The 72,089-nt window shown below is 35.5% G+C and overlaps 1 protein-coding gene across 6 annotated transcripts; it reads right to left on the reverse strand.

The window, feature by feature from the left end:
- Window positions 1–25,142: 25,142 nt before the first annotated feature.
- LOC114366908 lies at window positions 25,143–50,251 on the reverse strand. Of its 6 annotated transcripts, none has more exons than XR_003657073.1 (4): window positions 50,201–50,234; window positions 49,990–50,029; window positions 44,267–44,523; window positions 42,798–43,307 (listed from the first exon to the last, which is right to left on the reverse strand). XR_003657073.1 is itself a non-coding variant. In XM_028323936.1 (2 exons), the coding sequence occupies exons 1-2, from the start codon at window positions 44,855–44,857 to the stop codon at window positions 43,284–43,286; spliced, it is 615 nt and encodes a 204-aa protein (XP_028179737.1). In that variant the 5' UTR covers window positions 44,858–46,031; the 3' UTR covers window positions 42,797–43,283. The 6 variants fall into 6 exon arrangements, 1 of the variants encoding a protein (XP_028179737.1); XR_003657070.1 differs by having other exon boundaries at window positions 42,802–43,307; window positions 49,818–50,029; window positions 50,201–50,251; XR_003657072.1 differs by lacking the exons at window positions 42,798–43,307; window positions 44,267–44,523 and adding an exon at window positions 25,143–25,610 and having other exon boundaries at window positions 49,818–50,029; window positions 50,201–50,251.
- Between the last annotated feature and the right edge of the window lie 21,838 nt (window positions 50,252–72,089).

The following is a 72,089-nucleotide window of genomic DNA, read 5'->3' on the forward strand; positions in this document are numbered from 1 at the left end:
AGTATATGTTACTGAGGCATAAATCATTGGCAAGAGTAAGTGCTGACCGTGATTTTTCTTTAAAAATCCCACTTTTACAGTTAAAGTATTCTATTCTTCCTTATATATAATACTTGTTTAAACTTTAAAGAAAATACTTCATTTATCTTACAGATGAGAGTCATGAGACTTGGACGAATTCCAACACCCATTCATGCATCTATTGAGATCAGGGCCCCAAGGAGACCCAAAAAAATCTAGACATTTATAGTGCGAGGAGAAAATAATTCTATTTCTTTTCGAGATAATTTAGTTTTGTCGGCTTTTCTAAAATTGTTTAATTCTTAAATTTTAATATTTTTTAAGCATTAAAGCTAAAAAAAATTCTATTTCTACACAAAAAAATATTTATTTGCATGTAATATTTTATATTTATATATATTTATGAGTAGAAAAAAAATATTTTGTATGTAATAAATATAGGATAGATATTCAAATGTTTTTGAAAGTATGAGACATTCACAAATTTGTCCTTGAATGTATGAAAAGTGTGACAAATTAGTACTGCAAACAATTTAATTACAAATTGATCTCAAAATTATGCAACTTAATGTCAAGTTGATTATTGAAAATATAACTTATTGTCAAATTGATCTTTTAATATTACAACTTATGATTGTGGCAACTAAGATTACAGTGGGACGACAAGAAATGGTTTAAAAAAACCAGAGGAGTTGCTACCATAGTTTATTAGGAGGAAAACTATGAAAAAATCTTTTTGAAAAGAAAATGATTTTTGGAACTAAATTTGAGTTTGGAAGACTATTACGAGTAAGGAAGGTCCTAGCATCCTATGACATTTGTCATAAAGACGATTACCTCTAATTAATTTTAAAAAATCACTTTTGACTTTTAAATAATTCATCTCACCCTAAAATAAAATAATTATTACAAGGATTTATTTTATTTCTAATTAAGGTCAAATTTTATTATTGGTTTTAGGGGGGAGAGTTAACATCTTAATATTTTTTATTTTTTTACCTTAAGATTTCTAAACTGTCACAGTTGATACGTCCTAAAATATAAAATTGACGGAGGTGTAAACCTAAGTCAATTATTTAACACAATTTTATTATATTAAATTGTAAATACTTAGTTATGAAATATTATTATGTTACTTGATTAAGCTATACACTACTAAGAAATAGTCAATTAACATCGGTTTTTATGGACATTCACCATCGATTTTGAACCGATGTTGGAACAATCATCATTAAAAGTAGGTCATTTTTAACATTGGTTATCGAAATCGATGTTGAAATCCACTATATGCAATGTCGGGAAATTTCGATAACTGAAAATAGATGTTGATGTTTTTCTTGTGTTATTTGATTACTTGATTAATTTGGATGAGTTAAGGTATTGTGTGAATTTTCCATGTGTGATTTGCTTGATGTGGAGTTTTATTGACGTAGGTTGAAATTATGAGATTTCAATTTTTATCTAAACTTGTTCCAGTACTAAAACAATGATCCTGAATTCATTAACTGTTGGATCGCCTTCACACTTGGACTATAGGCTTGCAAGCTAATTTTGCACGTTTTGACTATTGGAATTTTCAAAATAACATCTATAGTATGAGATATGATATTTTCATCGAAGCAGTAAAATTTGTTGGAGAAGAATTTGCCCAGGCGAGCCAAATTTTGCCTAGGCTAATTTGAGCTGGATCAGCTCGCCCAGGCGAGCAAAATTTCGCTTGGGCGAGTTTTGCAGACTACAAAAGGATTGGAAGTGTTTGAACAAAGCATTGGGAACCAAGCTTAGACTAAGTTCAGCCTACCACCCTCCGACTGATGGCCAAACTGAACGGACCATTCAGTCGCTGGAGGACCTTTTAAGAGCATTGTATTAGAACAAAAAGGGAGTTGGGACTATTTTTTGTTGTTGATAGAGTTCACCTATATCAACAGTTTTCACTCTACCATTGGTATGACTCCCTATGAAGCTTTGTATGGTAGAAAGTATAGGACACCCCTATGTTGGCTAGAACCCTAAGAGAACCTCACCTTAGGACCTAAAGTGGTACAACAAACCAGTGAGAAGTTCAAATTGATCCAAGAGAGGATGAGAACTGCTCATAGTGGGCAAAAGAGTTATCAAGACAAGAAGAGGAAAGACTTGGAATTTGAGGTTGTTGATCATGTATTCTTGAGAGTCACCCCTTGGACTGGGGTTGGTCGAGCTTTGAAATCCCGAAAACTCACACCTTATTTTATTAGTCCCTTCCAAATTCTCAAAAGAGTCGATCCCGCAGCATATCAAATTGCATTACCCCCATCTCTTTCTATCCTCCACAATGTCTTTCATATTTCTCAACTCCGTAAATATATCCATGATCCTTCTCACGTGGTCGAATTAGACATTGTTCAAGTAACAGAGAATTTCACATATGAAACATTGCTTTTAAGGATCGAGGATAGGCAAACAAAGCATTTGAGAAGGAAAAAGACTCTGTTGGTCAAGGAAACATGGAAATTAGAGAATTAGATGCGATAAGCCTATCCAGCCTTGCTTCAGTCAGGTAAATTTCGGGGATGAAATTTCTAAATAAGGTGGGAGAGTTGTAATGCCCTGAAATTTCAATAACTAAAAATAGATGTTTGATGTTTTTCTGGTGCTATTTGATTACTTGATTAATTTGGATGAGTTAAGGTCTTGTGTGAATTAGCCATGTGTGATTTGCTTGATGTGGATGTTGAGTTATGTGAAGTTTTATTGACTTAGGTTGAAATTACGAGATTTCAACATTTACCTAAACCTGTTCCACTATAACCGCGATCCTAGAGTCATTAACCATTGGATTGCCTTCACATTCCAACTGTATGCTTGCAACCCAATTCTTCACGTTTTGACCATTGGAATTTTCACAATAACATTTGGAGTATGAGATATGATATTTTTATCAAAGCAGTAAAATTTGTTGGATCAGAATTCGCCCAAGTGAGCCAAATTTTGCCTGAACTAATTTGAGATGGATCAGCTCGCCCATGTGAGAATAGTTTTTCCTGGGCGACTCTTGCTGGCTACAAGTACAACCAACAGCGTAAATCATCCATTTTACCTCAATCTTCTTCCCCTAAACCCTCCCCCAACATTCTCTTCCACCACGACTAACCACTAGTGACCGTCACGAGCCTCCTTTGCATGCTGTCGGACCACCGCACGGAGAAGAACAATTTAATCAAAGTGGAATCTTCAAAATTCTACTCGAGAATTCGGTAGAGAACGAAGTCTCCAATCCTCCCTTCACGATTTCTTTGAGGTAACCATGATTTATAAGCCCTAGTTAGTTTGAGCTTATCTTTGCATCTCTTGTGACTTGGGTACCATTATTGGATGTTTTTACACTTCCTTTGAAAAATCCTTGAAAATGAGACGTTGTAAAAGTTGTCTTTTTATAAAATAGGCTTTGTTTTTGTAACATTCGATGAACCCTGGTCATAGAGGCGTGATCAGAATTTCAAAATGAGGTCTCTTTGATATGGATCTCAAAGCACCCCTTTAGCCCCTTTTTAAATTGAATGGGTATTTGACCCCAAAAGTTGATATTAACATTGTCTTTGAAATCTATACTAAATTATCTTTGATTTGGTATATAGAACTCTGCGTTTGGATTAACGAACATGAACCTAAGAGATCTTAGAACAACACCGCAAGGAACTAACAAAGAGATATAGATAGGTGAGGGGAGTTTATTGTTTGTTTACAGTTTTGATACCATAGTTGAGGTCAGGGAACCCAATTATAGGGATGTATGACGTCCCTGTGCATGCTGGTTTTCAAGAAAAACTGTGTTTTTAACTAATGGGATGTGATATATTTGTTATTGATGTGCATTTTGGTTTTCAAGAAAACTGTGTTTTTAACTAATGGGATGTGATATATTTGTCATTGATGATTGAAATTGTCAATGATGTTGTTGTTGTTGTATTGATTAAATTTTTTGGGAAAAGTCTTAATTACAGAGGAGACTTTGCCCAAAATTTTATATTTGTTCTTCTATTTACTTATTTATTAAATTTTAAATAAGCATAAGAGTTTGTTTTGAATACCATAGTTCTCCTCTTTAATTTAGAAATTTCCTTAAAATATCAGTCTCGTGATACCATGGATTCTTGTTGTATGAGGTTTATGTTGCCTGAAGACCTAGGAGAAAATAATGACACATCACCATGAACTGTGCTTAGTGCTTAAATTGCCCAAGGGATTCATTCCATTAGTGGAAAGTCCAAGCCTAAGATTTCTTACCTCTTTCTCAAAATATGGATATAAACGATTAATTTTCTTTCATTGGGAAGAATCAGCCGAATGGTGGAACATTCCATCGTAGTTTCTCCCATCTGAATGTCATGTAAGGTCTTTTGCATCATGTCTATTGGCAAAAACCGCTTAAACCTAGGAATGATAAGAAGATACAATAAGACCTTTGTCGGGGGGGGGGGGGGGGGCTTTCTTCGTGTTTTCTTCACTACTACACTCGTCACCATCCTTCACTTTGTACCACGACACCCCACACCTAGGGCATTTATGTATTTCTTCAAACTAATCTCTGTACAGTATGCAATCATTAGGGCATGCATGAATCTTCTGATACTCCATACCCATCAGACACAATATCCTTTTTGCCTCATAGTAAATTTTTGGCAACATGTTTTTTTTCTAAAAGCATACCCTGCAGTACCTTAAGCAATGATGTGAAGCTTTTGTCACTTCACCCATATCTAGCCTTCATATTAACAGACTTAACACTATTGACAACAATGTCAATGAGTTCTTACACCCTGGATACAAAGGTTTCTTTGAATCATTTTCCAATGTATCATAAAAAAGGGCATATGCTTGATGAAAAAACTCTTGTCCAAGATCACGAATCATATCCTCTAATCTATCTCCCATTTCTATATCAACCAATTTAGTTTGGAACCCCCTTTGCATGTCAGTCAGTTCACCATGCTCTCATATGTGTCGTCTACTACTTGCCATCTCCTATTCAAATAGTTAATACAAGGATAAAAATATTTCTCATCCTCATTTGATCGACTTCTTTCTAAGGAAAATTTCAAGAACTATTTAACTTCATTCTCACACGCAGGGCTCATGCGACATGCATTCATCCCACTTTGATCCATCTAATAACTCTATAATACACACAAAGTTATTTGATGAATGAAAACCTTACTTTTTTCATTGAAGGTGTGGCCCTATCCATTCAGGAAGACAATTTTTTTATACTTGATTCATATGCATAGGTTAAGTATCTTTTCTTAGATTTGACAAAATTTCGGTAGCTATTCGCATTGATCCTCAAGTACATGACATGAAAGCGTTGACAATAATTCCACCACAATCAAGTATGCACCTGGAGAACAAAGCAAATACATTATACCAAAATTTCATCAAATTAAAGAAAAAAAAATACTTAACTTGTACATATGAATCTAGTATAAAAAATGACTCTTCCCAAACTTTTCAAACAAACAATTTAAGATTCAATACAACAATTAGTCAAAACTGTTCGTATTAATCATTGTATTGAATCTCAAGCGGGAAACCAAGATTCACTCATAATGAACATAATTTGTATATAAAATGACTGTCTATAATACAACAGAGAGATACATTGAAATAACCATACCATAGTTTTACTTTTATCAACTACTTTCAAATATGTAACAAATTGAACAGAATATATTATTTGTAGTGAATATTGGCAACAACAATGGTTATTTAATAGACAATAATGGTTCCAAAAATTGAATTTAACATATTTGTAGCGAATATAGTATTTGTAAGACAATTGTTACCTCAATAGTTGGGCTTTTGGTTGATTTGGGGCTTTTTTCCTTGGATGATTTAGTAGCCTAACCGAAGGATGATCTACGATTAGTGAATATAGTAGTTATTATTATTATTATTATTATTATTATTATTATTATTATTATTATTATTATTATTATTATTATTATTATACAAGTTATTATCTTTATAACTATTATTAATATGTTCAACCCTAGAAGGATGTGATGTATAAACCTTTGGTCCCCCTAATAGGAGTTTTCAACTTTAGTAGAATCTTTAGTGCATTTTATCATATTTATCAAATAGAAAAGGCGATTAGGGAAAGAGATAATCGACATATTCTCACTATAATAAAAAGCATATGGTTGTTTATGCAATCCTCCCAAGGAGGGGACCTATCACCAGAGCCATGGCTAGGAGACTCCAGGAAGATTGGGTTAGGGATGCAGGAGAAGATCCTATGGTTCTCATGAGACTTAGGGTAGATTTTGGGCCCATAGACTAAGTATGAGCCCACTTATATTTGTACATATCATATTAGGGTTTCATTATTTTTTGGGCCTTGTATTTAGGGGTTCATAGTGTAGGGAGGGTACCCCACAAATTTAGGGTACCCTAGTAATGTAGGATTTTTCAGCCCTTATATTTTAGGACACTTAGACTAGTTTTTGTATTATGGGTAGTTTTGTAATTTCACATGCATTACGTGCACTATTTGATGTGTGTGTTGGGGGGAAAATTTAATTGAATTGGGAGAAGCCCAATCCAATTAAATTTTGGACCAGTCTAAGAGGGAGGTGAACATTTGCTTGCTAAACCTCATTGCCACATCATATAGTCACACTTTGCACATGTTCTTCATGCTTTACATGCCTCATGACACCTAAGCACACTTAGTGGAAAATCTTGGATTTGATCTTGAATTAGTGGGTTGAACCATAGCTTAAATCCACTAATCATAATTAGTGAAATTTTGGTTCCAAATTTGGCTCCACAAATTCAAATTCAAATTCAAGTAAAATTTGAATAGAAATTCAAATTTTCCTCTAATTTTATGTGAGAATTAGGTTATAAATAGAGGTCTTGTGTGTGCATTTTGCAACTTTGATCATTTGAGAAATTAGAAGTTCAGACCTCATTCTTCCTCTTCTCCCTTTCAAAATTCCATTCCTCTCTCTCCCTCCACTCATCTTCTCCTACCTTCAAGCTCTTATCCATGACTTCTTATGCTGTGGTGAGCTTGTTCTTGACTCATCTTGGCCTTGAAGTAGTGTCTCCAATCACCTTTCCTCCTCCTCCATTCTGCTGCCATTGATCTTCAAGAAGCGAAAGACTCCATTGATGAAAAAATCAAAGGCCTACAAACTCTACATAGAGCTACATTAATTGTGTTATTTTGGAACACTATAAGAAAAACATGCATTTGTTGTGACCTCTGTGGAGGACAAGGAAAAAACATAACAAATAAAATGCTTAAATTGTGTGATCCGTGTTCAACCTATTGTCGTTTTTGCAACCTGACAGCCATTGCATCAATGTTAGTTTTTTTCTTGTCAATCTTTATCTTATCTAACTTATTAACCGTCTTAAGCACAAAAATTAACCATGATCACTTCATTCAAATGGAAAAGAGACTGATATATATATATATATATATATATATATATATATATATATATATATATATATATATATATATATATATATATATATATATATATATATATATATATATATATATATATGTTAAACCAATTCTACACATTTCTAAATGTGACACTAATTTGCAGTTATGCACATTAATATTCCTCCTTTGATCTACACAGAACCTGAACTTTCATTTTCGATCGGATTCTAAATGTTTTAAGTTTCGAGTTTTGACGACTAAACAAGGACAAATAATGCCTTGCTTCAATTGAACAGGAAACAGGAGAGAAGAAATAAAAATAAGATGATGTATGGACTAGAATTTTTTAGATTTGGCACTCAAATTTACGTGATCTTTCTCAACACTGGAAAAAGGAATAATAAATGCATATATATATATATATATATATATATATATATATATATATATGCATGTCACATTTTCAAGAGTCAAAATGTTTTAGAAATTAATCTCTCTAATACTACCCTTTTTTTTATCCAGTTTTACTGATTACACCTTCTAATGGGTAGACTTACCACAGTTTGAGTCAATGGCCAATCAAAGACAAGTTAAAAAAACGATGGAACTAATGTTGACTTCAACTTGCTCATATCTGGTATGAGTTGTACATTGGCAAAGCATACACACATGATTTGTATGTACAACGCCTCTCTCATCTTTAATGCAAACCTTCTCCAGCAAGCACACTCAATACCAATAACGCCTTTTTATATAGAATAGTGTTTGTTATACATGACTTTTATCATTTTTAAATTTATATATCACTTTCATAATTTGTTTTTACTGCCATAATTAAGGTGACTACCTACTGAACCTCGAGTATTCCCACATCTTTTGGTCTTTTAAGTTGGTTATGAAATTAACCTTGCTATATTATAATCATGTATCACTTTTCATACTAAACTATACTATAAAAAATTAGAAGAAGAAACAGATCAGTGTTCTATTTTTTTATTCTTTAATTTGAACATAAAAACAAAAGCAAATGTGTACATATTTGACTTGGTTGCGTCTTCACTGAAGTGGTATCTTTTTTAATCTTTAATGAAGACCAAGGAAGACTGTTATCTCTTTATATTGTAGTGCTACTATGTTCCTTTCAAACAAATAATTATGCAAATATTAGAAATTAGTCCCAATATTGGCACAACATTTATATGAATCATGTCAATCTTTGCATAACATTTGAATTAAGTATGTAATGTTTGCACTTCCTATCTTTAGTACCTTTTTTCTTTTTGTGATCATTAGCTAACAGTCTTCTCCACGAATGCTTGCAACTGATAAATGTTGCATATGTTGGACATTTTAGTGTAATTGATCTCTTTATTATGTTAAAATAAGAGTGCACGCTTGTTTTAATGTAATAACGAGATGTTCGGTTTAGGCAAAGGTTGGAAGTTACATGGAAGTTACTAAAACTTCCATCAACGGTTGGAAGTTACATGGAAGTTACAAAAACTTCCATCAACGGTTGGAAGTTACATGGAAGTTACTAAAACTTCCATCAACGACAGTTTTTAAAATAGAAAAAACTTCCATCAACCGCCAAAAACCACCTGTTCTTTGATTATAAATAATCATTCTGGTTCAGAAAGCATAACGGTGTGACAAAACATACAAGACCAAAACAAAACTCTTGAATTATAATCTTCTGATTTTATCCGATTGAACAATTTTGGTTGAACCCCGAAATTTGATTCAATCTGAAAGTGTTATACACGACTTCAGATTTATCCAAGTATTATCTCGATTTTCAAATTTAACCAACAAAAGATTGAATCAAATTTTTCGAGATGACAAACGATAGTTCGAAGATGACAAGCAAGTTTGCGAAGTTGGACAAGTTTGAAGGGCAGGATTTCAGAAGATGGCAGAAGAAGATGCACTTTCTCTTGACAACATTGAATGTGGTGTATGTGCTGAGTACACTGATGTCGGTGTTTATGGAAGACGAAACTCTGGATCAAACAAGGAAGCGTTCGAAATGAGAGAACGACGATTACATTTGTTGTGGACACATTCTGAACGGTATGTCTGACTCTCTCTTTGATATTTATCAAAATGTTGAGTCTGCTAAGGAATTATGGGACTCTCTTGAATCCAAGTATATGGCAGAAGATGCCTCAAGTAACAAATTCTTAGTTAGTAATTTCTTTAATTACAAAATGATTGATTCGAGGCCTGTTATGGAGCAATATAATGAACTGCTGCGAATTTTGGGTCAGTTTACTCAACATGATTTGAAAATGGATGAATCCATTGCGGTTTCATCTATAATTGATAAACTGCCTTCTTCTTGGAAAGACTTCAAGCATACCTTGAAACATATGAAGGAAGAGTTGACTCTGGTTCAACTCGGTAGTCATTTCATGATTGAGGAGTCGCTGAGGGCTCAGGAAATTGACAAAGTCAATGATAAAACCGTAGCAGGTTCCTCTTCCGTTAATATGGTAGAGGAAAGTGGAACAGTTAAGCAAAATTACAATGCTAAAGGTAACAAACGAAAATTTCAAGGAAATAAGAACAAAGGTCCAAACAAACAGACAAAATTGTCATGTTGGAAGTGTGGGAAACCTGGTCATTTAAAGAGGGATTGCCGGGTGTTCAAAGGAAAGAACAAGGCTGGTCCAAGTGGGTCTAATGATCCTGAAAAGCAACAAGGTCAGATTGTAGTGAATAATTTTAATTCGAATACGAATTCAAATTATGTATCACTAATATCTGATGCATTCTATGTGCAGGATGATGACGTTGCTTGGTGGTTTGATTCGGGAGCAACAAGCCATGTGTGCAAAGATCGTCGTTGGTTCAAGGAATTTAGACCAATCGATGATGGCTCTATTATGAAGATGGGCAATGTTGCAACTGAACCAATCCTAGGATTAGGTTGTGTGAATTTAGTTTTTACTTCCGGAAAAAGTTTGTATTTGGATAATGTCTTATTTGTACCTGGTATTCGTAAGAACTTATTGTCTGGTATGGTTTTAAATAATTGTGGTTTCAAGCAAGTACTTGAAAGTGACAAGTACATCTTGTCAAGACATGGTTCATTTGTTGGATTTGGTTATCGTTGTAATGGAATGTTTAAATTAAACATTGATGTTCCTTTTGTTCATGAATCTGTTTGTATGGCCTCGTGTAGTTCTATAACTAATATGACAAAATCAGAAATTTGGCATGCTAGATTAGGACATGTTCATTACAAAAGATTAAAAGATATGTCAAAAACAAGTATGATTCCTCCTTTTGATATGAACATTGAAAAATGCAAAACTTGCATGTTGACCAAGATCACTAGGAAACCTTTTAAGGATGTTAAAAGTGAGACTAAAGTCTTAGACCTTATTCATAGTGATTTGTGTGATTTGCATGCTACTCCATCATTAGGTCATAAAAAATATCTTGTTACTTTTATTGATGATGCATCAAGGTATTGTTATGTATATTTATTAAATACAAAAGATGAAGCTCTTGATAAATTTAAAATTTATAAGAAAGAGGTAGAACTTCATCAAAATGGGCTAATCAAAACTCTTCGTACGGATAGGGGAGGTGAGTATTATGATCCGGTTTATTTTCAATCTACTGGAATAATACATCAAACTACAGCTCCCTATACACCACAACAGAATGGTGTAGCCGAAAGGAAGAATAGAACCTTGAAAGAAATGGTGAATTCCATGTTATCCTATTCGGGTTTAAGTGAAGGATTTTGGGGTGAGGCTATGTTGACAGCCTGCTACTTGTTGAACCGAATTCCTAACAAAAGGAATAAGGTTACCCCATATGAACTTTGGCACAAAAAGACACCAAATTTGAGTTATCTCAAAATTTGGGGATGTAGGGCTGTGAGAACTCAGCATAATTTGGCTGATCATTTAACCAAAGGGTTAAGTAGAGATCTCGTGAAAAGGTCGGCTGTGGGATTAGGATTAAAGTCCATCTGAAATCTCTTATGTTAAGATACCCAATTCCCATCTAATATGACATTAGGTGCTGAATTCAATGTGGAAAGCTTAACATGTAGAGATTGGAACACATCATCGAAAGTATCCCAAAAGGAATGTGTTCGGTTCTGCAAGTTAAGGAGGTTGAAGTATAACTTCTCAATGGTTCTTTTGAAAAATTGCATTTGCAGGTGCAAAAAAAAAAAAAAAGAAAAGGACTACCTATATAAGCATGAAGTTTAGCCGCTTCAAGAAGTTGGGACTTGGCTTTGATATGCTTATGAAGGATAGGGACACAGGCCAGTAAAACTAGTGTCGAGCAAGAGTAATGTTATAAACTATTGTGCAGATTATCTTCATGTATTCATTATGAATAGAAAGGGTTCAATCCTTAGTGACACCCTGATATTCGAATATTTGAAACGTATAATTTGCTAAGATGAAATTCAATCGTCACGATATTTCATCTATGCAGTAGTTTGTGGTATGTTATGACTTTGGTGATTTGATCGGTAATTACACTAAAATGGGGGAGGTTTGTTGGACATTTTAGTGTAATTGATCTCTTTATTATGTTAAAATAAGAGTGCACGCTTGTTTTAATGTAATAACGAGATGTTCGGTTTAGGCAAAGGTTGGAAGTTACATGGAAGTTACTAAAACTTCCATCAACGGTTGGAAGTTACATGGAAGTTACAAAAACTTCCATCAACGGTTGGAAGTTACATGGAAGTTACTAAAACTTCCATCAACGGCAGTTTTTAAAATAGAAAAAACTTCCATCAACCGCCAAAAACCACCTGTTCTTTGATTATAAATAATCATTCTGGTTCAGAAAGCATAACGGTGTGACAAAACATACAAGACCAAAACAAAACTCTTGAATTATAATCTTCTGATTTTATCCGATTGAACAATTTTGGTTGAACCCCGAAATTTGATTCAATCTGAAAGTGTTATACACGACTTCAGATTTATCCAAGTATTATCTCGATTTTCAAATTTAACCAACAGCATATGCTTATACATGCCCTGCAAAGTTCAGGGGTGGATTTGTCACAGCCTAGCATCTCAGTGCAAGTTGAACTTAGTAAACAAGCAAACTTTAGACCAAATGTACCAGTGTTAGTGTGTGCTGCTAAGGTATATTGACACTCGATTTGTAATTTAATGCTAGAATCTAGATTATATTGATTGTCTAATTTGTAAATCATGTTACCCTGGGATGGTGAAGTTCCTTCTAACAATCAAAAGATGATGCACTCTAGAGTTGCTAAATCTGGGAAGTCTGACCAAGTAGTTACGAAGCTAAAGACATGCAGAAGTTTGCTCCACACAGTCCCAATCAGCGAAGCATGCATCAATGATACTGTAGTATATGAAAAAGGAAGAAATGCCAAACCAACCTGAATGTAATTAAGTACATCAACTGTTCCAACCCGTGATCCTCCTTCTTGTTAAAATGATTATCCACTGATAAATTTTTTTTTCTTGAAATTAGAAGAACATCCCACAACGTCCATGTTAAAGTCAATGGCTTTAATTCAATGCAGCAATCAAAACAGTACTACAATTGTCCCTGATCATTCATAACTGTGATGTTGTCCTCTCTGCTTATCATTCAGTAATACAAAATCCAAGAATTTAGGCTAGTACAATTAAATGTTCAATTGTATCCTTTTGTTTTCATATATAGTTAGTTCATGATGAATGTTGTTCAGGCATCAAAGCTACTTAGATTATAAGTAGAAGACCAACCATTTAGTAGTTTTAAAATTCACTTCTCTTATCTATACTAACTAATAAGCACTAACAAGTAACTAACCATAATAAGTTAAGTGATTAACGAACTCTAAGTGAATTTTACTACTCTCATAATAACTCATGTGGGAGACGATAATCTTTTCATTCCCTAGAAGATATCAAAATGAGTGATCATCCCATAGTATTGGCTCAAAGACTTTGATGCTTATCTCCAAAGATAAAAACTTATTAGTCACCTCTTGTATACATATACACATAAATGCCGTGTCAAGCATATTTGTTTCTAAACAAAGCTAGAAATCAGACTATTATCTCCCATGCTAACCATCCATCAAGTAAATATATTTGTTTCTATCTATAGAGATCCTAAAAAGCAATACAATGTGGACGCGAGCAATTAATAGTTTAATACAAATATTCAAAACATATGTAGCTGGTCTAGATTTTCAAACTTGAAAGAAATTGTATACTTCAATTTTAACTGTAGGAAATTTTGAAAAAAAAAAAAAAGACTAACCAGAGGTTGCTTGTGATGATATCTTGCGCTTCAAATATATCCTACGCCACACAAGGATGTTACAACTTTCAGATGTATTAGTCTTTAACAATCTCAACTAACAAACAAAAACATAAGTTTAGATTTAACAATATTTAAGTAGGACTAGATTTAAAAATAGAGTATTTAGCACACTCAAATCAAACCATTCATACTCATCTACTCAATTAAATCTTCAAACATTTGGATAGTTTAACTTCAATGTCACTTGAGAAGGAAAATAAAATTCAGCTAGGTTTCAAATAAGCAAGTATCAAAATAATTGAAACAATTTACAAGGATGTAAGATGATGTTTCCTTGGAGAATGTTCAACAGACCGAGGCCATTATATAATAAATCAACTGAAACTTCGGAAGAATCTAATTATTAGTTCAAATCCAAAAGAAGCGGATAGATAGCTACTATGTGTTCAACTTTTATATAATTTCAAATGTTAATGTCAATTTCCTGTAACTACTGCCCTCCGCGGCCCGGGTCCACTGCAGCTTCTCTGCCCTACACGGCCTCCTCGCTTCTCTGTGCACTTGCTTTCTCATCTTTTCTACTATTTTTGCTTTGATAGTAAATGATAGAAAAGAAAAAGAAAAAGAAGGAAAATAGTAGGAATAACGGTGCAAATTTGCAGATCTAGAGATTGTGAGGGAAATGAAAAGGAGGTAAAACTATACAAGCGCTCGTGAATTTCCCAATCTACCCTGCACACCTGAACTGAAGTACTAATATTATGTTTTCTCTCTGAATTTCTTGTGCCAATGTAGATTCATCTGCAATTTGTTAATAATTTTTATTTTTATGTACTACTACTAGTAAGTTGTATTTCGTTAGTATAAAATTAAAATAAATTACAAAGATTTATGTTTTACTTCTTATTTATTTGCTTAGTAATTACTATTATTGATGAATGCAATCCTAAATCGAAATTCTTCTTCTAAGGATTTCCCTTTCAACAAAGGGTTTCACCCTCTCACAACTGAGTCATTGCTCTGTTTTCTCAAACTAACAAATCTGAATCTCCCTTCTACTATACAAGTTAACCCCTTGCTCTTCCAACTATCACCATTGAACTAAATTCTCTATCTACTTTGTAACTCATTCTAAAACTTCCTAGGTCTTATCAGAAATGTTCCAAAAGAACTTTCATAAAATGCACAGACTATTGCTGATTGGAAAAGGTATAAATATTAATGGGTATCCATCTTATTTAGAGAGAAACAATCATCCTTCTCTTGATGAGTAAAGATGATGTAGGGTTTCAACTTAAATAAAAATTAGAATATGCAGAAGCAGATTTTCCAGTCTAAATGTGGTGAAACCTATTTAGGCATAAAAAGTAAACAACATCAGCACCAGAATTTTGATATATATTAGTATTAAATTAGAGATGAGCAACAACAATGCATGGTATTTAAATGAACAGTTGCGCTATATAATTTAAAAGAGCGGAAAAATCTTGTTAGATTTTTTTATATTTAATGATAGTTATATGATAAATAAATGGAACTGCTAAAATGATCACTCAAGTAAGATTCAATTATAATAATTCTAACAGAGTCTAAAAATATTACTATTATCAGCTGTTTGTTCTAAATAAAATTATAATAGTGGTGTCCTGCCCAAAAACAATGTTAATTAAGTTAATGTTGTTCCCCCATATATGTAATCCCCTATTTAGGACCATTGGTGTAGAACGTAGATGTTGCGGCTCTGACATTACACAAATGGAAAATGTCAGAGTGTGGGCTTTGTGGAATGAGGTGAGTAAAATAAAAGTCAAGTTTATGAATATAATTACTAATTTTAATAGTTCACTTTACAATAATCAAACTATGTTTCACAAGTGAACATGTTCAATTGATGACTCTGGTTATTCTAATTCTTATGAGATTCTCTTGTGCCTACAAGCTCGTCCGTTTCTCCTTCGTGCAATTGAGACACGTGATTTTAGTGATCTAACATATCCAAGACTCAAAAAACACTTTGTGGAGAGTGAAATGTTCAAAATGATTGAGGCAGCCACAACTTGTGTTCGCCACTCTGCTCCTAGATGGCCTTGTATGGTTCAGGTGATAACAATACCAAAGAGCTATGATGTTGTGCATCAAAACATCCACCTACTATTTAAGTTTGTGCTTGTTTTCATTTTTCATGACTATCTTTCTAACAATTCTATACCAACTCATTTAAGCCATTTATTATTAGATACTACACCTAGGGGTTAGTTAGTTATATATCTGGAAATCTGTTATGACAGTTGTGTTTGGATGGAAACCTTTTTGTTGTAATGTGACCTGTATATAACAGCTACATGAAAAGATTTTCAGTGGAGTTAATAACATCATTGTTTGTTTTTTTTTCATTTGATATGTTGATAATATTTACTAATGTATCTTGTGGTTGATATCAGATGGTAAGAGCCTTGGACTGTGTAGACGAAAGTTCTGATTTATCTAATGAGTGAAATATGGTCATAGCATGGTTTATGATTCTTGCCAATATGATAAAGAAATTACACTATTCAGGAGGATGGCCAATGACACCTATGTTGATTCTGATTTTTATATGTTAAGTAGAGAATACAATTTGTTAAGAGACACCTCAATGACCTTAAGAGGATCCTAAAAAGAATTGATATGGCATAGTTATAGTGGTGAGTTTGAATCTAGAGCTATCAACATGCATAGGAAAGTATTGAATGAAAACAGGGATTGAGGGACACATAACAGCGTTAAAGTGGGCCTCCCACTAAGTGGGAAAGTGAAGTGAAATTGTGTTTGTGCACTTACAAAAGTGGGCCTCCCACTAAGGAACTAAACCATAGGCTACAACTACAAGTGAGTTAGTTTCACTTCAATGTCATGCATAACCAAAAAGTTACAAGTGTGGAACTAAAAAGAAGCCACTGATAGTGCAAATTAGAATTAGATTGGAACCTGCAACCTCTCCCCCTCCTTTCTCTCTTCCCCAAACATTGTACCAACCTTATATCTCCAATGCATAAATTGTGTACACAACATTTCATCAATAATTACTTGTAGCAAGAGTATTCAACATATGATAGAATACCAAGTCTATCCCTGTCTAAAGTAGCTAGGAAGTCTTCAACATGTCCATGAACAATATAACATTTTAAGCCAATGCTTTGTAATGCTCGGCATATGATAGCAATTCACCACTACAACCCATTACGCAGGAACCACGTGCAGAGGAACACCAAGGGCCCACACGCAAATCTGCACGCACTCACACGAGACCCTCATACTTGCACGATTATGAGTGAGGTTGTTAGTTGTGTCGGGTATCGGGGGGACAACATCTTGGCTTGTAACAGAATATCATTCCTTCTGCAGCTAGTATTAATTTCATGTATAAATACGTTAATGCATGAATGAATAAAGAAGAAGAGCTTATCCCTTACCTTTAACTTTTAGCACATAGCATAGCTTCTTATTTGGTTGTTCGTACCAACTTGGTCCGACCTGACGCCCAACCACCGGCCAGCTATGCCAGACCATAACACCCGTCAATCCACACTAGAACGCCTCGAGGAGGCCATCGCCAAACTCACCCAAGCTCAGGCCACCCTCACCCAAGATCACACGACCCTCGCCCAAACCCAAACCTCCATGAATACAAAAATGGACGCCATGCTCGAACACCTCGCCGCCCTCACCATCCAACCATCTTCCCCGCAACTCTCCCCACACCACAACCCCATCCCTTCTCCACACACTTACAAACCACACACGAAGCTCGATGTACCTAGATTCGACGGCCAAGATCCAGTTGGCTGGATTTTTAAAATCTGCCAATTCTTCGACTACCAAGGCTTACCTGACCAGGAGCGTATCACCGTGGCTTCATTCTACATGGACGGTCCAGCGCTATCCTGGTACCAATGGATGACCCACAACGGGTTCATCTCCTCCTGGCCTGCGCTACTCCAAGCTTTGGAGTCCAGATTCGCTCCGACAATTTACGATGATCCCCAAGGGGCACTATTCAAGCTTCAACAACGAGGTTCAGTGAATGATTACCTCACTGAGTTTGAACGTTTAGCGAATCGGATTGTTGGTCTGTCTCCCACGGTGCTCCTAAGCTGTTTTATTTCGGGCCTTTACCCAGACCTCCGTCGTGAAGTCCGGGCTCTGCAACCTATGTCCATACCACAAGTCGTGGCGCTTGCCAAGTTGTAGGAAGAAAAGATTCAGGACCGCCATCGCCATTCCCGCACATCCTATACCCCTTCTGGTCCGCCACTGTCACCGCCACCACCCACCGCGGTTCCTTCCATCGTTCTCACCCCGGTACGCCCTTCAGTTAAGCGCCTTTCAGCAGAAGAACTTGTTGTCTGTCGTGACAAGGGGTTATGTTATCATTGTGACGAGAAGTGGATTCTCGACCACCGTTGCCGTCCTCGCCTCCACTTACTTATTGCAAACGATGATGATGATGACTGCACAAATCCATCCCCAACTATCCCGCACTCGCAAATCGATGACCATGACGATCCTCTGTCCTCACTTCAGGGCCCTCAGATAAGCCTAAACGCTTTGGCGGGAATGCCGGCACCGGAGACAATTCGTCTCTATGGCACCATCTCACACCATCAGGTAATCATTCTCGTGGATGGCGGCAGCACCCACAATTTTATACAATCTCGCCTCGCCTCGTTCCTCCACCTGACTCAGGTTCCCATCGCGACCATGCGAGTCATGATAGGCAATGGCAGCACCATTGATTGTGACACCAAGTGTCCTGAGGTACCTATCCTAGTCTAGGGCCACACTTTTCTTGTTGATTTGTTTCAATTTCCTATAGGTGGTGCAGACATAGTGCTCGGAGTTCAGTGGTTGAAATAGCTAGGTCCAGTCACCACGGACTATTCATCGTTGACGATGAGCTTCACATACGAGAACCAACCCATTACGCTATGTGCAGATGTACCCATACATCCTAGCCCAGCTTCGGCCTAACATGTTAAACATTTGGCCCAAACTCATAGCATCACTGCCCTACACCAACTCACCCGCGGTACTAACCCCACCCCCCCTCTACCAACATCACACCCACTCCCACTATTCACACCCACCCTGCACTGGATCGTCTTCTTCAGCGATACACAGGTATTTTCTAGGAACCCACCCATCTGCCCCCGCCACGCACCATTACCCACCATATCCATTTACAACCAAACACCAATCACGTTAATGTACGACCTTACCAGTAACCTTTTTCCTTGAAAAATGAACTCGAGAGGCAAGTCACTGCCATGTTGGATGCGAACATGATCCGCTATAGCCATAGCCCATTTTCTTCTCTTGTGCTATTGGTGAAGAAGAAAGATGAGAGCTAGAGATGTTGTGTTGACTATCGCGCTCTAAATGCAATTACCATCAAAGATAGATTTCCAATGCCTACGATAAATGAGCTACTTGATGAGATCGAAACAACATCGTGGTTCTCGAAGTTGGACCTCCGTCAAGGGTTCCATCAAATTCGAATGAATGAAGAGGACATTCCCAAAACTGCATTTTGCACCCACCATGGTCACTTTGAATTTAAGGTGATGCCATTTGGTCTAACAAACACTCCCTCGACATTTTAGGCCACCATGAACGACATTCTCTGCCCGTTTCTATGAAAGTTCGTTGTTGTCTTCTTTGATGACATCCTCATATACAATCCTTCATTTCATGCGCACCTTTAACACTTGAAGGCCATCTTGGATACGCTCTCACAAGGCTCCTTCTATCTCTGCCGTTCCAAGTGTATTTTCGTCGAACAACAACTGACCTATCTCGGCCACATAGTATCCTCGCAAGGTGTTGCTCCAGACCCTGAGAAGATTCACGCAATGATCGCTTGGCCCACACCCACAACTCCTTCGGAACTCAGGAGCTTTCTGGGTCTCACGGGGTTTTATCGTAAGTTCATTCGAAATTACACTACCACTGCTGCCCCGTTAACGGCTTTACTCTGTAAAGATAGCTTCATATGGACGCCTGAAGCTCACACTACATTCCAACATCTGAAAACTTTAATGACTCAGGCTCCTATTCTTGCTTCACCTAACTTCACGGTGCCCTTCATTTTGGAAACTGATGCTTTCGGCACCGCTATCGGGGCAGTCCTGCTCCAGAAGTCAAGGCCCATTGCGTTTTTCAGCAAGTAACTTTACCCAAGGATGCAACAGGCTCGACTTACATTCGCGAGTTGCATGCCATCACCTCTATGGTGCGAAAATGGCGTCACTATTTGCTAGGGCCCCAATTCATTATCATGATAGACCATCGGAGCTTAAAAGAGTTGATGTCAAAGGTTATTCAGACACCCGAACAGTAGCGTTACTTGGCCAAGCTTCTTGGGTATGATTATACCATACAATACAAACCTGGCGCTACAAACGTGGTTGCGGATGCTTTATCGAGAGTCCCGGCGCAACCCTCTCTGATGCTTTTATCGGTACCTCACTCCATCTTCATGGAACAACTCCGACATTCATGTTCCTAGCATTCAAATTTTGGGAAGGCAGTGACCAACAAGAGAACAAACTAAAGCTTCTACAGAATGAGGGTTTCAAAGTGAGGCAGAGTAAGGCGCTAGAGAAGAGGTTTAAAAATATTTAAAAAGAACCGATGCTATCTATGCATTTGACAACATCAATTTCCAAAAATTGATGTTAACTAATTACTAGCAACATTGGTTCTTTGAAAACCAATGTTAACATTGTACTAGCAACATCGGTTTTCAAAAAACTGATGTTAAGTTTCTGCTAGTAACATCGATTTTTTAAAAATCGATGTTAAGAAGTTCCATTTAATTATGGAAATGCTACCGTGAATAATTTAACATCGGTTTTTCTTGTAACCGATGTTAAATTAGCAATGTTAATTCCATATTTTGTAGTAGTGATAATTGCTAACACTTATGATCAATATTACCCATCTGCATTATCATTACAATTTCAAAGCCTCAGCTTTTTGAATAAATCTTGAATCCTTTTATCCGAAAAGTAATGTTCCTAATGCACCAAGTGGAAATTCCATACAATCAAATCAAGACAAAAAATTAATAAAAATAAATAAATGGGTTAAAACAATATAAGCCAAAACTTAACAAAAAGAGAATAAGAAGAAAAAAAACAAACTAATCCAACAAACATAAAACTGACTCGTGTAAAAACTTAATCATTCATATACAGAGGCTAAAAAGATGCATAATAAGGAAGGAAAAATTACTACAAAAAAATAGTGTTTTTCCGACGACAAAAATCCGTTGGTAACACTATAAATCCGTCGCTAATTTTTTCTTTCCAATGGATTTATTTAGAAAATAAAAATTCACGGATTTATTTTTCCATCGAAAACAATCTGCGAAAAATTTCCGACGGAAAATTTCATACTGATATGTTTCGTCGCAAATTTTCCATGGCTCATTTTAGACGAATTGTTTTGGTCGCAAATTTCCCATGGTTCATTTCAGACGAATTTTTTTGGTCTCAAATTTCCCATGGATAGTTTCCGATAGAGTTTCCGTCGAAAATATCCCGTGTCATCATTGTGTTTTCAAAGTTTTATAATGAGGGACAACAGCCAAATCAAACATCTTAAAAAAGTAATTCAGAAAGTAACATTCAAGTGACATAGCTTATACCATGCACATCCCAGTTTTCAGACCCTTAGGTTCATCAGATTTATGCCAAAATCATCCTTCCATACAAAATTAAGCTTCCCTCGTAAGAAATCATAATATATGGAGTTGTATACAAAAGGAAGCCAGAGGCAAAATAAGATTCAATAACCATACAAGCATGTTTTGCATATTGATGCATACGACTTTCCCACGTAGGCAATTGATTTCTTTACTCTATGGATATAGTATCTTTCTTCTATGAATTTGTGTTTATGAATCTTTTTTTTTTCCATCGAAGAAAAAAAAAGGTACAAAATCTACTGGGTTTTTCTTCTTTATATGTGAATTTGAATATATTTAAAAATACTATGATGGTTCTCTTGGTTATTTATTTCTTTTTTTTCTTTTTGAACAATTCAAATTTCAAAAGTCTAATTTACTTTTTCAAATGCTATGTTTTCTTATAATTAAAATAAAAATTGAAAGCTTTCTGGTATTAAAAAAAAATATATCGTAACACTAAAATTAAACTAGGTTCCTGGTAGATCAAATAAAATTGTAAATATTTAATACACCCCAAAACCAAATCAATTAACATTACATTTTGACAACTTTCTAGTCCTATGAAAATTGGTTTATCCTACAAAGAGCCATCAACCAATAATAATTACACTAGTGGATGCTAACCAGCTAAAATGAGCACCAAAGAAAACATGGAATAAAAAAAGGCAGTTTGTCCTTATTAATAAAAATAAAAGTAGCTTGGGGCTACTGACATAAAGTTCCAATAGTGTTTCAACTAATTGAAGCATGGTGACCAAGCCATGCAGCCCAAAATTAACTTTCAATCATCCTACTCTAACACGAAAATGTGATGTAAGTGTCTCCTTTTTCTCTGGTATAGAGGTTTGCAGCAGTGGAATATACCTTTCACCAAGCTTCCTTTTCTCTTCCAAACTAATAGGCTTCCTTCCTGTTAGGCTGAAAGTGTATTTCTCTGGGTCTACTGACCTGTTATCCTTGAAATCCACCTTGTGCTCTTCACACACACACACACACACACCTGCACCACAACCCACAACTCAAGTCATGAGATTTTTCTCTCTGATTTTATTCTCTCTCATCTCTTTTTCTTCTCTTAATACATTATGTTGATCTTTAAGGACCTACCAATTTACCTGTATGATCAATCCAGCATCCAATTTCAATCACAACTCCATTAGCACCATATGGATATTCTGAAAAGTAAATCTAAAACATCCCCAACAACCCATGGTTGAACACTGGACAAATGATGACCCTTGTCCACAGTTCTAACCACTGGAACCAATTCAACGCTCTTTCCTTCCAAATCATATAACCTATCTTTTGGAGATGCTATGAGTTTCTTGCAAGCTGATGCCAGCAATTGAAATTAGTCGTGAGCATAGATGGAAGTGTTTATAGTTGGAGTGTGATTCAATCCTTGTTAAGTTAGCTTTTGAGAATTTGAGTGTTATCCCTTGGCAGTTGCCTAATAGATGGTAGAATTGTGGTGTCCCCCAAAGAAGGTGAATTCATGCTGCTGCAAATTGATGATAATGGTTGTTCTGGCCGCATTGGTTTAGTAACTCTTCAATATAGGAGTGCATGGTGTCGCTGATGATGTTTAGAATATGATGATCCTTTTCTACCCTTGAATGATCCCCTACACACACGCAAACACACACACACACACACACACAGCCCCCCCCCCCCCCCCCCCCACACACACACACACAGACAAAGAGACACACACAGACACAGACATACACACACACAAACAAACACACACACACATATACAAATGTTTGCTACCAATTATTTTTTTTACTTGTTCACTTCCATTAATGCCAACTAATATATGCTATACAAATTGTCTTCATGATGAGTGCACCTTAGATTCCCGTTTGAGACTGAATGCAATAATTCTAGCGGACAATTTGCATTAGTCATTGTATTTAGTCTTTAATTGTCCGTTTGGACAGTTTGGGGAGACTGGTATTTTTATGTTAGATTCATTCGTTAAGGTTATTATTATTTTGATTAATTTGATGAAATTTCGGTACAATGCATTTCAAGTTGTTCTTTGAGTGCATACTTGATTATCGAGAAATTAATTTCACCGATGTCATGTTGTGTACTTGGAGACCAATGCGAAATGCTGTCGAAATTTAGTCAAAATTTTCAAAATAATGCTAACCCTGACATACGAAGCTAACATAAAAGCCTTGTGCAGTTGAAGGAGCTTAAGCTTGTAGGGTTAAAGTCTCACGATTGTCACGTGCTGATGCAACAATTGTTAGTCGTGGCTATACGAGACATCTTGCCAAACAAAGTCAGGTTAGCCATAACTCACCTGTACTTTTTCTTCCATGCCATATGTAGCAAAATCGTTGATCTTGTCAAGTTTGATGAGCTGCAAAATGAGGCCGCAATTATACTGTGCCAGTTGGAGATGTATTTTCCCCCTGCTTTCTTTGACATCATGATTCACTTGATTGTGCATCTGGTCAGAGAAATCAAATGTTGTGGTCCTGTTTATTTGCGGTGGATGTACCCGATTGAGCGATAAATAAAGATCTTAAAAGGGTATACAAAGAATCTATATCATCCAGAAGCATCTATTGTTGAGAGGTACATTGCAGAAGAAACCATTGAATTTTGTTCAGAATACATTGAGAAGCCTAAACCTGTTGGCCTTCCTGAGTCTCAGCATGATGACAAAGTGGGTGGTAAGGGTTCAAGAGGACTGCATGTGATCACTCCAAGTCTAGAAAATTTGTTACAAGCTCACCTGTATGTCTTGAACAACAGTAATGAAGTTTTGCCATACATACTTAAGCATGAAGCTTATGTCAAACAGAATAATCCAAAAATGCCAAAGAATTGGGTGTTGAAAAAGCATAACAAGACTTTCTGTGATTGGTTTAAAGATACAATCTTTGCAGATGAAAATGCTTCAGAAACTTTAAGAAAGCTAGCAGATGGGCCTAAAAGAAATGCTATAACTTGGCAAGGATACGACATAAACAAGTATTCATTTTACACAAATGAACAAGATGACAAAGGCACAATGCAAAATAGCAGGGTCATCCTAAGGGCTGAATCTCAACACTTTGCAAGTGTGCATGATGCCAATCCCTGTGTAGCTGTCATCCCTTACTTTGGGTTCATTGATGAAATTTGGGAGCTTAACTATGTGAAATTTACTATTTGTGTTTTCAAATGTAAATGGGTTGACAGTAACACCGGTGTGTGCACCGATGATATAGGATTTATGTTGGTAGACCAAAAGAAACTTGGTTACCACAATGACCCTTTCATCATGGCAGAACAAGCTAGACAAGTATTTTACATTCAAGACCCTTGTGATGAAAGGTGGTGCGTGGTTCTACAGGGCAAAACAATTAGTGTTAATGTAGAAGATGATGATTCATACATGGACACCTATGTTATTCCTTTGTCAACACAAATCACTCCTAATGTTGTTGGAGAAGAAGAAGTTGACGACGTTCATGCTAATGGTAATGATCATGATGAAGGAGAATTAATTAACATCATCTAATGTAATTTTGTATTTATATATTTGATTTTGATAGATTCATTTACATAAGTCATACAATTGTTTTCTGTAATGTTTATTAATCTGTGTTGTTTCTTGCAGGAAGTAGTTGTAGAGGTGGTTCAAAATTCAGTATCCACGTGAAGCATCAGCTTTGTTTATTGAGGTGAAATTTGAAGACCAATGTATTTATCCCATTTTATAGTGTTATACATAGGATGTGCAAACAAATCAATCAAATTTCAAATACACACTATACAAAATCAACATTTATATATACAAGCCTCACTGCATCATAATTCTGAATTCTTCAAAGCTTAGGACATCATCCCCATTCAAATCAAACTATTTGATCATAGATTTGCACTCATCAATGGATTTGGACTCACCCATCTTCTTAAGCATCTTTTTCAAGCTCTTAGGGGTTATAAACCCACAGCTTTCAGTGTCATACATGTCAAAAGCTACCTTCAAGTCATTCAACTTCTGCTCCTTTCCCCCAGCTTCCATGAGAGCAATGAAATCCTCCAAACTCAGCAACCCATCTCCATCAGAATCCAATGCCGCAATTGCCATCTCGGCTTCCTTCATTGGAAGCTCACCACCCATCATTCCTACATAAAATGATTCCAAATAAGACAACATCTTGAACTACATAGAACAATAACCTAATTAGAGTACATGGATATATAGATAGCTATTATATCTGCAGAAAATAAAAAAAAGTACACAAAAAATAACTCGTAATAGGAAATAACAATGCATAGAGTAAAATGATATGAACAGGAATGGTGCATAATCACTTCTCCCAAAAATTTTAGGGAGGATGAAAATTAAGTCAAGAGATTAATCAAACATCAGGATTAGGCGATGGTGGGTAGGGACTTCAACCAAACCTTCCATCATTTGGTTGACCTTCCACACAACAATCATAAGCCTAATTTGTCAATATTGCCTTCTCTTCTTCCCTTGCTTCCATGGTCGTCACACTTCTTCTGCAGCAAATCATTTCCAACAATAGCAACTTGGCCAACCCTCAAATCAAAGTAGAATCTATCAGTCACTAAGGAAATAGGTTCTTTGTGCAATGCTTACAACTCCTCTTTCACACCTATTAAATTTGAAGCAGTTGTTGTATATCTTAATCATGAATAGAAACAAGAATTAATTATCTTATGAGATTAAAAAATCTAACTCAGTTTTAAAAATCTAACTAAGTTTTAAAATCTAACTCCATCAAAGAGAAGGGGTGTGCAATGTATTTCTTATGGTCTGTTTTTCCTTTTTTGGGGAGAGGAGGGGAGGTTCTGATTTCAGTGATATGAGTGCCAAATTTTGAATTAGGAAGGAAGATCTTACTAAAATTAGAACTTCTATCTCGCCATCACACACCCCATCTTAAAAATAGACAATGAACCTACCTACAAATTGGTAGATGACTTTTAAGATCCCATTAATCTCACTATCCAATACACCCTCCTTTCAAATCTTAATATTTTTTCATGGCTGAAATTTAATGCATTATAAATAACTAAAAAAGCAAACACCAACCATATTTATCCTACAAATGAATAATGGAGTCCTACTAACTATTACCCATATAGTACTACTTAAAGAATCAACAAATAAAAAGTTTGTTAGAATTGCATTGGAAATCAATGAGAAATGTATTATTACACTTTCTTATAAAAACTTTTCACTTTTGATTTTCTAACTAATGTCTTAAGTTACTGGTTAATATTTTCCTAAATAAGGAAGGAACATATTAATTTACTTTTTATAATTAACTTGCTTGGAATAATAAAGAGTAGTAATAACTATCGCTTGACATCACACAAAACAGCCAGCAGAAATTGTTTGGTGGTTTCGTAGTAATGCAGTGAATCTATCTAAATACTTTTGTCAGTTAACACACGTACTTTATGTCTCTTGGACATACTTACATCTGCATCCCTTGTTTGAGAAAAAACAACAGGCTTTGAGAACCCTAAAAGGGAAACCACTTCCTAACTTGGTGGTTTCCATCTATATATATTAGAACTTCATCCCATTTCGATACTCCTATGCTATGCTATCTTTAGCAGCAGCATTCTACCCAAACAAACAAAAACAAAATGGCTTTCATGATTTCCAGAGCTGAATTAGAGGCCGAGAAGTCTAGCCTTAAACACATGGAAGACAAGGACTCTAACACACTTGATGGAGTCTCAAGCCAGCTCCAGCTAAAATCCTCATTGTCTTCCAAAGCCTCATCGCAAACCTTGAACAGACAACAAGTTCTCAATCGCATTTGACACCGTAAGTCCCTAAACAGAATCAGAGGTGCTTTTGAGGATCTTTTGGGTAGTTCCAAAGGCAATACCACATCTTTTGATGAATATTTTGCACCTATAACATGATGATTAAAAAAATTGCATAATATCACATTCAATGTCAATTTTTAAGTGTTTTGAGAAAATGTCATATGAAAATTAGGTCAAGGTATAAATATGACATAGTAAATTGTTGGATCAAGTGGCCTCAGAATAATTAAGAAAGAGGGGTTGAATTAATTATTAACGAACCTTTACAAATTAAAAAATCTATCCTTCTTAATGTTACCAAAAATAAAAGCAATAATTAAAGTGCACAGCGGAAATTAAAAGAGTAGGGAAGAAGAAGACAAACACAAGAGATTTATACTGGTTCGGCAACAACCTGTGCCTACATCCAGTCCCCAAGTGACCTGCAGTCCTTGAGATTTCTTTTCAACCTTGTAAAAATCCTTTTACATGCAAAGATCCACAAGGGATGTACCCTCCCTTGTTTTCTTTGAACAACCTAGTGGATGTACCCTCCACTAGAACTGATCCATAAGAGATGTACCCTCTCTTGTTCTCAGTCACAACAACCTAAGTAGATGTACCCTCTACTTGTACCACAAAGGATGTAGCCTCTAATGTGTTAAGACAAAGTTCTCAGGCGGTTAGTCCTTTGAAACTTTGTGAATGGGGAAACAAAAGAATTCTTAGGTGGTTAGTCCTTTGAAATCTTTTGTTTATGGGAAAGGGAAGAATCAAAAGAATTCTCAGACTGTGTCGTTTTGAATTCTTTGACAAGGGAGAAGGGAGACACAAAAGAATTCAGGCGGTTAGTCCTTCGTTCTTTTGGAAAAGGGAGAAGAGAGACACAAAAAGAATTCAGGCAGTTAGTCCTTGGCGAATTCTTTTTGGCAAAGGGAGAAGGGAATGAAAAAGATGAATAGCACAAGTTTTTGAACAAAGAACTTTTCTTGGAAGAGAAAGTTTTGAACAAAAACTTTTAGAAAGATGAAGAGAAGATGAAATCAGAAAGTTCTGAAAGAAATGAAAGAAGATGTTGAAAGATAGAATGATTGAAAGAGATGATGGAGATCAATAATTTTGTTTCATGCCAAGGTCACATATTTATAGTTTCTTGATGACTCAAGTCAAAACTTGTAACTCTTGGCAATTCCTTTAAAATTGATCACTTAAAAAGTTATGACTTTTGAAAGAATCTTCAAAAACAAGTCACTTGAAGAAATGTGACTTTTTGAAATGAATTTTTCAAAAATAGTCGTTGGTAATCGATTACCATAAAGGTGTAATCAATTACACATCAATAGATGTGACTCTTCATTTTGAATTTTGAAAATCTTAACGTTTTAAAAACACTGGTAATCAATTACTACAATTTGGTAATCGATTACCAGAGAGTAAAACTCTTTGGTAATGATTTTGTAAAAAACTTCTTGTGCTACTCAATGTTTTGAAAAACTTTTTAATACTTATCTTGATTGAGTCTTCTCTTGATTCTTGAATCTTTGAGTCTTGAATCTTGATCTTGATTATTCTTGAATCTTGAATCTTGAATCTTCTTGATGAAACTTTCTCTTGAATCTTTCTCTTGATTCTTGAATTGTTCTTGACTCAATCCTGAAATCATTCTCTTGGTCTTTTTGTCATCATCTTTGTTATCATCAAAACACCTTGAATCAATCTTGATTCATCATCATGAAGCAATGAAGTTTGCTTCTACAATAATAACATTCAAGGAAGGAAAGGTCTGATCCATCACATATAGAGATGAATGACATATGTTATATGCTTCTAATGTATCTAGTGAGGAAAATATTAAGTCTAACGTCACTGTAGAATGCAGAAGCTAAACATGGATACTCAAATCTTATGACTCTATTTCATGTCCTCAAGCATGTTACCAAATCAAAATTTGACAGCTAAGCAAAACAACACGCTTGTGTTTGAATAGTATTCTTTATTGGTTGTTAATTTTTAATTAGGAAGATTGTCTTGGGGATAGGAAATGGAGACAAAGGAGTTCAATTCAATCCCTTAAACATAAAAATTACTTTAATGCTTGTGTAACATGTAATAATATTGCTCCAAAAAAGTAATAAGACAAACTCTGGTGCAAGGAATGCTTTACGGGTTTGGCATTGTGCAGCTTTGCTATGCTTGGTTGTAGTTGTAAACAATGCAGGTTCTCTGATTAGGCTGATATAAAACTATGCTTGGATCCAAAGTTTGGTCTCAATTTTGTATTGGGCTTTCTTGTTTTGTAGATCTCAATAGAATTTTTTTAGGACTTTATTTTTAATTTTGGGTACAGATAAATTTACAAATGTTATTTTTATTTAAAATATTCTATACAAGAGTGTTGTTTCCCTTCGACATCTGACAAAAAGGTAAAAGGGTACAAATTCTTGGGATTATATTCCGAATGTTAAGCTAGTGTGTTGATGGCTTATGTGCTGGTTTTATGATCTAAAAGGTAATAATATAACAAGCAACAACAGATAAACAATAAGAATTAGTAAGGATGCTTGGATAGTGAGTAAAAATGCCTAAATATTAGGCATCAATAATATATTTTTAGGAGTAAAATGACCTTCTTTCTGAAGCTTCTAAACATATTACAACTATATACACACAAGGCATTCATCCAGCTCCTGTGTTAACCCACCCTCACACAAACCTAAAATACATAAAATCTTAGTAGAATACATCTTATTCAGACCCTTTTAACTTCAACATGGCAATACAATTCTAAAGAACAGTTCACGGAAGTGTATCCATGAGAGATGAGCAGGAAGCTAAGTTAGCTGAATTGTAATAAACTAACAATCAGTTCATGTACAATTTGAAAACTAGCTAAATTGTAAATTTGTCAATAAAGAAAATTATATTTATGTGTTGATATTATCGTTTTGACAAAAGCACCATTATATGATATATTATCTATGCAATGTGGTGAATCTAGGGTTCCTCCTTTTAAATAGGTTAACTATTAATACATGTTTTTCTGCAGTGGGACATTATATAAATTTAACCAATGGGAAAATAATAACGTTGCGTGTGAAAGTGGCTCAAATGTGAAAAGATTCTGCTTCATAAAGTGCATAGCTAGGAGGGGGAAAAAACTGAACAAGAAAGGATAAGTAACCATGGGAAAGGAAAATATAAGAGCAACCAATGAATGATATTAGAGCTTAATCAAAAAGAAAAATCAGCACATGTTGTTCGTTACAACAAAATTGAAATCCTTTTCTGCAAGTAAAGAGAGATTCAACACAAGAGCACTATTTGAAGTCTGAATAATAGTCTTCACTATATTTTCCTGTTCAGTGATATTACTATCCACACTATACCCTTTATCATGCAGCTTTATCTGATAAATTTTATACGTCTGAAGTTTGTATGCTTTTTTTTAAGTCACCATCTTCAACATCTTTGTTCTTGACATTATTCTTTGAACCACCCTCGATTTTCATTTTTGAATTTTGTATGCTTTGTTCTTTGTCCTTATCTTCAAATTTACTAACTTCATTATAGTTGCTTTTGATGCTATTCTTTGCACTACCCTCATTTGTGGCACTAACTTCTTCATTTGATAATTTTTCCTTGTGTGTTTCAGATCTCCCTTTGTTGCCCTTATCTGTGGCACTAACTTCTTCATTTGATAATTTTTCCTTGTGTGTTTCAGATCTCCCTTTGTTGCCCTTATCTGTGGCACTAACTTCTTCATTTGATAATTTTTCCTTCTATGTTTGAGTGCTCTCTTTATTGCCTTTGATTTATAATTCACTAGTTGCAGCATCTTTGATCTCATCATTTGGTAGGCCAACATCAATTTTATGTTTCTAAATTTGCCATATTTCAAGTTTGTGCAATATCTTCACAACCTTTATTTTCAACAGGAACAAATTCCCTATCAAATAAAGGATCATGGCTTCTCCACCAGCCTCGCCTCCTCCTCCTCCTCCTTCTCCTCCTCCTTCCGACACATCAGCTTCGCCGTCTACCGTGAAACGGACACGCAAAGCCTCACGTCTACGATCCTTGTCTACTAGACCACCTGGTGCTGAGAGACCAGTGGTCCATGTTGATCCTGCTACTGGCAACGGTCCCCACAGGAAGAAATTAAGAACATATTTGGGGATTGTGGCGCGTGATAAGGTGGACGTCACGTACGAGAACTGGAAGGAGGTCTCTACTGCTTAGAAGGACTTGATTTGGGAGGATATTCAAGTATTTTTCTTTTCTTATTTGATGTTCTTTAATTAATAGAAAAAAAATACATTATTGTAACAAATAAACCTTATTTATTATTGTCAGGAGGAATTTGAAATCCCAGAGGCTTCTGATAGTAGGACGAAAAAGAAGTTACTTTAGACTGTCGGTGAAAGATGGAGGCAGTTTAAATCAGACCTCACGAGGAAATGGGCCCTTGCAGCCAATCAGGATTGTGTGGACGACACTGTCTGTGAGAAATACGACATAAGCAAGGAAAAATAGGCTCAGTTTTGCCAAACTCGCAAAGACCCTTCTTGGGAGGTATGTACCTTTCCATTTAAGTTGTTTTTAAAAAAACATTAACTTGTTATAATTCATTCTAGCAATTTGAAAGATTATTGTTTTATTTTTGCAGAATGTGCGGAAAAAGGCACTGGCGATCCAGAAACAGAACATGCCCCCCACGTTTTGTCTCGTGCGGGTTATGAATATTTGGAGCAGAAGCTCTGGCTGAGAAGACCAAGAAGAATCTGGAGGAAGTTGTACAGTCAGGAAGCGTTGATGGTGTCATCGACCCTCCATCCCCGTCAGACGCCACGTGAAGTGGAAGATGGCCCGCACCAAGAAAACAGGGGAGATAACGACTAAGGCCGCAAAGGAAATCGTTAAGAAGATTGTAAGTCATTTTCAACTAACCATTAGAATTATATTTCTTTATTTTTTGAATGCCAGGTACAAATATGTCTTTTCTGTGTAAGATTCCTTTGAGGAGCAGGCATCACACGGATCCTTCATCCCCCATGGATGTTAGGATGTTCTCACCACTGCTATTGGACGTCCAGAGCACCCTGGACGTGTCTGTGCTGTTGGAGCCGGTGTCACCATCAGGCAATACTTCAGATTGGCTCCACGGACGTCCTGCATCTCTTCCTCGCTACCTCCTGAAGAATTGCAGCAGCTGGCCCAGCAAATCAGGGACCAGCTAGAGGAGTCGATCACAGAAAAAGTGACTTGGCAGCTCATGGCATCATTCAGCCAGATGCAATCCCAGTTTCAGTCCCAGATGCAATCTCAGGGACTTGCACTGCCTCCGGAGCCTCTGGTTGGTCCTTCAGGTCCTCGAGTAAGCAGAAAGGAGAGTTGTGTTGATCCCTCAGGAAATGATCCTAAGACAGGTGACTCAGACAAGTGCGGCTTGTACATCGAAGCAAATCCTGCCTGCCTGGTTGCCCCAGGAAGAGTTTATGAGGGATCCACTGTTGTTCATAACACTCCTTTGTTGCCTGGCCAAGTCAAGGTGGGTGTGGAAGAGGTTAAAGATCCATATACTCCCGTTCCTGTACCCACTGATGAAGTTTCCTTAGTGGGGCAGGCAATTCACACCTTCCTTGCTTGGCCGACACATCTGGTCAAGCCTTTATCACAGCAGGTACTTTACTCTTACTATATGTTTCTTCTTTTTGAATTAATTCATTCAGCGTGCCTCAAATTTGGTCATTTAACTTTGTTTCATGAACATACAATTGTGTCTCCGACAAAACCACCTCAAAAGTCAGATCCGGAGGTCGATGATCCGCTTTATCTGATGACATTGACCATCCCAGAGCTTTTCTTGAGGCCTTACCAAGTTACATGGGATGCCACCGTGTTCGGTGTCTTTAATCTAGACTTCTCGCTCTACATAAAGCACAAAGACCTCTCCAAAATCCCACACGATAGTCAATGTCTCATCATATCAATGTTACAGTTGTGGATTCTGTAAGTCATTTTAGATTACTTTTAATTGCCTAAGTTATTGCTTTCAATTCATAAATATTTAACTTGGACTTAACATAAACAGACATCTGACTGAAACAAGTATGCGAGCGGGGAATTCTGATCTGTATGGATTCCTCGAGCCACAATCCATTCAGAGGTCTGGGCAATCGCAGTTTGAGGCTGAAAGTTACATAAAAAGTTGGATGCAGAGTTCAAAACGTGATGTCTACCTTGGAGCCTACCTGAATGGGTAAGTCACACAAAATAACTGAATTTAATTAATGTTTACTAATATACTAACCCATATTTGTTTCCACTGCAGTCGACACTGGCAGATGGTGGTCATCCTGCCCAAGGAACACCTAGTTGTCTGGTTTTTTTCATTGCATAACAGGTCAGACAACTACCTTAAGAGGATAATCAACAGGTTAGTGTTCTTTTCAATACATTTGCATTGAAATACCTCAACAACACCACTTTTTAATTGTTACTCGTCTGGAACAGTGCTTTAAAAGGTCTTGACTCCACAGCCTAAATCAAAGGCTGTTGCTAGGTGGATTGTCATCAAGGTACGTCATTTACATAAAACTTCCACTTATATGTACTTCTTATGTGTGTGTACACTAATTGTTTAATTAATATCCAAATTTTATTATGTATTTAGTGTAATAGACAAAAAGGAAGCATTGAGTACGGCTATTATGTCATTCACTGGATGTCCACCATCACATTAGGAAGTTTCAGGAATAACTGGGAAGCAGTACGTTTATTGCAAACAAATTCAATTTTTTTTATAATTTGTATTACATTATTAACTTATCATTTATTTCATCATGCAATATTTTAACGATCCTAGACCATTGGAGCCAGAGAGATTAAAGGCATTTCGGATCCAGTGGGCACGGTATTATCTCCGAGTTAGAGCTTAGAGCTAGGATTTAGGGACATTAAGTTTAGCTTAGTTTACTTTGGTTTAACATTTTTGTCATTTCCTATGTAATTTGAACATTGAATTCATTTGTTGATAGTTGTTAATAACAAACCAATTATTCAATGTTATTGTGATTAAAACTGCTTGAAAGCATAATAAAATGTTTATTTGTTGTGAATTGGGTCTTAAATTTCATTTTACAGGTACAATTTTGGATTTATTGTAAAAACAGAAAGTTCATATAAAAAAAACTTGAAAACAACGTCAGTTATTAATAAAAACCAATGTTAATATAGTAAACAACATCGGTTATTTAGAAAAACCGATGTCAACATGCACCTTAACATCGGTTTTTCAAAAAATCGATGTTGGTTATTTCTAATAACATCAGTTATTTATACATAACCGATGTTAACGTACAAACATTAACATCGATTATTTATAAATAACCGATGTTATATATAACTAACTGCAGCAAAATAAGTGTATAGATCATGGACGTTGACATTGATTTTCTAGAAAAACCGATGTTAATATATTCGTTAACATTTGTTTTCTATAGAAAACCGATGTTAATCTATAACATTAACATCAGTTTTTCTAGAAAACCGATGTTAACGAATATATTAACATTGGTTTTTCTAGAAAACCGATGTCAACGTCCATCATCTATACACTTATTTTGTTGTAGTTAGTTATATATAACATCGATTATTTATAAATAACCGATGTTAACAATAATACATTCAACATTAGTACTTTCAACATCGGTTTTAAAACCGATGTAAAATGCCGTAAATAACCGATGTTGAAAGTGTATTTTCTAATAGTGGAGAAAGAATATATTATGGGAAAAAAGTATTACCATTGCCAATGCAAGTGGCATGCTTCCGTTCTTTTCCTTCACAACCTTATAAACATTACTAACATTGTATGGAACAAAAAGATAATGTTGACCATCAAATAAATTAAGAACAACAACCTACAGAAACACAAGGATCATTCCTCACTAAATGTTGTAAAATATTGGTTTATATCATATGCAGAGATATTTATGCTAACTATTATCAGGTTCTGGATAATTTAAGGAATAAAATTCTAAATACTCTAAAATACCACCAAATGGACATCACAACAAGAATAAATGTCATAATCCTATACTTGTCTTGAGATGATAGGGTTCAGGTAAGGAAAGAGAAAATTAATCGAGACTGTAAATAATAGGATAATAAATTAATATGGGCTAATATGATATGATACAAAGCACTTGCCTTACTTACTAAACTACTAGTCTTAATTAAGAGGTTAAAAGTTCACTGGCCTAATTAAAAAATAAATACAAGTTCAGGGACCCAATTGAAACCAAAAAAAATTCAAGGACCTAATTAAAAATTTGGTAAAAATTCAGGGACCCATAGAGTAATTAAACCTAATTAAAAAAGAAAACAAATCAGGAAATTTAATGAAATCCAAAAACCTCTCCTAAGAATTCATCTAAAATAGTCTAAAAATAAAATAGAGATATTGATCTACTATGAAATATTTTCCAAATTCTAACCTTCAAAATAAAGCTAACTAAGCTTAAAATGGTTATAAATGAGTTAGTTCTTACACACATTCACAAGTAGTAGGCTCTATAAAACATGACTAGAAATGATACTCAGGGATGCACGAGACATCAGAAAGATGAACATTGCAAAAAAGATAACTTGTCAATACAGCAACAATGATCATCAACATGAGAATAGTTTTTGGCAAGCAAACAGGCACAAGTCTAGCCCAAACTTTTTCAATCCACATTTGAAAGCTTCAAATAGTAGAAAAATGTAAAAGATTGGTAGAACTAGTACAGCTCTAGCCCAAAATTTTCTATATTCCATACTTGGATCTCAGTTTCAGTCCATCAATGCTGAGTATAACTAGTAACAACATACATGGGATTCTAAGAAAAATTAGTAGTTGTGTGTGTATAAACACAAAGAAAGTCCATACCCACGATAGCAGTGAAAAAGTGACAGGTGTATATTATCATAAGACCCTCTGTAGGCCCATTTATAGCAGGCAGTATAAGTGTATTAGTGATATAGCTACATCCAAAACAACATTGAAAACATAATCAATATTCCTAACAATATTCCTATACTGCAATTACAACACTATGTGGCTAATTGGATTGGCTTGTGACAGAGTCTTATTGGATTGGCTCTTGTAACCATATAGCATTAAATGATGGCAACACTTCTCCCAACAACTTCTGCTTCCTCATTTAATGCAATGACACAATCACCACCACTCAGCTTCTCCTCCTCCACTACATGGACTATTATTTTTAATTGCATGTGTTTAACCATTTAATTGTTATTACTTTTACCATAAACACTTAACTGAGTTTCATTTTATCACTCGCCTGTGGAATTGAAAAGATAAAAATTGAGTAATATAATAAAAATATTTTTGTCTAGTTCACCGTTATATTACCTTGCATGCCAACCAACCACGAGCCAAAGCACCAGCACCACAACCAACCAAAGCACCAACCAAAGCACCAGCAACCACCTGCAAGCCAAACCACCCAAGACAGATCAAAGCACCAGCAACCACCTGCAAGCCAAACCACCCAAGACAGACCAAAGCACCAGCACCAACCAAACCACCATCACCAACCAAACAGCCACCAACCACCGTGACCCAAACCACCATCACCAACCAAACAGCCACCAACCACCGTGACCCAAAACCACCATCACCAACCAAACCACCAACGCACCATTTTTTTACACAACAAATTTAGAACAAAAATAAGCAAAATGTCTTCAGCTTTATGCACAAATAAATCATCCAAGCAATCAACACCAAGCATGCTCTCATGTTCAACTAAATGACATAAAATCTTCCAAGCGCGCAATGTTTTGAACAATAGAGAGGGGGTGAGAGCACTACGGGCTTACCTGTTGGTGGCGTGGACTGACAGTGAGGGTGCAATGGAGGCACAGTTGTCGCAGCGGAAAGACTAAGGCACAGAGAGGAATATCGCAAAGTGAAAAAACACAAGTCTAGGGTTGGGGTCTTTTAATTGGGGATAATGGAAATTTCCAACGAAATTTATTCCTTTGAAAAAATCGTCAGAAAGTCCGATATTTCCAACAGAATTTTATCCATGGGAATTAGTCCGTCGGAAATATCATTTTTTTGTAGTGAAACTAATCAAGATTTCAACTAGGAAAGAAAAGAATGAAACATGAAGAAATATAAAACAATTAAATGACAGGAAGCGGTGCAACAGTGCATCTTTCAAAAGTCATTTCTATTATCTTTTCACAGTGTAATTGCTATGAAACAACTAAACTTATGGAATATATAGAACATGTTGATGTGCTTTCCTTAACTCATCCATTGGACACTAAAAGCACCTAATGAAAACTAAAAGCATTTTCATTAATCTCTGCATGCATGTCTTCTGGTTTGAAGTAAGAGCACCAAGAGCCAAAATCACACTGAGAGCTAAAGGTAGTGAATAGAACATGAAGGCTAAAAACAAAAAGCCACTCATCATAAGCCCCTCATGAATGTATGAATTTTATTGAACTAGTAAACAAACTCAACATGATATTGTTGAACCCCAAACATTGAGAGAGCTTTGAATAAATGACAGAAATCAAGGGACAACTATGAAGAGCCAAAATTTAGCTAAGTCAATTAGTCTAGGCATTTTATCAAACAAGTAGTTGACAAGAACTAAGAAATCGAATAGCACAAAAAAAGTGATATTATCAAAGTCAATAACAACTCAAAGTTCAAAACAAGAAGGGCAATTCAAAGAATACCAGAGGAATATCCAACAAATAACATATTTACAGAGAAATTGCACAATGAAACGAATTACCAAATGGAAGGTTCTCTTCTATTTGTAACTTAATGAAATACCAATTGGGTCCTTTATGAGTAAGGAAAATTACAACAGATGATCCCCCCCTTACAATCTTTTTCCCTTTTTAATAGAACTATCACCAAAGCCTTCACCCCTGTCAGAAGTAAATTCCTCCCCTTTCTTTTTACAAAATACTATCATAAAAACATTCACACTCCCAATAGCCCAAAAATTATTGTTGCAGTTTCTCTCCTCTTTTACAGAAAACTCTCCAGAACTTCTCTTTTTTTCCATAAGTCCCCAAAAAACCTTACCCCTTGAAGGAAGACAATTGCTCCCTTTTATTTTTGGTGGCTCATTTTTTCTCCTTGGACCTCAAAATTCCATTTTCACATGTTGCAACATTCATTCGGCGCCAAGTTTTTCAAGTTTCTGTTTTTTGGGATCTGTTTGTTTCGTCCTAGTCTCTATCGCTTCCGTTTCGAGTTTGCCATCACATACGTCTTCGAGGGAACCTTTGCCTGATGTGCTTAGTAGAGCTTGCATGAAGAAGGGAAATAGTGCAAGCAAGGAGTAGCATGGAGTTGGTGATGATCTGTTGGGTAAAATGGATATGGACACAAGAATGAGATGGGTGCCATTTCTGAAGAGACAGATAGGAAATTAAGGTTTGGTGATAGATTAGGATGAGTTAGGATCTTGGATGGGTGTTGGGTCAGGTTCAAGTAATGGGTCTTTCTTTTCCTTTTTTGTTTTTACTTTGATTAATTAATGGGTCAGCAACACTTGATTTGGACTTGATACATTAAACTAAAAATTAGAAATCTATGAAATTTTCTTTCTCTTTTTTTCTTTTCCCTTTTTTATCTTCTCTTTTTTCTTTTCCCTTTTTTATCTTCTCTTTTTTCTTTTCCCTTTTTTTCTTTCTATTTTTTATATAAAATAGTAAGTGGTCCAGACAAAATTAGGTGCTGACAATGACAAAATGATCTAAGAAATTTAATGGCATGACTAGTTGGTCACACTTTTTCCATATTTAGGAACTAAATTTATATTTTTCTTATTTTCGGGACTAATATCACCAGGACGAATTTGACTATTTACTCTAAAATATATTATTTTTAACAAAATTATGAGTCTATTTCTTTTTATGAAATATATATTCAACATACTTTTACACAAAAGGCCCATGCGTATTGTTTCTGCTTAGTGCCACCTGTATTGTTTCTGCATCAAAGAGGAAACAAGAACTAAATTAGAAATTATACAAGAAAGAACCCATTTTAAATTAAACTATAATTCAAATTACCTTAAACTGTCCAAACCACCTATCATGAAGGTCAACTAATACCTTCAACCAACTTGGAGTCGGTTCATCAAACTTTGCTCTAATGATATTTGATATGATATTAGAACATCCATATGTTGGTTGAAACCTATGTACAAAGACATTGTGAATATCCCATTTAAAAAAATTTTAAGAAAAATTAATTGTTAAATAAAATGAGCTTACTCTCCTTTATATGCACGAATGAAAGGCCTCTAATCAACAATATGTTCACAATTTGGATCAGGTGGATACTCAGGTGTAAGAGAATCATCTAGTGCTAAAGGTGAAACATCTCCAATGGCGGTAGTGGGAATTAACTCCCTTACAAAGGTTGGATTTGGTTGGTCTTGAGTTGTAGGAAGTGTGTTTGGTGTCGGCGCAATGACATGAATCATCAACTCTGAGGTTGATATGTGAATGGAAGAGGTGGAAGGGTTGGTGGTAATTAGAACTCCTAAACTAACACCACATCTTCTACCACGATTGAATGTTTTGCGACCACCACATCTACCTCTGTCTGCCATCTACATATTTGATTTTGTTACACACACACACACACACACACATATATTCAAGGACAAATAAATAAAAAGTGAAGTACCACAATCAATACAGTTTAGTAAATAAATAAATTCAACTTGTTAATTAAAACTCACATAAACATGTTTTCTACACCAAAATAGGTCACTTATATTCTCTTTCATATTCACTACAAGCGTAAAAGTAATAAATATTTCAAACCACAATCATACAAATGTATATATATATATATACACACACACACACAATAAACATAAGATATGCAAACTTTAATGTATGAATTACCTAATAAGTATTTGTATCATCAAAGTCACTCTCAGTCTCATTCTTACTTAATATGCATTCATCCTCGTCTGGTTCAACCAAGTCTAGTTGTTTAAGTAAATCTACATCTATCTCTTCTCCACCTCCATCAATATCTACAAGAGATTCATTAATGACGACAAGGTCAACTTCTAACACTTGTTGAAGCCCTACAAGCTCATTATCTTGGTATGGAGCCTCTTGCTCAGTTTCACTTGCCATATTGTCATTGGTTCAGCTGCAAGCTTTTGTCTTCATTATGGCTAACCATCCTCGATGTCCCTCGGGATATGTTGTGAAATAAACTTGTTCTGCTTGTTGTGCAAATATGAATGGGTTGTATACTTTAGTATATCTTTTTGATTGGCTTACTTCAACAATCTCATATTTTTTATCTACTCGTGTCCCTATATAAGGAGTATTATCAAACCAATCACAGTTGAATAGAACTAACTTCATCAATGGGATGCCAGTATACTCCAATTGAATAATATCATACAACATTCCATAAAAATCAGATTCTAGTTGATCATCAGTTCCCCACACGTAAACACCATAATTAGAAGAGTTCATGCCTTCATTCCAGCTAACTGTTTGAAATTTGTATCCATTTATAACATAGATAGGCCATGATTCAACTTTTCTCTTAGGTCCCCATGCCAAATTAACCAATATTGAATCTTGAATATTATTTTCTGGATTTAGAACCTAAAAAATTTAACAATTAACGTCGTACATAAGACTATATCATTATTGAAGAAATATTATTTGAATAATATATAAGGTGTTAACCTACATATTGCTTGAACCATGTAGGAAAGTTGGATGAAATGTCTTGCTTGAGTTGAGCATTCGAAGCAGTGGGATTCAGCTCCCTCTAAAAATTCTCATATATACTGCAAAGGATAAAACAAATCTCTCATAGTGTGTTTGGATGAAGCAATTTAATAGGGGAATTCATTTTTTCAAGGAATTTAAAATGATTCATGATAAAATAGCTTGTTTGGATAGAGTATTTGAAAGGAAATTTAATTTTTGGTATTTTTATGAATCATTTTGATTGACGAAAACAATGGGATTACAAATTCTCTCAAACAATATAGAATTTGAAATTCTTTTTTCGAAGATGCTCACTCTAACTCACGTTCTTGTTCGCGACTCTTTCTCATTCAACACTCACAACTATGGGTGACCAAAGTTTTTACGATCGATATCGACATAAGTTATTTTTCACTGACGTTGGCCGAGGTTTTTTTGGTCATAGTTTTTTTGTATGATGTCAACCAAAGCTATTTTTTGCCGATATCGGCTAAGATTTTTTTAGATGATGTTGGTTAGGGTTATTTTCTCACTAATTTCAGTCATGAGAAATTTTTGCTAACATCGGCCAAGGATTTTTTTGGTCGTTGTCATCCAGGTTTTTTCAGTTGATGTTGACCAATGATTTTTTTGGGCGACGTTGGCTAGATTTTTTCTACCAACATCGGTCATGACTAACTTTTGAGTAGACATCTGTTAGGGTTTTTCAACCAACGTCAACTAGGTTTTTCCAGCCAACATCAATCAAAGCTATTTTTTAGCCAATATCGACCAGGGTTATTTTTTAGCCGATGTTAGCTAGGGTGTTTTGGCTTATGTCAACTAGATTTTCTTAGCCGATGTCAGTTAGGACTTTTTTGTTGACATCGACTAGGGTTTTCTGGCTGACATCAACCAGAGCTATTTCTTAACCACATTAGCTAGGTTTTTTGGTTGATGTTGGCTAGGGTTTTTTCTGCTAACACTAGCTAGATATTTTTGACCGACATCGGGCATGACTATTTTTAGTCAACATCAACAAGGTTCTTACAGTTGACATCCACTAGAGTTTTTTCGGTCGACATTGGTCAGAGCTATTTTTTAGCCAACATCAATCAAGGCTATTTTATAGCGAACTTTGACTAAGAATTTTTCGGCCAATGTTGACCAATGATGTTTTTCAGTCAACATCGGGTAGGTTCTATTGGTCGGCATCGACCAAGCTATTTTTTAGCCGATATTAGGTAGATTTTTTTGTCAATGCCTGCTAGGATTTTTTAGGCTGACGTTGGCTAAAAATAGCCTTGGTCAATGATGTTCGAAAAGACCCTTGCCGGTGTCGGCCAAACAAACCCTAGCTGACGTTGGTAAAAAAATCTAGCCAACATCGGCTGAAAAATATACTCAACCAACGTTAGCCAAAAAATAGCCCCGACTAACGTCAATTGACAAATATTCCTAGCATACTTTGACAAAAAAAACCATATTTGATGTCGACCGAAAAATAGCCTTGATTGATATCAGTTTAAAAACATCACTGGTTATGGTCAGGCAAAACAACCCTAGTTAAAATTATCAATATTTGTATTTATAAATTATTAAAAATTGAAAATATTTTTTAATTAATATTTCAAAATTAGATTGTGTTTATTTTCTATAAAGTTTAATATTAAAATTTCATCTATTTAAAATATAAAATTGAAATTTTGCATATGGAGGAAATTGAATTGCCCTATCCAAACAAAGAATTTAAAATGGAAGAAATTTGAATTGATTTATCCAAACAAAGCATTTAAAAAATGAAGGAAATTAAATTCTAGGCATTTCAAATTCCTAGAAATTTTGAAATTCCTAATCCAAACACAAGGTTAAAGTACACAACATAACATCATTAAATTATTAATTAGAGTTATACAAGTATTAAAATAATCTTACTCTCAATATGGCTCAACCTCTAGAAAATTTTGAAAAACGTACAAGTGAGCAACTTAAAGATCAACTTGATCCAAAAAATATGTTTTGGATTTACCACATGCTCTTCCTAGGTAATTGAAAATTGATATAGGAGGAGAAGATGAAGAACCTTCATCCGCATTAACATTATGAGGCATCCTAGTCCTTCTTGTTGTAATTTGATCAGGATAGTAAAACGAGGCAAAGGTAGATGTCTCCTCCACTATGTACGCTTCACAAATCGATCCCTCGACTCTAGCCTTATTCTTGACTTTATTTTAAAGGGAGTGTAGAAACCTAAAATTAATATGAATAAGTATTATTAATAAAATGACTATATAATACAATGGTGTATAAATAATTACTCATTTTATACCTCTCAAAAGGATACATCTAATGATATTGGACCGGACCACCAAGTCTTGCCCCATAAGGTAAATGAACTAGAAGATGCTCCATTGAATCAATGAAGCTTGGTGGGAATATTTGTTCTAACTTACACAACAACACAATTATGTTATTTTCCATAACTCTTAGTTGTTCAACATTTAATGTTGTCGAAGCTAGTTCTCTGAAAAATTGGCTAAGTTCAACAAGTGGCTTCCAAATAGATTTTGGTAATGAGTTGAATGCAATTGGAAGAAACCGTTGCATGAAAACATGAAAATCATGACTTTTCATTCCATGAATTTTTCCCTTGTAAAGATCCACACACCAACCTAAATTGGAGGCATAGTCATCTGGTAACTTTAGTTCTTTGACCCATTTAAGAACAACGAGTCTCTGGGATTTGGTCATTGCATAAGCTGCCTTTGGTTTAAAGAACTTGCCACGACCAACATCTACCAACTTAAGCTCCTTCCAATTACATATTTCTGCTAAATCTATTTAAGCATTGTGTGTATCCTTACTTTTTCCATTGATGTCCATCACAATGTAAAGACATTCATAAGCACATTTTTCTCTGTGTGCATGACATCAATGTTATGAAATAGAAGTTGTGTTTTCCAATACGGTAACAACCAAAGTATACTTTGCTTCTTCCAATTATGTTCAACACCATAACCAGGAAAATCTTTTTCTTCTTGCGACTCAAGGCAGAGCGATAAATGTGTAACTCTATTCCAAATGTCAAGACTAGACAAACGTGGAGGAGGGGGTGAGGTCTCAACCTGACCCTTCTTGAATGATTTTTTATTCCTCCTATATGCATTATTAAGCGAAAAAAATTGGCGATGACAATCAAAATAGCATACCGTGAAAAAATTTAAAGTTGTGAATGCCTTCGATCGTTCCATACATATGGGACAACCAAGTTTGCTAGCAGTTGTCCAACCTGACAACATCCCATAAGACGAGAAGTCATTGATTGTCCACATCAAAGTAGCCTTCATAAAAAAATTTTGCCTCAATGACACATCAAAAGTTGGTATGCCATCATTCCACAAAGTGCATAAGTCATCTATAAGTGGTTGCAAGTACACATCAATCTTGTGCCTTGGATCTGATGGACCTGGAATTAAGACAATTAAAAACATAAATTCTTTCTTCATGGACATGCCAGGAGGAAGATTATATGGAGTTAAGATAATCGGCCAACAAGAGTAAGTCTTGCCAAATTGACCAAAAGGACTAAATCCATCTGAACATAACCCTAATCTGACATTCCTAGGGTCCTGACTAAATTCTGGATGCATTCTATCAAAATGCTTCCATGCTTCACCATCAGATGGATGACACATGATATTCGGGTCCCTCTGATTCTCACTATGCCATCTCATGTGAGATGCAATGGTCATTGAAGAGTACAATATTTTTAGTCTTGGAATGAGTAGAAAGTACCACATTTTTTTAATAGGAAACTTTTTTTCTATCCCTCTCCTATTGACTGTCAAGTACCGATCACTTTTACAAAAAAAGCAATTAGTTATACTCTTATCTAAATTTTATTTGTAATACAACATGCATACGTTTGGGAAACAATCAATTTTCAAACAATCGAGACCTAATTTCTGCACCGACCTCTTAGCTTGATAAAAATTACCCACCATAATATTTTTTTTGGCATGGTGTTGCCCATAAGTTGAACCATACAATTAAAACACCCTTCTGGCATATTATAATCAGATTTCAAGCTAAGACAGGCCAAAGAAGCTGACAATTTTGAATGATGCTCGCATCCTTCCGAAAATGATGCTTGCGCAGTTGCCAGCATATCAAAGAAATTTTGAGCTTCAGGATTAGGATTTTCCTCCATGCATTCTGTCTTAATTACACCCTCTTTTTCTATGTATTTCCCAATTGATGGTCCAGCATGATCCCTAATCATTTGCTCATAAGGATTCAATTCTTCCCTTCGCCCACCACTTCCATAGTATGAACCTTGCAACACTACTGGAGGAAATTGTGGTAACTCCTCACTGTGGTTTGTCCACCAATAATAATTAGGCATGAACCCTTCCTCATAAACATCCCTCATCACATCATCCACTAACTTGAAAACTTTACATTTGCATTTCTTGCTTAGACACCTTGTTTGTTCACCTTGCATTTGAAACATGTCCTGACTAGTAACAAACTGTACGAACTCAAACACTCATTCTCTAAACTCATTTGTCCAACATTTATTAGTATCCAAACTCTGATACATCCACCTTTGGTTCTCAAGAATCTCCATTGATACAAACTACCAACAATAAATCTCCATTAAGAAACATCAAGAATTAAGAAAATATAATTGTGAAATGAAATGATTTGGTAATATTTAATTGAGTGTCAACCAAACAAACAAGAGAAAAGGATGATACACATAAAATGTAAAATGTGACTAACCTCGTAAAAGTATACTACTCTGACTCTATATTTTTGAGTTGTTGTTTATCACTCGATGCAAAGTTGACTCGTACAAACCATTAAGAGATTAAGTGATAATTCTAATCAGTTAACTATTTATGTTTCTCCTAGTGTTTAACCCTTATTGCAGGAATTTAAAGATGTCTTTCCCAAGGAGATTCCTCATGGACTGCCACCTTCAAGAAGCATAGATCATCAAGTTGATCTCCTTCTAGAAGCTTCATTGCCTAACAGGCCAACTTACAACAACAAGCCCTAAGAGACTCAGCATAAGGATGCACAGGCCAAAGTTGAGTCTGTGAAAAGATTGTATGACCAAGTGAAGGTGCAAATTGCAAAGAAGAATGAAAGTTATGCCAAGCAAGCCAACAAGAAAAGGAAGGAAGTGGTACTTGAACCCGATGATGATCCTGAACATTTGAGGGCAAATTTTTTCCTAGAAGGAGAGAATGATGAGAATCCTAAAACTGGCCAAATACAGGCTAAAGGCCCAAGTGGAGAAAGACAAAGCCCCCGAGTGGAGAAGGATGAAGGCCCAGAGGCAGAGACATTATCAAGACTATTAATTGTTGCTGAAGGCCCAGATTAATTTGAAGGCCCATAATAAATATGTTCTATTTTTTTTAATTATAATTTTTTGACCCAAACTATTTTGAAGGCCCATGTCTATTTTTATCTTTTTGTTTAGATACACTATAAGTATTGGTTTTTGTTTTCAATAAAAGGACTTTTGGCATTTTCATAAAATTTGGTGAGAGCTTCTCTCTAGGTTCCTTGTTGAACCAATCTCAGACTTCACAAGGTAATCCTTGTGGCGTCTACCCTGACTTATCTTCCTTCACTGGAAGTGGTGTCATCCAATGCTCCATAGCCTGTATCAAGCGATCCACTCCTAGTCAGGATCACATCTTAATGTAAGGTACCTTCATGTAAGATACCTGAAGTGTGTTTACATCGTCATCTTAGTTAAGTAATGTCAATAAATCTGTTAAACAACAACTAAGATTTTTCATTTATTAATTCACTATGTGTACAGATGTATAGGATAAAAAGAAGGAGAAATAATTTAATGGATGATTTTACTAAAGTGTAACTCAAGCTTACTCTTAAATCATTCAATAACATTTCGTTAAATAACTCATTCTAAAACTTACCATTTACTTGATCTAAAATTAATTTGTGGAAGACCTGTCCCGATCTACTCCCAAATGATCATTTTACTCTTATAGTTAATGGGTTAGTGCATGTAAATAATCATGAGTATCCAAATCACTTAGTACTTGTAACTTCTAAGGAACAAATTAAAAGCTTGAGAATGAATCAATGAACACTAAGAAACAACTTTAATCTCTCCTTAACGAATGGCATTAAAATCTTATCGGCATACACTACGTAATTATTAGTTATTATCATAATATTATGAAACACAGAGGAGGTATAGGGACTTGGTTTGGATTAGAAGGGTCTTTTGGTGATATATTCCACAAAGGAGGTAAATCGATGCTATTGGCTTGCCTGGCAAATTAGCACTATTTTCGGATATTAGAGAGATGAGAATGATGTGTGACTTTGGTTTAGGTTTGTAGAGTGGACTTGGAACAGGTTTTTGTGTTGGGGAGAGTTTTAGTTCAATTGTTGCACGAAGGCACACTTGAGGTTCATTCATCTATTATGAAAGGTTAAACCAATTCACCCATTTTATTCATGATTCATCTACTATAAAAACAATAATTGGCAGTTGGAAGACTAAAAAAAACTAAGGTAAAACTTAAAAAAATTGATGACTAGGAATCTGGTTTTACCAAGTATTTGAGATCCAACATCGAATAATAATCAAGACTAAATAACGGTATTCCTTTATTTACTGAGACATATTTTAAAGGGCAAAATCGTAAAGATCTATAAGTGTAAAAATAAATAATACCTTAAATGTGATCAACGTAACATTCTAGCAAACATAAGTAGGACAATACTATATATGCCTTTAATATGTGATATACGTAAAATGCTAGCTAAAATGCATGGAAGCACCCTAAACCTTCCAGGGCTATACATTGCCTCGGGATTGATAATAGCTAGTCATTTCTATGCTAGTTATTTTTCAAACAGTGGTGTTGACACAATGAGTCATGAAAGGGTGTTGCATAATTAAGTCCAAGAAAATTTATTGTTCAATCTCTATGGAGTTCTATAATGTTATCTCAACTCTCAAGTGTAGTTGGGGCAGGGCTCCTCACGGCCACTTGGTCCTTAGTGACACGGTTTACTTTGATGTGACCATGGGTACCAAACAAGCTATATCGAATGCATTGATATCAGTATTGACAATGAACATAGTTAAATCAAGAAACTTCTTTTAGTCAATGCTTCAGTGGAGAGATAAAAAAGCATTTAGTTTTTGAATAAATAGAAAATATAGAGGGAGTGAAAGAAATAAATTTTAAAAATCTTATGTGCCCATGACATAAAATTAGGGTTATCTAATTTCACCCACTTCTTATGCGCCTATGATCCATTCTTGCTTGGACTTCAAGCCCCTCATGCAATCTTATAGCATAAATGTCATTAATTCCTTACTCAAATAACTACTACCGTGACCATTATAAGTCACCCCTCCCCCAATCTTCTTTTTAACATTAAAAATCAAGCTAATATTGGAAATAACTAGAAATATTCTCTTTATCTTTCATTTCTTTTTTAACTTATTGTGATTGTCAACATGTGTATAGTGTGGGAATAAACCAAATCAACAAATACTTTTTACCTTTTTTATCTTTTGCTTATAAGAAAATAAACATACACTAATATGCTGAGTCAAATGCATTTTTTGGTCAAAGATTAGATTAAATGTACACAGTTCTACTCTTAAAGGGAAAAGTCGATGTCACCATTAAAATTTATAACTAATCAGGCCAATTTAGTCAAAGATACCAGTTCACCATCTAAACCTCACATGAAGAGACTAGTAAACTAAAATGCAGCTTAATATTTTTTTCTAAGCAATCAACTTAATGGTTTATGACTAGACACAATTATATAACCAAATCTTACTGAAAACATATATATTTGCTAACATCAATAGATTATCGCCAACAACTAATATACAAGAAACACCATATTTGCTAACCTATGAAAGAAAAGTCCAAATCAAGTTGAACTATTTCACATTGCACTGAATTGACTGAAACAAAAAAATTATAGAACATATAGTCATCTTAGCTGCTAGCTCTCTCAAAAATTACCCTGCCTAAGATTAGCGTATCTGTCTATTCTTCAAATGAATGTTTAATAATATACTTAGGCTAATAGGTGTCTCAATCTACATGCAAACATACACCAATTTTTAATAGAGTGAAGGGATAATAAATATGCCAACTCATTATCTCCAAACACAAACCTTTTCTCTCCCGGTTTTCCTAAAAATTTTGTACTTTATGTCTATGGTTATACCTTTTAAAGCGAGACCTTTTTCCTAAGAAAACTAATAAAAAGCATTGGTAGAATCTAACTTTATGGTCAAAGAAAATAAACGTACATTAATAAGCTGAGTCAAATGCATTTTTCATATTCTACTCTGAGATTTCACCAAATACCATGTGGAACAAAGAGTTCATGGCTTTTTTTTTTCTAGGACACAAAATGAAAGTCAACATAGAGTAGAATGTGAGGTAGTTGTAAACGTAAATATATGATTCTAGAGGCCAGTAAAATCAATTCATATTTTTCAACCCCCAAAATATTTTCAAATTAATCCCAAATAGGCCTATGTGAGGTAGCTATAAACGTAAATATATGATTCTATGATTTCTATCTACAATGTTTGTTAACCATCACCCACTGACTGACCCACAGATTTATAGGCAAAATTAGTGTCGAAAAGGAAACTAAATCTGCAATAATCAAGAAGGAAACCAAATCTACAGTAACCACAGCCATAGACATTTAGTTTCTAACCTTACTCCTATGAAGGTATCCTTCTTAGGTTACAAAGTGTTTCTGTTTTCAAACCCTAGAATCCTTCAATCCACAATATCTGCTACAAGCAAGAACTAGCAGGCACAAAACACTGCTTGGTCCATGAATCAGGGCATGAAATTGGTGTTAATGAGCTAGATCTGAGGATTACCTTACCAATGTGGAACCTCTTCACCTCAAATCTACCATTCCTGTGATGCAGAACCAGACTATGAATTAGAAAATTAAAATCACAAGCTGAAAGGAATATACTTTAGGGGGGAGAAATGATTCCACACTATCTACTGCAATTAAAGAAGAAAATGACACAGAGTCATGAAATTAAAAAAAAAAAAGTGGAACTTCTTGAGCTGAGAACATACAACACCCTCGTTTGTTCATAAATGATAACAGCGGGATGAGAGAGAGGGAAGTATTTATTTATTTATATGTGCAGTGAAAGGAAAAGAATCCAAAACTACAGAGAAAGCGAGTGTGATGGCCATTTCATTGTTCACATGTGCTCATAATTATTTATTTATATACGTATTACTATTTTTTTAGTATAATATAATAAATATTTCTTCTGAAAAATGTATGATTTACTAACATCATATTTATTATTAAAATATTAAATTCTTTGAATTAAAAATTAATGTATAAAATTTGAGATAATAAATATGTTTAAATATAAATTAACTTTCAAATTTATACAAAATACTTCATATTGTGATGAAAAATTATTTTAACTATTGATAAGTTATTTAAAAATATATTAAAATGTAATTTAGAAATAAAAATGTAAATAACATATTAAAGAAGATAAGAAGTTCAGAAAATCTCTAACAACACTCTTGTTAAAGAAAAATAGTTAAAAACACTTCTACACTAGATAATTATTTTAATTTATATATACAATTTTGGCTAAATTACAAAATTAGTCTCCCTATTTGGTTTATTTCACCAAATCGATCACTCTATTTTTAATTCACTATCTAAGTCTTTCTATATTTTAAAATTTACTATCTAAGATAAATATAATAAATAAAATAAAAATAATGTTTATATAAGTATAAATATTCTAATTTATGTGAAAATATAATTTAATCTTATATATTATATTTTAATAGATAATATATAAGATTATAAAAAATATAATAAATTAAAAAGAATAAAATTTGAATGTTGAATTATTTTCGTATAAAACTTGTATTATACTATATTTGGAACAAAATATCCAAATCAGCATTTGAGTGTAGGGGTGAAGGAGTGTGCCACAAAATCAGCTTTGTCGACTTAGATATTCAATTTTAATATTTTCGGATGGATAGATAATTTGTTGGTAGAGACGCTAAGAATGGTTAGGCCCAATGGGTTGGATGGAATAGCCCGAACATAATTGCAGGTTGGTAATATATTACTTTTCTTAATAAACAATGGCTCAAAAATATTTAAAATTAAAAGTTAAAATAAATAAAAATGATTGAGTTTAATAACCAAAAGGTAAATTAAACATTTTGCTAATTAATTTTCTTAGCTCAATTTAAATATATTGAAATATGAAAAAGAATACAATTTTTTTAAAAAATAATTTTATTTTGTATTTTTTCATTTTTTAAATGAATGAGCCCAGGGGCTGGCCCATTAGGCCCGTAGAGGATGGCTTGGGCCATGAAAATAGTGGCAAAATGGTTTCAGTGGCTAAACTGCATTTTTCTAGTAGTGGGATCACATGATTACATATAGAATTTTGATCATTATGAAAGCTGAATTTGTAACATGTTTAGAGGCTACGATTCAAGATGGTTTCACAACTTTATTTCAAGACTTGAAATTGTCGACAATATTGTTAGGTCATCCCAAGGTTTGTACAAGGAACAAAATTAAATGATCAAATTGATCTCACTTATTACCTTGGCTTCTCCAATTCATTTTTTTAAACAACTAAAAATGAATTTTATTAATGATACCATTGGTACCAAGACAATTAAGTGAACAATTACATAAGCTTGCAAACCCTTTCATCTTCATGCTAGTAGTTTCCTCAGCCTCTATGAATAACTTCTTACTTTTGTTTATGTACTTGGAACTCTTTCTTATTTTAATTGCAATAGTTGAAAGTCAAATTAAAATGACAACTTAACTCTATAATTAGGTAGGGTTAGCATCACTTTAAAGTTACTCAAATAACATGCTCATTGTAAGTGAAGCACTCACTATTAGAAAATATACTTCTTACATCGGTTATTTATGACTTTCTACAACGGTTTTTAACCGATGTTGAAAGTACCGATGGTGAAAGTATTATTGTTAATATCGGTTTTTTAAAATTGATGTTAACGTAAAATTGACAACATCAATTATTTAAATAACTAATGTTATATAATAAGAATTACACAAAAAAAAATGTGTGAATGTTGACGGTTAACATCAATTTTTATACAAAACCGATGTTAACTTATACATTAACATTGGTTTTCTATAACATCGTTTTTGTATAAAAATTGATGTTAACTTCCAAACGTTAACATCAGTCTAAGTAAAAAACCGATGTTAACTTATATGTTAACATCGATTTTTAACATTTTATATGTTAACATTTTTCTGTAAAAAACCGATGTTAACGTTTTTGGATATTAACATCGATTTTTTTTATATAAAAAAAACCGATGTTAATATACACAAACATCGGTTTTTTGAAAAACCGATGTTAACTTATACGTTAACATCAGTTTTTTTGGAAAAATCGATGTTGTTTGTGATAAAAAAAAAAAAACCGATGTTGTTATTAGGAATTTTTTTAAAATACTCTATCTGTTTTTACAAAAAACCCAAAATTTAACCTGTAAATTTAAAATCAGAGCACACACAGCACAACATATATCATCTGCATTCTGCTTTCAAACAGGTTTTAGTAGAAAGCTAGCTAGTAAACTATCAATTGTTAAAAATCAATTGATAGCTATGAATAAATAATTTATTAATAACTATCAACAAAGATTATTCAATGTTAAAACCGGCCGCTGAGGGATCAACATAACTCTCCTTTGTGCTGACACGAGCAGCTGAGGGACCAACCTCAGGCTCCGGAGGTAGTGCAAGTCCCTGTGATTGGATCTATGATTGCAACTAGGACTGCATCTGGCTAAAGGATAACATCAGCTACCGAGTCATTTTTTCTGTGATCGACTCCTCCAGCTGGTCCCTGATTTGTTGAGTCAGCTGCTCGAGTTCTTCGGGAGCCATGGAGGAAGAACTGCGGGAGGTTTGTGGAGCTGATCTAAAGTATTGCTTTATGGTCACACCAGCTCCAGCAACACACACACAGCCAGGGTGTTCTGGTCGCCCAATGGTAGCAGTTAGGAGATCCTAACGTCCATGAGGGACAAATGAACCCTGTGACGCCTGCTCCTCCAAAGAATCCTATACATAACACATATATTTGTTTACTCATTCACAAAATAAACAAAGATAATTACAATTCTTAATTGAAAATGACTTATAATCTTGTCAGCAATTTCCTTTGCTACCTCAGACGTCATCTGCCTAGTTTTCTTGGTGTGGACCATCTTCCACTTCACATGTCGTTTGATGGGAGATAGAGGGTCAATCACGCCCTCAATGCTTTCGGACTGAGTAGCTTCCTCCAGTTTTTTCTTTGTCTTCTCAACCATTAGCTTTTGTTCTAAATATTCATAACCCCATGAGACAACACGTGGGGGGCAGTGTTTTGCTTCTGGATGGCCTATGCCTTTTTTTGCACATCCTGCAAAAATCGAACATTAATGAAAATCAATACTACAATGTATTATAAGAACTGAATTTTTAGTGGAAAACAATTAAAATGAAAAAGTACATACCTCCTAGGAGGGGTCTCTGCAGGTCTGACAAAACTTGGCACATTTCTCCTTGCTAATGCCGTATTTTTCACAAACAGTGTCATCTACACTGTCCTTGTCGGCTGCAAGTGCCCATTTCCTCGTCAAATTAGATTTAAACTGTCTCCACCTCTCCCCGATAGTCTAAAGTAATTTCTTCTTTGTCCTACCATCAGAAGTTTCAGGGATATCAAATTCAACCTAACAAACAATAAATTAGGTGTTATTGTTAGTAAATTATAAATTTTGGCTAATAAAGAAAATGAAAGATGAAAACTAAAATACCTTAATATCCTCCCATATCAAATCCTTCTGAGCAGCAAGGACTTCCTTCCAACTCTCGTATGTCACGTCGACCTTATCACGAGTGACAATACCCAAATATGTTCTTAATTTTTTCTTTTGGGGACCTTCGGCCTTCCCGGTCGCAGGATCGACGTGGACCACTGGTCTCTTCGCCCCAAGTGGTCTAGTGGCCAAGGATCATAGCCGTGTGGCTTTGCGTGTCTGCTTCAAGGTAGACAGAGACTCTGATGTTATTGCAAAAGGAGGAGGAGGAGGAGGAGGAGGAGGAGGAGGAGGCAAGGCAAGTGGAGTAGCCATGGGCCTATAAAGAAAAAAACTTGAGTTAGTTAACATTATAAAAAAAACTGAATCAGTTATGTAAATGAATGTACCGAAATGAAATACATAATTAGAAAATTACATTAGACGATGTTAATTACTTCTCCTTCATCATGATCATTATGATTAGCATGAATGTTGTCAGCTTCTTCTTCTCCGACGACATTAGGAGTCATTTGTGTGGACAAAGGACTAACATATGTATCAATGTATGAATCATCATATTCTACATTAACACCAATTGTTTTCTCGTGTAGAACCACGAACCACCTTTCATCACAAGGGTCTTGCACATAAAATACCTGTTTAGCTTGTTCTGCCATGATGAAAGGGTCATTGTGGTAAGCTAGTTTCTTTAGGTCTACCAACGTAAATCCTACATCATCGGTCCGCACACCGGTGTTGCTGTCAACCCATTTACATTTGAAAACACAAATAGTAAATTTGACATAGTTAAGCTCCCAAATTTTATCAATGAACCCAAAGTAAGGGATGGAAGCTACACAGGGATTGTCATCATGTACACTTGCAAAGTGTTGAGATTCAGCCCTTAGGGTGACCCCATTATTTTGCATTGTACTTTTCTCGTCTTGTGCTTTTGTATAAAAGGAATACTTGTTTATGTCGTATCGTTGCCAAGTTATAACATTTCTTTTAGGCCCATCTGCTAGCTTTCTTAATGTTTTAGAAGCATTTTCATCAGCAAAGATTGTAACTTTAAACCAATCAAAGAAAGTCTTGTTATGCTTTATCAAGACCCAATTCTTTGAGATTTTTAGATTACTTTGTTTGACTAAACCTTCATGCTGAAGTATGTATGGCAAAACTTCATTATTGTTATTCAACACATACAAGTGAGATTGTAACAAATCTTCTACACTTGGAGTGATAACATGCAGTCCTCTTGAACCCTTACTGCCCACTCTGTCCTCATGGCGAGACTCAGGAAGGCCAACAGGTTTAGCCTTTTCAATGTACTCTGAACAAAATTCAATGGCTTCTTCTGCAATGTACCTTTCAACAATAGATGCTTCCGGACGATATAGATTCTTGGTATACCCTTTTAAGATCTTCATGTATCGCTTAACCGGGTACATCCACCACAAATAAACAGGACCACAACATTTGATTTCTCTGACATGAACAATTAAGTGAACCATAATGTCAAAGAAAGCAGGAGGAAAATACATCTCCAACTGGCACAGTATAATTGCGGCCTCATTTTCCAGGTCATCAAACTTGACAGGATCAAGGACTTTGCTACATATGGCATTGAAGAAACAGCACATACGAGTTATGGCTAACCTGACTTTGTTAGGCAAAATGTCTTGTATGACAACGGCTAACAATTGTTGCATCAACACGTGACAATCGTGAGACTTTAACCCTACCAGCTTAAGCTCCTTCAACTGCACAAGGCTCTTAATATTTGAAGAGTATTCTTGTGGGACTTTGACCCAGCGCAAACACTGACAAAAATTGATCTTTTCCTTTTTAGACAAAGTATAATAAGCTCGAGGCAAGTATATTTTTTTACCATCAGACCTTAGATGCAACTGCGATCATATACCCATGTCAGCTAGATCTTGACGGGTATTCAGGCCATCTTTTGTCTTGCCTTGAATGTTAAGGAGCATCCCAATGACACTATCACATACATTTTTCTCCACATGCATAACATCAATACAATGTCTAATATCTAGATCAGACCAGTACGGAAGATCAAAGAAAATGGACCTTTTCTTCCATATGCTAGTTTTACTTTTCTCCTTCTTTTAGGTCTTTCCAAATATAGTATTCAGGTGTTGAACCCACTGGAAGACCTGCTCACCAGTCAACGGTATCGTCGCAGTTTCGTGCTCTTGACTTCCATCAAATGCTTTTTTCAATCGCCTGTAAGGGTGATGAGGTTTTAGAAAACGGTGATGCCTAGTGTATTCTATTTTTGTACCATGTTTCAATTGTATGTAGCTTATGTCTTCTTCACAGATGAGGCATGCATGATAACCCTTAACACTGTGACCGCTCAGATTCTCATATGCTGGAAAGTCATTAGTGGTACAAAAAAGCATTGCATGCATTAGAAAAGTCTCCTTATGAAACCCATCAAACACTAAAACCCCCTCGTCCCACAACTTTTTCAGGTCTATAATCAACGGACTTAGATAAACATCAATGTCATTTCCTGGCTATCTTGGGCCCGATATTATCATAAACAACATCATGTATTTTCACTTCATGCACAACCAAAGAGGAAAATTGTAAATTACTAGTAGAACTGGCCATGAACTGTGTTGAGTGCTTAAATTTCCATATGGATTCATTCCATCACTGGCTAGTCCAAGCCTAAGATTTCTTGCCTCTTTGTCGAAATCCGGATACAAATCATCAATCTTCTTCCACTGGGAGCAATCAGCCGGATAACGGACCACTCCATCAGAGTTTCTCCCATTTGCATGCCAGGTAAGGTCTTTTGCGTCGTCTCCATTAGCAAAAAGACACTTAAACCTTGGAATAATGGGAAGATACCACAACACCTTCATTGGAGGACCCTTCTTTGAGTTTTCATCAGAATTGTAGCCCTCATCATCCTTCACTTTGTACCATGACGCCCCACACCTAGGGCATTTGGACATTTCTTCGAATTCATGCCTGTACAACATGCAATCGTTCGGGCAAGCATGAATCTTCTGATACTCCATACCCATCGGACACAGTATCTTCTTGGCCTGATAGTAACTTTTAGGCAATGTGTTTTCCTCTGGAAGTAGATCATGTTGGATCAAGTGGCCTCAGAATAATTAAGAAGGGGGGGGGGTTGAATTAATTATTAATGACCTTTACTAATTAAAATTTACCCTTCTTAGGCTTTTACTATATTGTTTAGAAAGTAAAGAACATAAATATAAACTTAACCAAAAGTAAAGCGATAATTAAAGTGCACAGCGGAAAATAAAGAGTGTAGGGAAGAAGAAGACAAACATAAGAGTTTTATACTGGTTCGGCAACAACCCGTGCCTACATCTAGTCCCCAAGCGACCTGCGATCCTTGAGATTTCTTTTCAACCTTGTAAAGTCCTTTACAAGCAAAGATCCACAAGGGATGTACCCTCCCTTGTTCTCTTTGAACAACCTAGTGGATGTACCCTCCACTAGAACTGATCCATAAGAGATGTACCCTCTCTTGTTCTCAGTCGCAACAACCCAAGTAGATGTACCCTCTACTTGTACCACAAAGGATGTACCCTCCAATGTGTTAAGACAAAGTTCTTAGGCGGTTAGTCCTTTGAAACTTTGTGAAGGGGGAAACAAAAGAATTCTCAGGTGGTTAGTCCTTTAAAATCTTTTGTTTATGGGAAAGGGAATAATCAAAAGAATTCTCAGACTGTGTCGTTTTAAATTCTTTGACAAGGGAGAAGGGAGACACAAAAGAATTCAGGCGGTTAGTCCTTTGTTCTTTTGGAAAAGGGAGAAGAGAGACACAAAAAGAATTCAGGCGGTTAGTCCTTGGCGAATTCTTTTTGGCAAAGGGAGAAGGGAATGAAAAAGATGAATAGCACAAGTTTTGTTTTCAAGGTTTGGAAAACCAGAAAACTCAAGAAAGCTTTTGACAAAGGAAGAAGAAGAAGAAATTCAAGAAGATGTTCAAAGAGACTCAAGGGTTGTAAAGGATTGAAATCAATGTATATAAAATGCAAGTGAAGGTCTTGCTTTTATAGACTCTTCATGTCTGGTCAAGAAAACCATCAGAAGAGTTATAACTTTTAGAAAAACTTGAAAACCATTGGAAGAGTTACATCTTTTGATTTTTATTCAAAACCTATCACTTGTAATCGATTACCAAATAATTGTAATCGATTACACAAAGCATTTTTGTGAAAGGATGTGACTCTTCACATTTGAATTTGAATTTCAACGTTCAAACACACTGGTAATCGATTACCAATATATTGTAATCGATTACACCATTTTGAAATTGATTGGAACGTTGTAAATTCAGTTGAAAGCATTATGAAAACAAAACTTGCCATTGGTAATCGATTACAGTAAACTGGTAATCGATTACCAGAGAGTAAAAACTCTTTGGTAAAAGCTTTTATGAAAACTTCATGTGCTACTCAATGTTTTGAAAAACTTTTTTGTACTTATCTTGATTGAGCCTTTTCTTGATTCTTGAATCTTGATATTGATTGTTCTTGATTCTTGAAAACTTGAAACTTGAAACTTCTCTTGATTCTTGAATTGTTCTTGACTCAATCTTGAAATCATTCTCATGGGATTTTTGTCATCATCTTTGTTATCATCAAAACACCTTGAATCAATCTTGATTCATTATCATGAAGCAATGAAGCTTGCTTCTACAGATCGTGCACTACTTGAAGCAATGAACTAAAGTTTTTGTCACTCCACCCATATCTGGCCTTGACATTAACCAGACTTAACACTACCGACAACAGCATCAAATAATTCTTGCACCCCGTATACAAAGGATTCTTTGAATCACTTTGCAATCCTTCATACATAGGGGCATGTGCTTGCTGAAAAGACTCTTGTCCAAGGTCACGAATCATATCCTCCAAGCAATCTCCCATTTCTACATCAAATGGTTCAGATTGCAACTGATGGCTCCCCACTGCAGTCACTTTTTGTGCATTTATGTCTCAAGGAAATTTTCAATGGGGAGTTTTCTCATTGGAAAGTGCACCGGGTCGTCCAGTATTTAAAATTAAAATGAATGAATCCGAGTATCGAACACAGGGAACTAATGTTAGCCTGAATTACGTTCAGAATCGAAGCATTATTGAGAGAACATGTATAAGTGATAAATTCAAACAAAATTTAAACTAAACTTGTATGCTAAAAACTATCAAATGCAAGGTAAATAAAATGACAGCAGTAGGTAGATATGTTGGGTCTTTCTAACAAACAAGCTGATGTATAGAAATATATTTCTCAAATCAATCGTGCTCTTGTGTTCAATGCTGTAGCCTAAATTACTAAACCCTCGATCCCTCGTCAGGATGAATATCCAAGCTTCGTCCGCAGATCCCTCATGTAAGACTAGGCTTAAACTAAACAACATTATTGTAACAACATAATTAAAACCAAAACTTAGCCCGCAAATCCCTCATGCAAGGCTAAGTTTCAATCCTATTTCAATCACGTTCTAAGGCAAAAATACATTTTCCAATGTTAAAGTCACCTAACTGTGCACACAAATGGGTGATCAGACCAAAAGCATACAAACATTAAGCATTGAAGGAAGCATTGAACACAAAAAACATAATCAACTAGATATTAGGTATTTACATCAGTTGTTCATTAGAAATCCCCAACCAGGGTGTTTAGCCAACCATTACAAAGAAACCCTAACAATAAATGAGATTAAAAGCAGAGAATCATAGTTCCTTACACAAGAAGGGGGATTTCTCCTCCTCTTTTCAGCATCTCACACTCACTCTCTACCCAATAATCTCCCTCAAATGACAAAACCTAGGCTTCAATGCACAAGCTGCTCCTCTTTTTTGCTTCTAGGGTTTTTTTTCCCCAAATAGGCCTGTGGTTGCTCTAGAATTCTGTGCCCTGGTCGTCTGTAGAAACTGTCATAAAAGTGGTACCCTAATTATGCACAAGATAGGCTTTAAATAGGCTCTAAAATCACAATGTTGCACTTAGCGTCACCCTCGCACTTAGCGCGAGTAAGTGAAATTAGGTTTAGCGCCAATCTCGAACTTAGCCTGGCTGAAGGCACCTGCGACGCTTAGCGCATTGATGTCACGCTTAGCGCACGGCCTTTGATCCTGATGCTCTATCAGATTCTCCTTTGCGCTAAGCGTGCTTAGTGGTGGATATGCGCTTAGCCCAGCTGCTGAGCTTAACCCAACTGCTACATTTTGCAATTCAAAACTTAGCCTCTTTTTCACCTGAAAATGCATTGATTTCATCATTAAATTCAATGGAAATGTTCTAGAGACAGCGTTAACCATAAAACAAGATTTATTTACCAAATTTACTCCAAAATGACCATAAATAGGGGAACTATACAAGCTTTGGAAAATGATTTCTATACAAAGGTTAGTCGTATAAAGTGACTAACAGGGACCCACTCTGCATGTCTGTTAATTCACCATGCGATATCCATGTCATGTAATTTTTCTTAATCCCATCATACTATAGATGGTCGTATATGTCGTCCAGTATTTGTCGCCTTCCGTTCAAACAATTGATACAAGTTCATCTGATCGACTTCTTTCTGAAGCAAATTGCAAGAACTACTCGACGCCTTGCTCATATTCTGGGTTGATGTGACTTTCATTCATCCAACTTCGATCCATCTAAGTAATAACTCTGTGATACTCACAAAGTTATTCGATGCATGAAAATCTCACATTTTTATTATAGGTGTGGCCCTATCCCATTCAGGAAGACCGTATTTTATGGTAGCTTTATACGTCAGGGTTAATTCTATTTTGTTAAATTTGACAAAATTTCGACAAAATTTGTATAGAAATCATTTTCCAAAGCTAGTATAGTTCCCCTATTTATGGTCATTTTGGAATTGCAAAAGGTAGCAGTTGGGCTAAGCTCAGAAGTTGGGCTAAGCGCATATTGACCACTAAGTGCAGCTTCAGTGCACATAGCGCAAAGGAGAATCTGACAGAGCATCAGCATCAAAGTAGCATGCTAAGTACGATATCAGTGTGCTAAGCATCACAGAGCATTCATAGAGGGCAGTCCATCATCATGCAGAGCCTTCAGGGCTTGGGCTTGCCCTCTATTATGAGCATGGAGGAGTTTGATGCACAGGTGGCCTGCCCAGGAGACCAATCTTCTTTAGGGGTCATGCGTGTAGGTATTATCTCTATCTCTCCAAGTTGTCGGCACATGGAAAGAGGAATTAAGTTGATACTAGCTCCCAAGTCTATGAGAGCTTTTCCTACAACAACCTCACCAATGGAACACAATATCGTGACAACTCCAGGATCTTTGTGCTTAGGTGGAAGAATGCATTGAATCACAACACTACAATTTCCTTCCACCATAATTCTGTCACTGTGGATGTACCAGTTTCTTGAAGATATCAAGAAATCTAGCCAAATGTCTTTCTTTCTCTTTCCGGGAAGGTACCAAAGGATAAGGTACTTCCTTGCCTTCATTTGGAGTAGTATCCTTCTTTTTATCCATGTTTGCCTCACTCTTGTCTTTCCTCATCTCATCATCAACAACTTTCTCTTTTTGTTTTTCATTTTTCAACTTTTTTACTTTTTCTTTTTCTTCTTCTTTTGTTTTTTCTTTTTCTTTCTCTTTTATTGGTGCCTCTTCTTCCTTGTCATCTTCAGTATCTTTATTAATCCCTTCAAGTTCTACAAAATCAGAAACAGGTTCAAGTGCTGGCTTAGGTGCCAGCTGTTGTTTATGTTCCTCCATCTTCTTTCCAACTTTACTATCATCTCTTTGGATGGCCATTCTACTTCTAGTCATCACAGCTTTACATTCCTCCTTGGGACTTTTCTCTATATTAGCTGTAAAACTGCTTGATGATCTATCCACCAATTGCTTTGCAAGCTGTCCCCTTGGACCTCAAGATTCTTTATGGAAGACTCTGTGCTCTTCTGATTCGACATAGAAACCTGCATAAACTGAGCTAGAGTCTCTTCCAGCTTTGTTGTGCGATCATAGAGACTAGGCCCTTGTTGCGGTGGCCTTGTGGATACCTTGATCTTTGTTGAACTGATTTTCAAGGTGGTTCCTCCATTGTCCCTTTTGTTGATTATATTGCTAGCCATGTTGGAATCCAGAAAATCCTCCTACATTGAAATTGTTCCTAGGCTAATTTCCCATGTAATTGACTTCATGAGTGGGGTGTTCTTCAATAGGAATACAACATCCAAATTCATGAGCTCCTCCACAGATGGTACATCCTGCAACCTGCAAAATAGAAGCATGTGAAGTATGTGTAGAATGAATTTGAGTTGGCAACTTACTTAGTGTTTCAATCAAGGTTTCCAGTTGCTTAGACAACAATTTGTTTTGTGCCAACAATGCATCTTGGGAGGTTAACTCCAATTATGGCTTCTTCAAGGGTTTTCAATTTGATTTTCCCACTTGCGGAAGCGTCTAATAGTTGTTTGGACTGCGGTCTTAACCCATCTATAAAGATATTGAGCTGTATTGGTTCTGAGAAACCATGAGTGGGAGTCTTTCTCAATAAACCACAAAATCTTTCTAAAGCCTCACTCAAAGATTCATCAGGAAATTGATGAAAAGAAGAGATGACAGCTTTGCCTTTTGCAGTCTTGGACTCAGGGAAATATTTTTTCACAAATTTCTCCACTACTTTGTCCCATGTCTTAAGACTATTACCTTTGAATGAATGAAGCCACCTCTTGGATTCTCTCGATAAAGAAAATGAAAACAAGCTCAGTCGGATTGCACTTTCAGGCACTCCAGCCAACCTAATAGTATTGCATATTTCTATATAAGTGGCTAAGTGTGCATATGGGTCTTCATTTGGTAATCCATGAAACAAATTATTCTGAATCAACTGAATCAATGATGGTGGATAAGTAATGGTTTGTGCTTGAACTTCTGGTTGTGCAATGCTGGTGAAAAATTATGGCACATTAGAACTTGAATAATCTTCCAGAGTAACTCTTCTTGGCTCTTCAGCCATGATGTAGTCTTCACTAGGATCTAAATGAGAATGTTCTGCAATAGGAAAACTAGAAGATGCCTCAAAAGATTGAGGTTCTTCCTCTGGAATTGCTTCTGCCTCTAAGTCCTGCAAAAATTTTCTAATTCTCTCCTGATTACGCCTTCTACAAGTGGCGTTAATCTCCAAATCAATGGGAATCAAATCACCCGCAAAAGATCTTCTTTGCATACAAGAATAGTACAACAGTTATCCAGTTCAAAAGAACAATGAATGTGCTAAACTACTATGTTAGTCAAAAGAATAAAAGAAAATTGAAAAAACAAAATTAAAGCAATGCTGCAAACTGAACTAAACTCTACTAACAGTTTAGTTCCCCAGCAATGGTGCCATAAATACTTTGATGCCTCCCCATTGCAGTCACTTTTTGCGCATTTATGTCTCAAGGAAATTTTCAATGGGGAGTTTTCTCACCGGAAAGTGCACCGGGTCGTCAGGTATTTAAAGTTAAAACGGATGAATCCGAGTATCGAACACAGGGAACTAATGTTAGCCTGAATTAAGTTCAGAATCGAAGCATTGATGAGAGAACATGTATAACTGATAAATTCAAACAAAATTTAAACTAAACTTGTATACTAAAAACTATCAAATGCAAGGTAAATAAAATGACTGTAGTAGGTAGATATGTTGGGTCTTTCTAACAAACAAGCTGATGCATAGAAATATATTTCTCTAATCAATCGTGCTCTTGTGTTCTATGCTGTAGCCTAAATTACAAAACCCTCGATCCCTCGTCAGGATGAATATCCAAGCTTCGTCCGCAGATCCCTCATGTAAGACTACACCCGATTTAGACAACCCCATTAGGTTTAGACTAACTTAAACTGAGTTTCGTCCGCGGATCCCTCATGTAAGACTAGACTTAGTTCAAGCAACTTACGAAAGTTTAGCCTAATATAGCCTAAGCTTCATCCATAGATCCCTCATGTAAGACTAGGCTTAAACCAAACAACATCATTGTAAAACCATAATTAAAACCAAAACTTAACCCACAGATCCCTCATGTAAGGCTAAGTTTCAATGTTGCTTCAATCACGTTCTAAGGCAACAGTACATTTTCCAATGTTAAAGTCACCTAACTGTGCACACAAATGGGTGATCAGACCAAAAGCATACAAACATTAAGCATTGAAGGAAGCATTGAACACAAAAAAAATAATCAACTAGATATTAGGTAATTACATCAGTTGTTCATTAGAAATCCCCAACCAGGGTGTTTAGCCAACCATTACAAAGAAACCCTAACAATAAATGAGATTAAAAGCAGAGAATCATAGTTCCTTACACAAGAAGGGGGATTTCTCCTCCTCTTTTCAGCATCTCACACTCACTCTCTACTCAATAATCTCCTTCAAATGAAAAGACATAGGCTTCAATGCACAAGCTGCTCCTTTTCTCTGCTTATAGGGCTCTTTTCCCCAAATAGGCCTGTGGCTGCTCTAGAATTTTATGCCCGGGTTGTCTGTAGAAGCTATCATAAAAGTGTCATAAAAGTGTCATAAAAGTGGTACCCTAATTCTGCACAAGGCATGCTTTAAATAGGCTCTAAAATCATGATGTTGCGCTTAGCGCCACGCTCGTGCTTAGCGCGAGTAAGTGAAATTGGGCTTAGCGCCAGTCTCGAGCTTAGCCTGGCTGAAGGCACTTGCTACGCTTAGCGCACTGATCTCGCGCTTAGCACGCGGCCTTTGATGCTGATGCTCTGTCAGATTCTCCTTTGCGCTAAGCACGCTGAAGCTATGCTTAGCGGTGGATATGCGCTTAGCCCAGCTACTGAGGTTAGCCCAACTGCTACATTTTGCAATTCAAAACTTAGCCTCCTTTTCACTTGAAAATGCACAGATTTCATCATTAAATTCAATGGAAATGTTCTAGAGACAGCGTTAACCATAAAACAAGATTTATTTACCAAATTTACTCCAAAATGACCATAAATAGGGGAACTATACAAGCTTTGGAAAATGATTTCTATACAAAAGTTAGTTGTATAAAGTGACTAACGGGGACCCACTCTGCATGTCTGTCAATTGACCATGCGATATCCACGTCGTGTAATTCTTCTTAATCCCATCACACAATAGATGGTCCCATATGTCGTCCAGTATTTGTCGCCTTCCGTTCAAACAATTGATACGAGGACACTAATATTTTCCATCTTCATCCAGTCGACTTCTTTTTGAAGTAAATTGCAAGAACTGCTCGACGCCTTCCTCATATTCTGGGTTGATGTGACTTTCATTCATCAAACTTCGATCCATCTCAGTAATAACTCTGTGATACTCAAAGTTATTCGATGCTTGAAAATCTCACTTTTTTATTATAGGTGTGGCCCTATCCCATTCAGGAAGACCGTCTTTTATGGTAGCTTCATACGTCAAGGTTATTTTTTTTAAAAATTTGACAAAATTTCGGCAGCATTTCACATTGGTCTCCATGTACACAACATGAAATCAGTGAAATTAATTTCCCGATAATCAAGTATGCACTCAGAAAACAACTAGAAATGCATTGTACCGAAATTTCATCAAATTAAACAAAATAATGTTAACCTTAACTCATGAATCTACGATAAAAATATCAGTCTCCCCAAACTGTCCAAACAGACAATTCAAGATTGAATACAATTATTAATGCAAACTGTCTGCAAGAATCATTGCATTCAGTCTCAAATGGGAAACTAAGGTTCTCTCATCATGAACACAATTTGTATATCATATATTAGTTGTCTTTAAAGGCAGTGAACAAGTAATAAAAACATTAATTGGTAACAAACATTTGTACCAGTGATGATGAGCAGCACGATCCAAAATGAAATGAACAATCTAACAAATAACTCAATGACCACCTACATCAATCATCAAACATATATCAATATGTGACAATGAGTAGGCTTAAAGTATGACAGATATCAACTGACGCCGTCAATGTCTCAAAATCATAAGTCTAACTAGTATACATAGTAGTGAGGACAGTCATATAATGTGAATAAGTCAAACAATTTCAAAATTTGACTTTTGTAAGTAGTTCTTCAAGATAATCTTCAATTCTTAGGACCCCTCCCTCTTTGTTGGTTTCTAGGTATTGGACTCCTAGGAATTATTATAATTGGGCTATTGATTGTATGGCACTACAAACTAAGATGTGTGTCTAATTTTCAAGCAAGTTAATGTGTCATGATTTTGAAGCAAGTTAATGTCTCATCATTTTCAAGCAAGTTAAAATTTCTAGTGCTTCATCAAATGATTATAGCTATTTACTTTTTCTAAAATTTCTAGCGCTTCATCAAATGACCTGGTAGATGATAGTCAACAAACCTCTACCCTTGAAGATTCTTGTAAGAAAAGTGAACTAACTGAACCTCAAACAACAACTTCCAATGAGGAGGACTAAAGTCATTATGCTTTGAGTAAGAGACTAAGAGCTAACAACTGTGCTTCAAATTGGTTTGGCTTATTCTATGCAATTATTGTTTGGCACTAATAAATCATTTATTTACATTTCTTAAAATATGAAGGGTTTGAGGCCTTACTTTGTGGTCATGAACTTAAAGTGGGTATGGGTTTGGTTGCTGCTGCCAAGGTTTTTGAAGCACGTCGAATATCTATAGAAGAATTTAGATGTTCTGCATTATCCATAATTAAGAATGAAAATCTTGTTCTGAAGTTCAGAGAGAGGTATCTGCTATGGAAAAAGGCTGCTCCTCTTGTACTTGGAATGATCGTATTTGGTTTAGACTTACCTATTGAGCCCAAAGATACAATTCCAGTGGGACTGGATGATGCAGTGAAGGCCAAGAATGGTGCTCCTAGACCAGCTTCATCTGGACGCAGATGGAGACTTTGGCCTATGCCTTTTCGAAGAGTCAAGACAATTGATCACACTGATAGTGTATCAAGTAAGGAGGCATTTGTAGATTCTGAGTCTGATTGCCAAACTTCAGTTGTCGAGTCATCTCCAACATCTGCTATGCTGACTTCCAAATTCATTACTATTTCATAGGTAACCACTACCATTGGATTTGCTTCTCCAAACAAGGCTAATTCCTACAGTGTTCATGGGAGTGCATTAGGTGCTAAAGAAGTGGATGCTACAATGAAGAATCTTAGATGTCCATACGAGCCTTTCCATGTGCAAGAAGATGTCAAGAAGTATGGATAGGGAGTTAGAGATATCTTTGTTTCCTCTTAGTCTGCTGAGATTTTCATGATCTAGAATGAAACTTTCTTTATTTTTCCTTAGGCATTCGAGTCGCCATACCCCTAAGGGTGCTAAACTTGTAGCTTAGTGGAATGCCAAGTTTGTGGAATATGAGAAGAAATACAATGAGGAAGTTGCAGAGCTGAAGGCTATTATTACTGGCAAATTACCAGCTGGTTGGGAGAAAGCACTTTCGGGGAGTAAACTAACAAACTTCTAGGTTTCTCCTAATATTTATTTTGAGCTATATCTCCTTAGTAGTTATGTGTAATCCAATTTTACTGAACGTTGGTGATTCATTTCCATGGTTTGTTATAATCATTAACTTTCCTAATTACAGTTAAAATTCATATTAAGTACATTGTATCTTCACTCATCATCCATCTTTTTGCTTCATGCATGTATATCCTTCAAACTTTTAAGATAAATAAAACTTGACTTCCATCATTTGTTTTTGGATTATTGACTACCCTTCTAATTAAATTTCAACTTTCAGACATACACTCCAGAAAAGCCCTGCAGATGTGATCATTGCCCGACAAGTGTACCGGGGCGCGCAAGTAGTATTAAAATGGTAAGAATACCGAGTATCAATATCAGGGAACATGTTTTACTTGGTAAAAGTTGTCGTTTGGTGAGCAGGTGTTGGTGATACAATTAATGGTTGAAAAGAGAAATAAAAGTATGATCTAGTCTAAATGAAAGTGAGTAAAATGAGTAATGGTGTGTGAAAACAAATATGCGAATGTGTTGGTTCCTCCTACAGGGTATTTTGATGTAATTGAAGGATATTTCTCTACTTAACAGTGCTCTTGTATTCTATGTTGAGGTCCAAACTACTAAACCCCAATGTCTTGTGAGTTTAGCCTAATCCTAACTAGACTTCGTTTTCAGATGTCTCTTGTTGAACTTAGCCTAATCGGACAACATTACGATTACATCATACTGAAAAACCAAGCTATCGCACTCCGTGTCTAGATATACGATAAATTAGCCCTGTCCTATCAAGTTCTAAGGATCAAACCATTTCCCAATGAGGATGATCCTAACTACACATGCGTTTGCGTGATCAAGACAAAAACATGCGAGAATTAAAGGCCGATAGGAACAAAGAACACATGAAAACACTATTAAATAGATATGAAAGATTTTACATCATTTACTCTATTGAAGTTCCTAATTGAGGATTTAGCCTTCCATTGCGAGGAAGCTCCTGTTTACAAGTTTAAAGAAGAGAATAAGAGAAATTGAAAAAGTACAAAGTGGTGGGGATGTCTCCTCCACCTCTAAAAACATCACAATCTCTCAAAAACTTTTTCAAAGCTCTTCAAGATGCCTTCTTTAGTATGCTCAGTCGCCTCTGGGTCCGCACACTCAAAAACTCCCCTCCAATTCTGTGTTTTCAGGTTTTATATGGAAATCCTGTCCGTGGCCTCTTGTGGAAGCAAGTTTCATGATGATGATTCAAGTATGAATCAAGTAGTTTTGATGATGACAAAAAGCCCAAAAGAATGATTTCTAGATTGAATCAACAAGTTCAAGATCAAGATTAATTTCAAGATTCATGAGAAGAAATCAAGAAGATTCAAAATTCAAGAGAAGTTGATTTCAAGATTCAAGAGAAGATGAATTCAAGATTCAAGAGAAGAAATCAAGAAGACTTCACAAGGGAAGTATTGAAAAGATTTTTCAAAAACCAAACAGAGCACAATTTTGTTTTACAAAAGAGTTTTCTCAAAATTTTCTAAGTTACCAGAGTATTTACTCTCTGGTAATTGATTACCAGTTTCCTGTAATCGATTACCAGTGATAAAGTTTGATTTCAAAAGCTTTTAACTGAATTTGCAACGTTCTAAATGATTTTTAAATGGTGTTATCGATTACTATATATTGGTAATCTATTTTCAGTGTATCAGAACGTTGAAATTCAAATTCAAGTGTGAAGAGTCACATCTTTTCATAAAAGGCATTGTGTAATCGATTACATGATTATGGTAATCGATTACCAGTGACAAGTTTTGAATAAAAAGTCAAGAGATGTAATTCTTTCAATGGTTTTCTCAAAGATTTTCTCAAGGTTATAACTCTTCTAATGGTTTTCTTGACCAGACATGAAGAGTCTATAAAAGCAAGACCTTGACTTGCATTCAAATAACTTTTTGAGAACTTTTGAACTTCATTAAACAACTTTTGAGAAATCTTGAAACCTTTCCTACTCATTTTTCTTCTTCTTCTTCTTCATTTCCCAAAAAGCTTTCTAAGTTTTATGTTTTCCAAACCTTGTTCTTCTACAGAAAACAAAAGTGTGTTATATCTTTTCATTCTCTTCTCCCTTTGCCAAAGAGAATTCAACAAGGACTAATCGCCTCAATTCTTTTTGTGTCTCTCTTCTTCCTTTTCCAAAAGAACGAAGGACTAACCGCCTGAATTCTTTCGTGTCTCCCATCTCCCTTTTTCAAGAGAATTCAAAAGGACACAGTCTGAGAATTCTTTTGATTCTTCCCTTTTCCTTAAACAAAAGATTTCAAAGGACTAACTGCCTGAGATATCTTTTGTTTCCCCTTACAAAGATTCAAAGGAGTAACCATCTGAGAATTCTTCTTCTTAACACATTGGAGGGTACATCCTTTGTGGTACAAGTAGAGGGTACATCTACTTGGGTTGTTGTAACTGAGAACAAGAGAGGGTACATCTCTTATGGATCAGTTCAAGTGGAGTACATCCACTTGGTTGTTCAAAGAGAATAAGGGAGGGTACATCCCTTGTGGATCTTTGCTTGTAAAGGTTTTTACAAGGTTGAAAGAAATCTCAAGAACCGCAGGTTGCTTGGGGACTAGATGTAGGCACGGGTTGTTGCCGAACCAATATAAAATTCTTGCGTTTGTCTTCTTTTTCCCTACATTCTTTAATTTCCGCTGTGCACTTTAATTATCGCTTTTACTTTTGGTTAAGTTTCTTTTTCTATTCTTTACTTTCTTAACTTAGTAGTAAAAGCCTAATTGAATCTAGTAACATTTAGAAGGATAGTTTTTTAATTAGTCAAGGTACATTAATAATTAATTCAACCCCCCCCCCCCCTTCTTAATTATTCCGAGGCCACTTGATCCCACACCTCTCACTGAGTGCAAATCTCGCGCTTAGCTTGGAAGATGACGGATGACTCGCCTAGCGAGCGACAACACGCTGAGCACATGCCTGCAAGGCAGATTCTCTTCTAGATTCTTGTGTCTTGCTGAGCACGCTGGTGCCTCGCTTAGCGGGACATACTTGCTAAGCACATAAACCAGGCTTAGTGAGACACCAGATTCAACACTTCACAAAATCTCCTTTTTCACCTGAAATAGAATTGAAATTTACATTAATTACAAGCGGAAGATTATAATGAGTAATGATCAATTTATTAACCAAAGGTATTTACAATCCTACAAAAAGAACTGTAACTTGGAGGAATTCTATATAATTATCAAAAGTTTCTATACAAAAGTTAGTCGTATAAAACGACTAACAAACTCCCCCAAATTTACAATTTTGCTTGTCCTCAAGCAAATAAAGAACAACTCACTTGTCCTCAAGTGCAAAAATAATGCAGTGATTATTTGTTAAGGGTGTTTGCTTCCAAAACATTAATCATATGATAAGAAATCTGTATAATGACTCAATCAATGGTTTTTCACAAGACATGCAGCTTTTCAGAGATAAGAGCATTTTTATTAAGCAACACAACTGAATGAAACTAATCATCAGACAGATTTCAAGGAAGGATGCCTAACCAGTGCCTCACGGTCACTATTTCACTCAAGCTCAAGTGCTTAAGCTAATCAATAATTAACAATTAACATGAGGTCCACCATTTGCACTTCATCTCATGGCATACAGTTAGGAATGCATAAATTGAATCAGAAGGACTTTTATAGGGTTGTAGTGAGGCTAGGCTTCAATAAACAATGGTTTTTCTAAGATTCAAAAGCTTTAATTATAGGAGAGTACAAATCCTAAAATTAACCATTTTTTTTCTTTTCCATTTACATTCTTTTCAAATCAACTCACTTGCCCTTTGTACTTAGCTTTTTTTAATAGCACACACACCTTTTATTTAAAACTTATAGTGTTTTTTTTTTAAATTACAATCTATTTACTTATTTGATGTGTGTGCTACTATTTATTACCCTTATAACTTGGCTACCCAACAAACTCCCCCAAATTTGGGGCAAATTGCTTTGAATCCTATTGCTCTCCTATAACCTAAGATAAGGTATATGGAGATGACATTTTGAGGCTTGAGGTTCAGTTTAAACAATTCAATTCTTCAGCTCAAATGTGGGTGCAAAGGATATAACATTAATGTATTAGGTAAGCTTTTTGGCCAAGTAGCTATTTCATACAATCATGGCCTTCATCATTCTCAATTCCATACATTCCATTCCATAATTCAGAGATTCATGCAAACATCATTACTCAATGCTAGTCGTTCTCTCAACATTTAAGGTTCACACACTCACTGGGTTATGGTTAATGCGTTCCTTCACAATCAATCTGTCCAACTAACTAACATTTTCAGTCATGATCCTAATTTCTTGTTCTTTCTCTTCTAAACAATGCATGCTCATTTGACAGCTAAGATTAACCATTATACTTCATCTATATCATGCAATCAATCATAAACACTAATTTTCCCAAAAAAAATATTTACCAAACACTGCATACTTGTAAAGCAAGTTAAACTGTTCAAAACATGCATCAAGATCATTCAAAAAGAAAAATTATAAACTAAAAACCCATTATAAACTATATGAAAACTATACTGAAAACATAAAAATAATAATTATAATTGTTCAAAAGATAGGAGTATAGAAATCC

Source organism: Glycine soja, chromosome 9, assembly GCF_004193775.1.
Source record: "Glycine soja cultivar W05 chromosome 9, ASM419377v2, whole genome shotgun sequence".
Taxonomy (NCBI): domain Eukaryota; kingdom Viridiplantae; phylum Streptophyta; class Magnoliopsida; order Fabales; family Fabaceae; genus Glycine; species Glycine soja.

What these genes read in the sequence shown, in the direction of transcription:
- LOC114366908 (XM_028323936.1), bottom strand. Translation starts at nt 44,857, where the DNA reads ATGTGGTACTTTCTACTCATTCCAAGACTAAAAATATTGTACTCTTCA. An exon ending in CAACTTTAAATTTTTTCACG is followed by an intron (nt 43,308 to 44,266) that starts GTATGCTATTTT and finishes TATTAATTTTAG; the next exon opens with GTTTCTACACTCCCTTTAAA.